The sequence below is a fragment of the Zalophus californianus genome, chromosome 15, assembly GCF_009762305.2.
Source record: "Zalophus californianus isolate mZalCal1 chromosome 15, mZalCal1.pri.v2, whole genome shotgun sequence".
NCBI lineage: Eukaryota > Metazoa > Chordata > Mammalia > Carnivora > Otariidae > Zalophus > Zalophus californianus.
Window position 1 is genome coordinate 48,813,544 of NC_045609.1, and position 72,089 is coordinate 48,885,632.

General features: G+C 39.3%; 1 protein-coding gene and 3 pseudogenes across 1 annotated transcript; 1 reads left to right on the forward strand and 3 right to left on the reverse strand.

Moving 5' to 3' along the window:
- The first annotated feature begins 32,632 nt into the window (after positions 1-32,632).
- On the forward strand, positions 32,633-33,388 carry LOC113923745 (annotated as a pseudogene).
- Positions 33,389-36,760: 3,372 nt separating this feature from the next.
- On the reverse strand, positions 36,761-37,708 carry LOC113923746 (olfactory receptor 6C75-like). Its single transcript, XM_027596823.1, has one exon. It carries the CDS (start codon positions 37,703-37,705, stop codon positions 36,761-36,763), a length of 945 nt encoding a protein of 314 aa, XP_027452624.1. The 5' UTR covers positions 37,706-37,708.
- A 6,361-nt stretch (positions 37,709-44,069) lies between these two features.
- LOC113912216 lies at positions 44,070-45,489 on the reverse strand (annotated as a pseudogene).
- Positions 45,490-51,028: 5,539 nt separating this feature from the next.
- Positions 51,029-51,991, reverse strand: LOC113923823 (annotated as a pseudogene).
- Positions 51,992-72,089: the final 20,098 nt, after the last annotated feature.

Here is a 72,089-nt window from a genome sequence, read left to right on the forward strand (position 1 = left end):
CTTTGACATCATTTTAATTCTTTTCCAGTAAGTGTCAGTCCATCTTTCAAGAAGATTATCAGTGAGGGAAATGAAGCTAAGGAAATAAAACTGTTTTACATCCAGGAACAAAGTGGAGTATAAGCAAATCAATGCCGTGGAAAATTGTAGTCTCAAGTGATGGGCTTATTAGAATGGAGCCGTTTGTAGGAAGTAGGGAAAGAAAGAATAAAGAGTCAGGGTGACAGGCGAGAGGAAGTTTATTTGTTTATTTCTGCTTCCTTGGTGTGTCAACTGGCTCTGAGAGCCATGAGCTGAAGTGGCTTCAGAGTTCGTTAGTGGTAATTGTTGATAGAGCATTATCAGGGAATTCTCCAGGGCTGCATGGGACCCTTGTCATCCCTGAACACCATGAGTAAGGAGCTACCACACAGAAATTCTCTGTGCATTGGGCTTATGATAAGAAGTAACAAATTCATTTCCTAGCCTACCAGTGACTCCGGTGGGGATAAATTAGCTGATAATCAATTCTTCAGGGAGTACTTTTTTTCATTGTTTAGTTCAACTTGAAAATACTTTTCTGTGAAACTTTCATGCTTCTGGGAAATCATAAAATATTGCCATCATTATCTTGCTGATGCTCTAAGTAGCTGATGCAGAAAAATAGTTAGCAGGCATTTCCCCTCCCAAAGCCTCAGTGAGTCTGTCCTTTGAATGCACAATGGGACAAGGCAAGGCAGTTACAATACAAAAGGTATACAAGTAATTTAATAATACAGTGACTGAGTATTGGGCTTTGACTGGGGAAGAAGGAAAGTGAGTCAAGACCAGAAAGTTCAAAAAGGAGAGGTCCAAGATTGGATGTAGGTGATATACAAAAATAAAGAAGTAATTAAATAACTATAGGAACTAGTTTCAGGCACGGGGGGAAAACATGTTCTACCTTGTCTCCATCACTGAAAATGAGTATAAAACAGAATGGATGGGGCAGCCATGAGAGGAGCCTGCACAGTGAATCAAGCAGGATGATTGGAAAGAGACCAGAATTTGAAGTACCACCAAATTAATGGTGAGTTTACCATGTTTTCTATCCTCTGGTTCTCTTGCTTCTTGGTCCAGTCACAAAAGTGAGCAGCAGAGAAGAATAAATAAGGCCCCATGCTTCTGGCCACAGAACCTAAAGGAGGCACTTTGGAGACATGAGATGTAATGGGGAGATTTTGATGAGAGGGAACTGGAGGAAAGAGATCCCATGAATTTGTTCAATAACTCAAAGATGTACTCCCAAACTATACATGACTGGATCTGATCTTAATCAGCACAATCAAGACTGAAAACTGAATTACCGGAAAGATTTCTGGCCCGATGCAGACTACCACTGGGTGGTGCACATGTGGGACAGATCTGAATAGCTTTGCAAAGGTTTTGAAAACTGCACTGACATTGAAACTGCAACCTATAGAAGATGGGATGGAACATATGGCCTGAACCGAATCCAGTCCATTTCTTGCCAGCATTACCTTGATCCCAAAACCAGACAAAGATCCCATCAAAAAGGAGAATTACAGACCAATATCCTTGATGAACATGGATGCAAAAATTCTCACCAAAATACTAGCCAATAGGATCCAACAGTACATTAAAAGGATTATTCACCACGACCAAGTGGGATTTATCCCTGGGCTGCAAGGCTGGTTCAACATCCGCAAATCAATCAACGTGATACAATACATTAACAAAAGAAAGAACAAGAATCATATGATCCTCTCCATAGATGCAGAAAAAGCATTTGACAAAGTACAGCATCCTTTCTTGATCAAAACTCTTCAGAGTATAGGGATAGAGGGTACATACCTCAATATCATAAAAGCCATCTACGAAAAACCTACAGCGAATATCATTCTCAATGGGGAAAAGCTGAGAGCTTTTCCCCTAAGGTCAGGAACGCGGCAGGGATGTCCACTCTCACCACTGCTACTCAACATAGTATTAGAAGTCCTAGCCACAGCAATCAGACAACAAAAAGAAATCAAAGGCATCCAAATCGGCAAAGAGGAAGTCAAACTCTCACTCTTTGCAGATGATATGATACTTTATGTGGAAAAACCAAAAGACTCCACCCCAAAACTGCTAGAACTCATACAGGAATTCAGTAAAGTAGCAGGCTATAAAATCAATGCACAGAAATCAGTGGCATTCCTATACACCAACAACAAGACAGAAGAGAGACAAATCAAGGAGTCGATCCCATTCACAATTGCACCCAAAACCATAAGATACCTAGGAATAAATTTAACCAAAGAGGCAAAGGATCTGTACTCAGAAAACTATAAAATACTCCGGAAAGAAATTGAAGAAGACACAAAGAAATGGAAAAACGTTCCATGCTCATGGATTGGAAGAACCAACATTGTGAAGATGTCAAAGCTACCTAGAGCAATCTACACATTCAATGCAATCCCCATCAAAATACCATCCACTTTTTTCAAAGAAATGGAACAAATAATCCTAAAATTTGTATGGAACCAGAAGAGACCCCGAATAGCCAGAGGAATCTTGAAAAAGAAAAGAAAAGCTGGAGGCATCACAATTCCGGACTTCCAGCTCTATTACAAAGCTGTCATCATCAAGACAGTATGGTACTGGCACAAAAACAGACACATCGATCAGTGGAACAGAATAGAGAGCCCAGAAATGGACCCTCAACTCTATGGTCAACTCATCTTTGACAAAGCAGGAAAGAATGTCCAATGGAAAAAAGACAGTCTCTTCAACAAATGGTGTTGGGAAAATTGGACAGCCACATGCAGAAGAATGAAACTGGACCATTTCCTTACACCACACACAAAAATAGACTCCAAATGGTTGAAAGACCTAAACATGAGACAGGAGTCCATCCAAATCCTAAAGGAGAACACAGGTAGCAACCTCTTCGACCTCAGCCGCAGCAACTTCTTCCTAGAAACATCACCAAAGGCACAGGAAGCCAGGGCAAAAATGAACTATTGGGATTTCATCAAGATAAAAAGCTTTTGCACAGCAAAAGAAACAGTCCACAAAACCAAAAGACAACCGACAGAATGGGAGAAAATATTTGCAAATGACATATCAGATAAAGGACTAGTATCCAAAATCTATAAAGAACTTATCAAACTCAACACCCAAAGAACAAATAATCCAATCAAGAAATGGGCAGAAGACATGAACAGACATTTCTCCAAAGAAGACATCCAAATGGCCAACAGGCACATGAAAAAGTGCTCAACATCGCTCGGCATCAGGGAAATCCAAATCAAAACCTCAATGAGATACCACCTCACACCCGTCAGAATGGCTAAAATTAACAAGTCAGGAAATGACAGATGTTGGCGGGGATGTGGAGAAAGGGGAACCCTCCTACACTGTTGGTGGGAATGCAAGCTGGTGCAACCCCTCTGGAAAACAGTATGGAGGTTCCTCAAACACTTGAAATTAGAGCCACCATTCGATCCAGCAATTGCACTACTGGGTATTTACCCCAAAGATACAAATGTAGGGACCTGAAGGGGTACGTGCACCCCAGTGCTTATAGCAGCAATGTCCACAATAGCCAAACTGTGGAAAGAGCCAAGATGTCCATCGACAGATGAATGGCTAAAGAAGAGGTGGTATATATACACAATGGAATATTATGCAGCCATCAAGAGGAATGAGATCTTGCCATTTGCAATGACGTGGATGGAACTGGAGGGTGTTATGCTGAGTGAAATAAGTCAATCAGAGAAAGACATGTATCCTATGACCTCACTGATGTGAGGAATTCTTAATCTCAGGAACAAACTGAGGGTTGCTGGAGTGGTGGGGGGGTGGGAGGGATGGGGTGGCTGGGTGATAGACATTGGGGAAGATATGTGCTACGGTGAGCGCTGTGAATTGTGCAAGACTGTTGAATCACAGATCTGTACTTCTGAAACAAATAACGCAACATATTTTAAGAAAAAAGAAAAAGAAGAAGATAGCAGGAGAGGAAGAATGAAGGGGAGTAAGTCAGAGGGGGAGACGAACCAGGAGAGATGATGGACTCTGAAAAACAAACTGAGGTTTCTGGAGGGGAGGAGGGTGGGAGGATGGGTTAGCCTGGTGATGGGTATTAAGGAGGGCACATTCTGCATGGAGCACTGGGTGTTATGAACAAACAATGAATCATGGAACACTACACCAAAACAAATTATGTAATATATGGTGATTAACATAACAATAAAAAAATAAAAAAAAAGAATACATCCAAATAAATTCCATGCTCAGACCAAACATAATTAAACTGTTGAAAACTAAAGACAAAAAAAAAAAAATTGAAATCAACCCGAAAAATAAAGGTGTATTACCTGTAGGGGAAAAAAAATTTGAATGGCTGTGGGTTTCTAACCAGAAACTACAGAAGGAAGTTGCATGATAATTTTCAATTGCTGAAAGAAAAGACCTACTGTCAACTTGAAATTCTGTATTTAGCAAAAAGTACCTTTAGGAATGAAGGTAAAGAGGAGGTGTTTTGATATGAAGGAAATCTAAGAGAATTTGTTGCCACCAGATATACTGTAAAGAATTGCTAAATGAAGTTCTTTATTATTGTTGTTCTTATTTTATTTCTTAATTTATTTTTTTAATTAATTTTTATTTTTTATTTTATTGTTTTAGCTAAAGAAAGTATTTAAAGACAAAAGGGAATAATACCAGAAGAAAATGTTACATTGGGGATAACAAGAAAGAGAAATGGTAAATATCTTGGTACATATTCTGCTTTTGAGTTCTTGAAAAATACATTTGACAGTTGAAAAGAAAAATAGTGACATTATCTGCAGAGGTTTTTCAGTGTATCCCAATATAATATATAAGATAATTATAACATAAAAAGGAGGAGGGTGCAAGGATCCATGTGGGTGAAAGATTTCTAAATTCCACTTAAATGGTAAAGTGTTGATTCTATTTAGACTATAGAATGTTAAATATGTAAATTGTAATTTTCCTAGTAACCACCTGAAGCAGTCTATGCCAGTAGATATTACTTTTAAAGACCTGATGAATTAAAATGGAATAATAGCAATATTCTAAGAACTCAAATGAAGGCAGGATTTGGGGATATGAAGGAAGGAAAAACAGAAGAAAAAACACATAAAACGAATTTAAAAAATGGTACACCCAAATCTAAAGATATCAATAATTGCATTAAGTGGAAATGACCTAAATTCACCCAACTAAAAGAGATTGGCATAAGAAATACTGAAAAATTCCCTTTATATGGGGTATCTAAAGTACTCAAACTCTTAGAAATAGAAAGTAGGATGGTGGTTGACAGGGATGGGAGGAGAGGGAAAGGGAGATATTTGATGGATACAGAGTTTGAGTTTTGCAAGGTGAAAAAGCTCAAGAGATCTGTTACACAACAATGTAGATATATTTAATGCTACTGTACTGTACACTGAAAAATTTTATGTTATGTGCTTTTTACAACAATAAAAAGAGAGAGACTGTCAGATTAAAAACATAGAAATGGACAAATGAAACATGACCAAACTAAATGTCGTTTATAAGAAACTAATTTGAGATACAATGATATAGTAGTTACAAGTAAAAGGTTGGAAAATGACATAGCATGGAAATGCTAATCAGAATAATGTTAGAGTAGCTATATTAATATAAGACAAGTACACTTCAGAGCAAAGATAATTATGAAGACTTAAAGAGAAAGATAACATAATGATAAAATTGTCAATTCATGGGAGGAGTTAATTTGGTAGAGGAGTAGGAGGACCCTGAGCTTGTCTTGTCCCTCAAACACAGCTAGATAGTTATCAAATTATTCTGAACACCCAAGAAGTCAATTAGAGGTCTGAGAGAACAAAAACTGGAAGTCTATAAGTAGAAAAGCTACCACCTTTTGGAAGATAGGAGGTGTGGAAGTTCACTTGGGGGAAACATAGTTGTGGACATAGTGGTGGGGAGGGAGCCTACCTACGGAGACTACTACAAAGCATTAGAAATGGTGTACCACACTGTTGGTGGGAATGCAAGCTGGTGCAACCAGTCTGGAAAACAGTATGGAGGTTCCTCAAACAGTTGAAAATAGAGCTACCATACGATCCAGCAATTGCACTACTGGGTATTTACCCCAAAGATGCAAATGTAGGGATCCGAAGGGGTATGTGCACCCCGATGTTTATAGCAGCAATGTCCACAATAGCCAAACTGTGGAAAGAGCCAAAATGTCCATCAACAGATGAATGGATAAAGAAGAGGTGGTATATATACACAATGGAATATTATGCAGCCATCAAAAGGAATGAGATCTTGCCATTTGCAATGATATGGCTGGAACTAGAGGGTGTTATGCTGAGTGAAATAAGTCAATCAGAGAAGGACATGTATCATATGACCTCACTGATATGAGGAATTCTTAATCTCAGGAAACAAACTGAGGGTTGCTGGAGTGGTGGGGGGTGGGAGGGATGGGGTGGCTGGGTGATAGACATTGGGGAGGGTATGTGCTATGGTGAGCACTGTGAATTGTACAAGACTGATGAATCACGGATCTGTACTTATGAAACAAATAATGCAATATATGTTAAGAAAAAAAAGAAGAAGAAGATAGCAGGAGGGGAAGAAGGAAGGGGAGTAAGTCGGAGGGGGAGACAAACCATTAGAGACGATTGACTCTGAAAAACAAGCTGAGGGTTCTAGAGGGGAGGGAGGTGGGGGGATGGGTGAGCCTGGTGATGGGTATTAAAGAGGGCACGTTCTGCATAGAGCACTGGGTGTTATGCACAATGAATCATGGAACACTACATCAAAAACTAATGATGTATGGTGATTAACATAACAATAAAAAATTATTAAAAAAAAGGAAAGTAGGACGTGTGGAGAAGTGAATCCAAGGCAATAAGCGGGAGGATGGACAGCGGGGGAGGGGGCCTCCGTCGGTTGCTTCTGGCAACTGATAGAGCCACAGAGCACAAAATCGGAACTTTTAGAAGTCTGCTCCACTGAGGGAAGGCGCTCCAGTGGCTAAGCAGGGGGTGGTACCCTCATGGGACAGTGTGGTCTCAGGACCCTCGGGGTCACAGAAAGACCGGGGGTGCCTGAGGGTGGCAGAGCTCCCAGGTATCAGAGCAGGGAAGCCGGCTGCAGAGACAGAGCCACGGAGAGGGCTCTCAGCTCGGGGTGACCATAAACTGATCCACGGCACAGTCGGGCCACTGCTCCTCCAGCAGGGACCCAACAAGCGGCAGATCTGGGGAGACTCCCCTTCCTCCCCCGGGAGGAGCGGCGCGGGAGCGCACCGCAAGGATCTGCTGGGTTTGGAGACTCCACACCTAGTCAGGTGCCAGAGACAGAAATGCTTGGTCACAGGCCGGGTGAGAACGGAGTGCAGCCGGAGACTGGGGAGATGGCAGTGATTGACTGCTTTTCTCTGGGGGCTCACTGAGGAGTGGGGCCCCGAGTTCTGGGCTCTGGGGCAGAGATTGGGAGGCCCCCATTTTCACTCTTGTCCTCCAAAGCCTAGTGGAAAGCTTCAGGGAACAAAAGCTCCTGAGAGCAAACCCGAGCACATTACCTAGCCCGGACCAGGCAAGGGCGGGGCAATTCTGCCTCCAGCAAAGACATTTGGGAACCACGGCAACAGGACCCTCCCCCAGAAGATGAGCAAGAACAGCCCGCCAAGACCACGTTTACTGATCAATGAGAACAGCAGAACTCCAGCTCTAGGGGAATACTGCACATAGAATTCTTGGCTTTTTTACCATGATTCTTTAGTCTTTAAAAGTTCATTTTTTTAACATCTTTTTTTCCTAATTTTTCTTTTTCCCTTTTTCAACCAACATCTTATCAATCCCTTTTTTAAAAAAACACTTTTATTTTTCATTTTTAGAGTCAGTCTATCCCTTCATACTAGTTACCCTTATTTTTGGCATATATATAAGTTGTTCTCTCTTTAAAATTTTGAGATATGGAATGAGATCTTGCCATTTGCAACGATGTGATTGGAACTGGAGGGTGTTATGCTGAGTGAAATAAGTCAATCAGAGAAAGACATGTATCATATGACCTCACTGATACGAGGAATTCTTAATCTCAGGAAACAAACTGAGGGTTGCTGGAGTGTTGGGGGTGTGGGAGGGATGGGGTGGCTGGGTGATAGACATTGGGGAGGGTATGTGCTATGGCGAATGCTGTGAATTGTGCAAGACTGTTGAATCACAGATCTGTACCTCTACAACAATGCAATATATATTAAGAAAAAAAGAAGAAGAAGATAGCAGGAGGGGAAGAATGAAGGGGTGGAAATCGGAGGGGGAGACCAACCATGAGAGACGATGGACTCTGAAAAACAAACTGAGGGTTCTAGAGGGGAGGGGGGTGGGAGGATGGGTTAGCCTGTTGATGGGTATTAAAGAGGGCACGTTCTGCGTGGAGCACTGGGTGTTATGCGCAAACAAAGAATCATGGAACACTACATCCAAAACTAATGATGTAATGTATGGTGATTAACGTAACAATAAAAAAATTTTTAAAAAGATTTTGAGATACAGTTTCTTCTAACAGATCAAAATATACCCTAAATCTCTAGTGTATGACTTTGTTCTAGTCTCCAGCCTGATCACATTCTCTCCCTTTTTTTTTAATCCTCTTCTTTCTTATTTCAAACAACTTCTTATCAATTCCCTTTATAAAATCTTTTAGAATTTTCATCTTTACGGTCATATTCCATCCCTTCATCGAATTAACCCTTATTTTTGTACATATATAAGTATTTCTTTAAAATTTTGGGAGGCACTTTCTACTAAGGGACCAAAATACACCCAAAATCTAGTGTATGGCACTGATCTATGCACCAGCCTGATCATATTTGATCATATTCTCGTTTTTTTGTTTTGTTTGGTTTTTGTTTTTATCTTTTCCTTTTTCTTTTTTCCCTTTTTTTCCCCCAGTTTCAGGTGTTTTCTGAATTGTTTAGAGTATATTTGCTGGGGACATTGTTACCCTGTTAGCATTTTGTTCTTTCATTCATCTATTCTCCTCTGGACAAAATGACAAGATGGAAAAAAATCACCTCAACAAAAAGAACAAGAGGCAGTATTGACTGCCAGGGACCTACTCAATATGTACAAGGACGATGTTGGAACTAGAGTTCAGAATGATGATTTTAAAGATACTAGCTGGGCTTGAAAAAAGCATGGAAGTTATTAGAGAAACCTTTCTGGAGAAATAAAAGAAGTAAAATCTAACCAAGTCAAAATCAAAAAGGCTATTAATGAGGTGCAATTAAAAATGGAGGCTCTAACTGCCAGGATAAATGAGGCAGAAGAGAGAATTAGCAATATAGAAGACCAAATGATGGAAAATAAAGAAGCTGAGAAAAAGAGAGATAAATAACTACTGGATCATGAGAGCAGAATCCGAGAGATAAGCAATACCGTAAGACAAAACAACATTAGAATAACTGGGATCCCAGGAGAAGAAGAAAGAGAGGAGCAGAGGTATATTGGAGCAAATTACAGCAGAGAACTTCCCTAATTTGGGGGAGGAAACAGGCATCAAAATCCAGCAGGCACAGAGAACCCGCCTCAAATCAATAAAAATAAGTCAGCACCCTGACATCTAATAGTAAAACTTACGAGTCTCAGAGACAAAGAGAAAATCGTGAAAGCAGCTCGGGAGAAGAGATCGGTAACCTACAATGGTAGAAACATTAGATTGGCAACAGACCTATCCACAGAGACCTGGCAGGCCAGAAAAGACTGGCATGATATCTTCAGAGCACTAAATGAGAAAAATATGCAGGCAAGAATACTATATCCAGTGAGGCTGTCGTTGAAAATAGAAGGAGAGATAAAAACCTTCCAGGACAAACAAAAACTAAAGGAATTTGCAAACATGAAACCAGCCCTCCAAGAAATATTGAAAGGGCTCCTCTAAGCAAAGAGAGAGCCTAAAAGTAACATAGACCAGAAAGGACAACAGACAATATACAGTAACAGTCACCTTACAGGCAATACAATGGCACTAAATTTATATCTTTCAATAGTTACCCTGAATGTAAATGGGCTCAATGCCCCAATCAAAAGACACAGGCTATCAGATTGGATAAAAAAACAAGACCCATCAATATGCTGTCTGCAAGACACTCATTTTAGACCCAAAGACACATCCAGATTGAAAGTGAGGGGATGGAAAACCATTTACCATGCTCATGGACACCAAAAGAAAGCTGGGGTGCCAATCCTTCTATCAGACAAATTAGATTTTAAACCAAAGACTATAATAAGAGATGAAGAAGGACATTATATCCTACTTAAAGGGTCTATCCAACAAAAAGATCTAACAATTGTAAATATCTATGCCCCTAACATGGAAGCAGCCAATTATATAAGCCAGTTAATAAGAAAAGCAAAGAGATACACCAACAACAATACAATAATAGTGGGGGCCTTTAACACCCCCCTGACTGAAATGGACAGATCATCTAAGGAAAAGAACAAGGAAATAAAGACTTAAAATGACACACTGGACCAAATGGAATTCACAGATCTATTCAGAACAGTCCATTAAAGCAACAGATTACACATTCTATTCTAGTGCCCATGGAACACTCTCCAGAATAGATTACATTGTAGGTCACAAATCAGGTCTCAACCAGTACCAAAAGATTGGGATCATTCCCTGCATATTTTCAGATCACAATGCTTTGAAACTAGAACTCAATCACAAGAGGAAAGTCAGAAAGAACTCAAATACATGGAGGCTAAAGACCATCCTACTAAAGAATGAATGGGTCAACCAGGAAATTAAAGAAGAATTTAAAAAATTGATGGAAACCAATGAAAATGAAAACACAGCTGTTCAAAATCTTTGGGATGAAGCAAAGGCGGTCCTAGGAGGAAAGTACATAGCAATACAAGCCTTTCTCAAGAAACAAGAAAGGTCTCAAATACACAACCTAACCCTACACCTAAAGGAGCTGGAGAAAGAACAGCAAATAAAGCCTAAACCCAGCAGGAGAAGAGAAATAATAAAGATCAGAGCAGAAATCAGTGAAATAGAAACCAAAAGAATAGTAGAACAGATCAACAAAACAAGGAGCTGGTTCTTTGGAAAGAATTAACAAGATTGATAAACCCCTGGCCAGACTGATCAAAAAGAAAAGAGAAAAGACCCAAATCAACAAAATCATGAATGAAATAGGAGAGATCACAACGAACACCAAAGAAATACAAACAATTATAAGAACATATTATGAGCAACTATATGCCAGTGAATTAGATAACCTGGAAGAAATGGACGCATTCCTAGAGTTGTATCAACTACCAAAACTGAACCAGGAAGAAGTAGAAAACCTGAACAGACCTATAACCACTAAGGAAATTGAAGCAGTCATCAAAAATCTCCCAACAAACAAAAGCCCAGGGCCAGATGGCTTCCCAGGGAAATTCTACCAAACATTTCAAGAAGAATTAATACCTATTCTCCTGAAACTGTTCCAAAAAATAGAAATGGAAGGAAAACTTCCAAACTCATTTTATGAGGCCACCATTACCTTAATCCCCAAACCAGACAAAGACCCCATCAAAAAGGAGAATTACAGACCAATATCCTTGATGAACATGGATGCAAAAATTCTCACCAAAACACTAGCTAGTAGGATCCAACAGTACATTAAAAAGATTATTCACCACGACCGAGTGGGATTTATCCCTGGGCTGCAAGGTTGGTTCAACATCCGTAAATCAATGTCATACAATACATTAATCAAAGAAAGAACAAGAACCAGGGGCGCCTGGGTGGCTTCGTTGGTTAAGCGACTGCCTTCAGCTCAGGCCATGAACCTGGAGTTCCGGGATCGAGTCCCACATCGGGCTCCCTGCTTGGCAGGGAGTCTGCTTCTCCCTCTGACCCTCTTTCCTCTCGTGCTCTCTATCTCTCATTCTCTCTCTCTCAAATAAATAAATAAAATCTTAAAAAAAAGAAAGAACAAGAACCATATGATCCTCTCAATAGATGCAGAAAAAGCATTTGACAAAGTATAGCATCCTTTCTTGATCAAAACTCTTCAGAGTATAGGCATGGAGGGTACACACCTCAATATCATAAAAGCCATCTATGAAAAACTCATAGCAAATATCATTCTCAATGGGGAAAAACTGAGAGCTTTCCACCTAAGGTCAGGAACACAGCAGGGATGTCCACTATCACCACTGCTATTCAACACAGTAATAGAAGTCTTAGCCACAACAATCAGAAAACAAAAGGAAATAAAAGACATCCAAATCGGCAAAGAAGAAGTGAAACTCTCACTCTTTGCAGATGATATGATACTTTATGTGGAAAACCCAAAAGACTCCACCCCAAAACTGCTAGAACTCATACAGGAATTCAGTAAAGTGGCAGGATATACAATCAATGCACAGAAATCAGTGCCATTCCTATACACCAACAACAAGACAGAAGAAAGAGAAATTAAAGAGTCGATCCCATTTACAATTGCACCCCAAACCATAAGATACCTAGGAATAAATCTAACCAAAGAGGCAAAGAATCTGTACTTAGAAAACTATAAAATACTCATAAATAAAATTGAGAAAGATACAAAGAAATGGGAAAACGTTCCATGCTCACGGATTCAAAGAACAAATACTGTGAAGATGTGAATGCTACCTAGAGCAATCTACACATTCAATGCAATCCCCATGAAAATATCATGAACTTTTTTCAAAGAAATGAAACAAATAATCCTAAAATTTGTATGGAACCAGAAAAGACCTAGAATAGTCAGAGGAATGTTGAAAAAGCAAAACAAAGCTGGCAGCATCGCAATTCCAGACTTCAAGCTCTATTACAAAGCTGTCATCATCAAGACAGTATGGCACTGGCACAAAAACAGAGACATAGATCAATGGAATAGAATAGAGAGCCCAGAAATAGACACTCAACTCTATGGTCAACTCATCTTTGACAAAGCAGGAAAGAATGTCCAATGGAAAAAAGTCTCTTCAACAAATGGTGTTGGGAAAATTGGACAGTCATATGCTGAAGAATGAAACTGGACCATTTCCTTACATGACACACAAAAACAGACTCAAAATGGTTGAAAGACCTCAGTGTGAGACAGCAGTCCATCAACATCCTAAGGAGAACACAGGCAGCAACCTCTTCGACCTCAGCCGCAGCAAATTCTTCCTAGAAACTTCGCCAAAGGCAAGGGAAGAAAAGGCAAAAATGAACTATTGGGACTTCATCAAGATAAAAACCTTTTGGGGGCGCCTGGGTGGCTCAGTCGTTAAGCGTCTACCTTCGGCTCAGGTCATGATCCCAGGGTCCTGGGATCGAGCCCCGCATCAGGCACCCTGCTCGGCGGGAGGCCTGCTTCTCCCTCTCCCACTCCCCCTGCTTGTGTTCCCTCTCTTGCTGTCTCTTTCTGTCAGATAAATAAATAAAATCTTTAAAAAAAAAGATAAAAACCTTTTGCACAGCCAAAGAAACAGTCAACAAAACCAAAAGACAACCAACAGAATGAAAGATATTTGCAAATGACATATCAGATAAAGGGCTAATATCCAAAATCTATAAAGAACATATCAAACTCAACACCCAAAGAACAAATGATCCAATCAAGAAATGGGCAGAAGACATGAACAGACATTTTTTCAAAGAGGACATCCAAATGGCCAACAGACACATGAAAAAGTGCTCAGCATCCGGAAATCCAAATCAAAACCTCAATGAGATACCACCTCGTACCCGTCAGAATGGCTAAAATTAACAAGTCAGGAAACGACAGATGTTGGCGGGGATGCGGAGAAAGGGGAACCCTCCTACACTGTTGGTGGGAATGCAAGCTGGTGCAACCACTCTGGAAAACAGTATGGAGGTTCCTCAAACAGTTGAAATTAGAGCTACCATACGATCCAGCAATTGCACTACTGGGTATTTACCCCAAAGATGCAAATGTAGGGATCCGAAGGGGTACTTGCACCCCGATGTTTATAGCAGCAATGTGCACAATAGCCAAACTATGGAAAGGGCCAAGATGTCCATTGACAGATGAATGGAGAAAGAAGAGGTGCTATATATATACAATGGAATATTATGCAGCCATCAAAAAGAATGAAATCGTGCCATTTGCAATGACATGGATGGAACTGGAGGGTATTATGCTGAGTGAAATAAGTCAATCAGAGAATGACATGTATCATATGACCTCACTGATATGAGGAATTCTTAATCTCAGGAAACAAATGGAGGGTTGTTGGAGTGGTGGGGGTTGGGAGGGATGGGGTGACTGAGTGATAGACATTTGGGAGGGTATGTGCTATTGTGAGCGCTGTGACGTGTGCAAGACTGTTGTATCACAGATCTGTACCTATGAAGGAAATAATACACCAAATGTTAAAAAGAAGAAGAAAGAAAGAAGGAAGAAGAAGAAGAAGAAGAAGGAGAAAGAAGAGAAGGAGAAGGAGAAGGAGAAGAAGGAGAAGGAGAAGGAGAAGGAGAAAGGAGAGAAGGAGAGAAGGAGAGAAGGAGAGAAGGAGAGAAGGAGAGAAGGAGAGAAGGAGAGAAGGAGAAGGAGAAGGAGAAGGAGAGGAAGAAGAAGAAAGCAGGAGGGGAAGAATGAAGGGGAGTAAGTCAGACGGGGAGACGAACCATGAGAGACGATGGACTCTGAAAAACAAACTGAGGTTTCTAGAGGGGAGAGGGGTGGGGGGATGGGTTAGCCTGGTGATGGGTATTAAAGAGGGCACGTTCTGCATGGAGCACTGGGTGTTATGCATGAACAATGAATCATGGAACACTACATCAAAAACTAATGATGTAATGTATGGTGATTAACATAACAATAAAAAATTAAAAAAAAAACTGAGGGTTCTAGAGGGGAGGTGGGTGGGAGGATGGGTTAGCCTCGTGATGGGTATTAAAGAGGGCACGTTCTGCATGGAGCTCTGGGTGTTATATGCAAACAATGAATCATGGAACACTACATCAGAAACTAATGATCTAATGTATGGGGATTAACATAACAAAAAAAATAGAAATGGAAGGAAAACTTCCAAACTCATTCTAAGAAGCCAGGATTACTTTGATTCTAAAACCGGACAAAGACCTCAGTAAAAAGGAGAATTAAAGACCAAAATCCCTGGTGAATATGGATACCAAAATTCTCAATGCAATACTCGCAAATTCAACTGTACAGTACATTAAAAGAATTATTTACCAAGATCAAGTGGGATTTATTCCTGGGCTGCAGGGATGGTTGAATATTCCCAAATCAATCAATGTGATACACCATATTAATAAAAGAAAGGATAAGAACCAAATGTCCCTGTCAATAGATGCAGAAAAAGCATTTGAGAAAATATAACATTATCTCCTGATAAAAACCCTCAACAAAGTAGGGATAAATGGAACATAACTCAACATCATAAAGGCCATATACAAAGACGCACAGCCAATATCATCCTCAATGGTGAAAAATAGAGCCTTTTCCCTACATTCGGATGTAAGAAAAGGATGTTGACTCTCACCCTTAGTATTTAACATAGTCTTAGACTATGAGTCTTAGACTATGAGTCATAGTCTTAGGCTTTTTAACATAGTCTTAGGTCAGGTATCAGACAAGGAAAAGGAATAAAATGCTTCCAAACTGGCTAGGTAGAAGTCAAACTTCTACTATTTGCAGTGGTTGATACTCTACATAGAAAATCTGAAGACTCCACCAAAACCTTGCTAGAACTTATATATGAATTCAGCACAGGATATAAAAATCAATGTGCAGAAATCTGTTGTAGTTTTATGCACCAATAATGGAGCAGCAGAAAAAGAAATCAAGGAATCAGTCCCTTTGCAATTGCACCAAAACCAATAAGATACCTAGGAATAAATCTAAATAAAGAAGAAAAGATCTATACTCTAAAAACTATAAAACACGTATGAAAAAAACTGAAGAGGACACAAAGAAATGGAAAAGCACTCCATGCTTATGGAATGGAAGAATAAACATTGTCAAAATGTCTATATTACCCAAAGCAATCTACACATGAAATGCAATCCCAGGGCACCTGGGTTGCTCAGTCGTTGGGCTCTGCCTTTGGCTCGGTTCATGATCTCAGGGTGTTCTCAGAGCTGCATCAGGCTCCCTGCTCAGTGGAAGCCTGCTTCTCCCTCTCTCACTCCCCCTGCTTGTGTTCCCTCTCTTGCTGTCTCTCTCTCTCTGTCAAATAAATAAATAAATAAATAAATAAATAAATAAATAAATAAATAAATAAATAAAATCTTTTTAAAAAAATGCAATCCCTATCAAAATACCACCAGCATTTTGCAAAGAGCTAGAACAATCAATCCTAAAAGTTGTGTGGAACCACAGAAGACCCCAAATAGCCAAAGAAATTCTGAAAAGAAAAACAACTGGAGGCATCATGATTCCAGATTTCAACTATATTACACGCCTGTAGTCATCAAGACAGTATGTTACTGGCACAAAAACAGACATACAGATCAATGGAACAAAATAGAGAACCCAGAAATGGATCCACAACTACATGGTCAACTAATCTTTGACAAAGCAAGAAAGAATATCCAATGGGCAAAAGACAGTCTTTTCAACAAATGGTGTTTGAAAACCAGGCTACAACTGCAGAAGAATGAACCTGAACCACTTTCTTACACCATACACAAAAATAAATTCAATATGGATGAAAGACCTTAATGTGAGACAGGAAGCCATCAAAATCCCAAAGGAGAATACAGGCAGAAACCTCTTTGACCTCAGCTGTAGCAACGTCTTGCTAGACATGTCACCACAGGCAAGGGGAACAAAAGTAAAAATGAACTATTGGGAGTTCATCAAGCTAAAAGGCTTCTACACAGCAAAGGAAACAATCAACAAAACTAAAGGGCAGTCTACAGAATGGGAGAAGATACTTGAAAACAACATATCTGATAAAGGGTTAGTATCCAAAATGTACAAAGAACTTATCAAACTCAACACCCAAAAAACAAATAACCCAGTTAAGAAATGGGCAGAAGCCATGAATAGACACTTTTCAAAAAAGACATCCAGATGGCTAACAGACACATGAAAAGACGCTCAACATCAGTCATCATCAGAGAAATACAAATCAAAATCACAACGAGATTGCATCTCACACCTATCAGGATGGCTAAAATTAACAACACAAGAAACAACAGATGTAGGAGAGGATGCAGAGATAAGGGAACCCTCTTGCAGTGTTGGTGGGAATGCAAACTGGTGCAGCCACTCTGGAGGACAGTACGGAGGTTCCTCAAAAAGTTAAAAATAGAAATACCCTATGACCCAGCAATTGTTCTACTGGATATTTACGCAAAAGATACAAAAACATAGATGGGATATATGCACCCTGATGTTTATAGCTGCTTTATCAACAATAGCCAAACTGTGGAGAGAGCCCAAATGTCCATCAACTGATGAATGGATAAAGAAGAAGTGGTATATGTATGCAATAGAATATTAATCAGCCATCAAAAAGAATGAAATCTTGCCATTTGCAACAACATGAATGGAGCTAGAGTGTATTATGCTAATTGAAATAAGTCAGTCAGAGAAAGACAAATATCATATGATCTCACTCATATATGGAATTTAAGAAAGAAAACAGATGAACATATGGGAAGGGAGAAAAGAAAAACAGGACAGAGGAGAAAAAAGCCATAAGAGACTCTTAATGATAGACAACAAACGGAGGGTTGATGGAGGGAGGTGGGTGGGAAATGGGCTAAATGGGTGATTGGTATTAAGGAGGGCACTTGTTGTGATGAGCACTGGGTGTTTTATGTAAGTGATGACTCATTGAATTCTACTCCAGAAACCAATATTGCACTGTATGTTAACTACCTAAAATTTAAATAATAAATTAAAAAAAAACAAAAGGTGTAACAAACGATGTTACATGACAATAAAAGCATCCATCTAACAATAGAATGGAACCCTTGTAAATATTCATGGACTCAACATAAGAGCACCTTATTATATAAATCAAATATTAACAGATGCAAAAGGAGAAACATTAATACAATAATAGTAGAGGACTTTAACAGTCCAGTTACCATCAGTGGATAGATCATCCAGACAAACAATTAATAAGGAAATATTTTCCTTGAACAACACATTAGACTAGATGGATTTAATAGATATATACAAAATATTCTATCACAAATCTGTGAAATACACATTTTTCTCAATTGCACATGGAACATTCTCCAATATAAATCACGTTAGGTCACACACAAAAATTGTCAATTCACTAAGAAGGTGCAAAATTCCTAAATATATGTGTACCTAACAAAAGAGCTTCAAAATACTTGGAACAAAAACAAGGAGGATTGAGGAGAAGTAAATAAATCCACAAATATAATTGAAGACTTTAAAACCTCTATCAGTAATGGATTCAATTGGGGAGAAGAAAATCAGTATGTGGAAGAACTGAACACCACTCTTAACTAAATAGATATAATTGACACAGAATGCTTTACTGAACAATAACAGAATCTACATTATTTTCAAGTGGACATGAGCATTCATCAATAAAGGCTTTTTCATGCATCATAACATAATTTTTAAATTTATAATAATTTAAATTGTGCAAATTATATATATTCTCTGACCATATTTGTGTTAAACTAAAAATTAATAACAAAAGATAACCAGAAAATTTTCAGGTACTTAGAAATTAAATAATACATTTCAAAAAATTTCTTGGCCAAAAAGAAATTAGTTATTTATTCCAATCTGTTATTTATTTATTACCAATAGGATGTATGAAGGAAAATATTTTCATATTTTGAACTGAATGAAAAATGAACATAACATCAAAATCTGTGGGATGGAGCTAAAGTGGTGTTTCCAGGGAAATTTATAGTGTTACATGATAAGTAAGTTGCAAGTCTTGCCCATACTCAGTGGAAGGATATTACACAAGAGTGTGAAAACCAGGAGGTGGGGATAATTGGAGGCCACCTGAGAGTTTATACACCACCTTTGTAAGATTTCCATTGGAACAGAGTTGGAAAGTTAGTCCAAAGTAAATCTGTCCTTAGAGAAGGAGAATGGATTTTATTAGTCCTTTGCTCACAAAGTGTTTAGAGAAAAAGTGACTAATCTCTCCTTTCCCTTCCCGTCTCCATCTGAACACAGTCCCTTCATGAAGCCTGTGTTACTGGTGGAGTTTGTAGTCTCCTTAAATACTCATGTGCTTGAATACTCATGTGTTAACTATACTTTAGTATATTTAATGGGTATTTTCTTTTTATAAAGGTCAGATCATATGGATTACATTAATTTTAAAGATATTTATTTATTTATTTGAGAGAGCGAGTGGGAGCATGAGATGGGGGAGGGTCACAGGGAGAAGCAGACTCCCCACTGAGCAGGGAGTCCAATTGCAGGCTTGATCCTGGTACTCTGGGATCATGACCTGAGCCAAAGGCAAATGCTTTAACCGGCTGAGCCACCCAGGCACCCATATTGATTACATTAATTTTAAACTTGCTTTATTCTCTTAAACTTTTTATTTAACTTTTCATTTGAAATAACTTGACTTACCAAAAAAAGTTGCAAACTGAACCCAAGGAATTCTCATATACCTTTTATACAGCGTCCTAAAATATTAACATATAACTAGAGAGTAATGATCAAAACCAGGAAATTAACATTTTATTTGCAGATCTTATTCATATTTTGTCAGACATCCTACTAAATGCCCTTCTACTGCTCCAAGATCCAATCTAGAGCATGTGTTGCATCTGTGTATAGTTTCTTGCTTCCTAGACCTTCTCTGATCTGGGATAATTTCTTCCATATTTCATTGATTTTCATGACTTTGATACTCTTGAAGAGTGCTATTTATTCTATACAATGATGTTCAATGTGCATTTGTCTGATTAAAGTTAGTTTGTGCATTTTTGTCAAAAATAGTATAAAAATGACATTGTGCCTTTCTCAGGCATATAATGTCACCATATCTTATTACTGGTGATGTTACTTTACTGTTAGTTATAGGTAATCACTTAGTTAAAGTGTTGTCTGTTTAAAATTAGTAAAGTTACTAATTAGTGTCTTATTGGAAGATGCTTTGAGACTATGTAAATATTCCATCCTTGTATTCTTGCCCACTCATTTAGTATCCAGTAGTGATTCTTGCCTGAAACAATTATTACTGTGGTATTTTTCAAATGGTGATGTTCTATTTCCATCATTCCATCTACACTTATTAGAATTCTACTGTAAGGAAGTGGTTTTCCTTCTCCCACTATCTGTTTTTTAATTCAATTCTTTACCCATATCAGCATGGATGGACTCATGGATATTTGTTTTATTTAAGGTCTATATCTATTAGTACCACTGTTCCTTGTGTTGCTCAAACTGTTCCATATATGGCCACTGGAAGCCCCTTCAAGTTAGCTCCTGTGCCTTTCGACCTGTCTCCGTTATTCTGGGGGCACCTCCTAACATCACACAGGAGCTCCAAGCTCATCTTGATCTTTCCTGTAGCAACATTGTAAATGTTTTTACATTTACATTTTCCAAAGAGCTCTGGTTCCTTTTACTGGATTGACTTGGGCCATTTCAGCCCAATCACAATTGATGTATGTCCCCATTGGTCATCTGAAGCTTTCAGTTCTTTAATAGAGCTTCTTACCAGTGATTGAGTTGCATTTATTTTGTTTTCCTAGGACTGGTGGTGTGTAAGTCCTCATGCACTCCCACATGCTTTATTGGATTACTTAGTTTTTGAAAATTATAAATAGGAATTTGTGATAGAAACTCTCCTCCTGGGAAAAGTACTACCTTTCTATACTGACATTTCCTTTCACTGTTATTAACCAAGTTCTGATGTTATCTCTCCTTTTCCTTGACTATTTTGTTTGACCCTAGCTTGAATGTTAAAAGGGAAGCTTTTTTTGAGCCTTCAGTGATGGGGATTTTCTTACTCTCACCATTCAGCTGGCTTTGGGGAAGATGCTGTTAGGCCAGTTTTTGCTTTTGTTTACTGCTGGAACAATAAACCCTTCCTCTAAAAAACACTCAGGGGGAAGGTTCTGTCTTATCTGTTTAGAAGCACTTTAACATAAGAGGTCTTTATTCTTAGTTTTCTTACACAAGAGCTAATGATTTTTAGGCTATTAACTGTGTAGTTTTGAAATCAAAAGCCTGACACACCATTTCATAAGGACCCCTGGATGTTGGCTATGGAAACATGTTCTTTTTCTGTGTCACAAGGAGTCTCTCTGTGCCCACATCAAACGTTCAAGCAGAACTCATATGTATTCTCACTATAATCATAATTCTTGTGCTTAAATTCTAAAATAGCACAATTTCACTATGTGTAATTTAGAACTGCAAAGACCATTATGGGGAACTTTTCAAATGGCAAAGACAAAAGCATTTTAGAGTAGCTTCTGGAAAGAAGGAAACATACCAATATTCAGAAGGCAGTTTTTTAGATTGGTATGCTGGGGGCTCAAAACAGAATTTTTATTCCATTACAGGCTTCCTCAAAAATTCTCTGGGAAAAGCTAAAGTTAAGAACACACTTCATTCGTATCATCATACACTGGTCCTCACTGTGGTTTATGTTCTATCAGCTGTGATTTCACAACTTAGACTACTTTCCTCAAGGTCTTACCTAGAAGACCACTGATTTAATAGGTCATTCCTCAGTTCAGATTGCCAGAAGGTATATCAGTGGAAGATGAATATAAGAGTCATATTAGAGCCATAATTAAAGACTTCCAAAACCACAGAAAAACCAAAGCATTGCTATGGGATTTTGAATTGTATTAGTCATTTACTGGCCAGGGATTTTAGATCTAGACCACTTAATCTTACTCAGATAAAGACAAAATGTATTGAAAACTAGCATGTGGGAGAGTTAAAATGGTTTTAAAAATTCACAGAAAACACCTAACAAGGCCTTGACACAGTAAGAAAGGAAGAGTAGGTCATTTTTGAACAGCTACAGTTATAAAAAACAAAAAAGACAACTCTAGAGAAGATTCTAGAATTCTGTTTCAAGAAACTTTTAAACAATATTCTGGGTGGACTCCATGCTAACGTGGAAGGATCCCTGTCCTCTCTTTGTATAAATGGTCTAAAACCTGAAATAGGGAACTTGGTCAGAAAATTGTATGAGAAATTGTAGATCTGGGGAACCTCCAATATATGGCTGAACATTTTCAGATGGGCTTAGAAAAACCGATAAGCTTAGGGTCAACAACAAACTTATGCCATTGAGGTAAAACAAAACATCCCTGAAAAAGAAATTGAATTGAAAGGCCTTCTACCATCTAAGAATTATAGAACTATTAATGAGGACATGTGCAGCTATATAAGCAAAAAGGTAGTGGGAAAATTCAGTGTCCTATTTTACCTATCTATGTATCTAAGTATCTAGCTATGTGCTTTCAGTGGCTGCCCAAAGGGTTCCACATCTTGAAATGTCTGTAGTCTTTGGTTCTTCATCAATGACACAGTGTTTTTGTTTTTTTTTTTAAGTTTTTATTTAAATTCTAGTTAGTTAACATACAGTGTAATATTAGTTTCAGGTGTGCAATTTAGTGATTTGACATTAAATAGAACACGCAGTGCTCATCAAAATTGCATTCCTTAATCCCCATCATCTATTTAACCCATTCCCCCCACCCACCTCCTCCTTGGTAACCATAAGTTTGCTCTCTAGTTAAGAGAATGTTCTCTCTCTCTCCCTCTCTCTTTCTGTACCTGAAGCTTTTTATTTTGATGTAGTCCCAATAGTTTATTTTTCCTTTTGTTTCACTTCCCTCAGGAGACATACCTAATAAGGAGTTGCTCTGGCCGATGTCAAAGAGGTTATGGTCTGTGTTCTCCTCTAGGATTTTTATGGTTTCATATCTCACATGTAGGTCTTTCATCCATTTTGGATTTATTTTTGTGTATGGTGTAAGAACATGGTCTAGTTTCATTCTTCTGCAAGTTGCGGCCCAGTTTTTCCAATACCATTTGTTGAAGAGACTGTCTTTTTCCCATTGAATATTCCTTCCTGCTTTGTCCAAGATAAGTTGACATGTAGTTGTAGACTAATCAACTGTGTGTCCATTGATCTATGTGTCTATTTTTGTGCCATCACCATACTGTTTTGATCACTATAGCTTTTTAATATAACTTGAAGTCTGGAATTATGATACCTCCAGCTTTGCTTTTCTTTTTCAAGGTTGCTTTGGCTATTTGGGAGCTTTTGTGGTTCCATACAAATTTTAGGATTGTTTGATTTAGCTCTGTGAAAAATACTGTTGGCATTTTGATAGGGACTGCATTAAATGTGTAGATTGCTTTGGGTAAGCTTCTGCACAGTGAAGGAAACAGTCAACAAACTAAAAGGCAGCCTATGGAATAGGAGAAGATATTTGCAGGTGCCAGGGTGGCTCAGTTGGTTAAGCAGCTGCCTTCAGTTCAGGTCATGATTCTGGAGTCCCAGGATCAAGTCCTGCATCAGGCTTCCTGCTCAGCAGGGAGTCGGCTCTCCCTCTGACCCTCCCCCTCTCAAGCTCTCTCTCTCTCTCATTCTCTCTCTCTCAAATAAATAAATAAATAAATATCTTTAAAAAAAAGGAGAAGATAATTTGCAAATGACATATCTGATAAAGTTAATATATAAAATTTATAAAGAACTTATAAAACTCAACATCCAGAAAATGAATAGCCCAATTAAAAAATGTGCAGAAGATGTGATAAACCATTTTTTTCAGAGATTACATACAGTTGGCCAACAGACACATGAAAAGATACTCAATATCATTCATCACTACGGAAGTACAAATCAAAACTACAATGAGATACCACCTCACACCTCTCAGAATGGCTAACAACAACAGTGCAAGAAACATCAGTTGTTGGTGAAGATGTGGGGAAAGGGGAACCTTCTTACACTGTTGGTGGGAATGTAAACTGCTTAAACCACTCTGGGAAACAGTATGGAGGTTCCTCAAAAAGTTAGAAATAGAAGTACGTTATCATCAAGCAATTGCACTACTAAGTATTTACCTAAAGGATAAAAAATACTAATTTGAAGAGATACATGCCCCCCAATATGTATAGCAGCATTATCTACAATAGTCAAATTATAGTAAGAGCCCAAATATCTGTTGATTGCTGAATGGATAAAGAGGATGTGGCATATATATATATATACATACAATGGAATATTACTCACCCATCAAAAAGAATGAAATCTTGCCATTTGAAAGATGTGGATGGAGCTAAGGGTGTTATGCTAAGTGAAATGTCAGTCAGAGAAAGACAAATACCATGTGATTCCACTTATGTGGAATTTAAGAAACAAAATGGAGCATAGGGGGAATAAAGAGAGAGGAAAACCAAGAAATAGACTTAACTCTAGAGAACAAACTGATGGTTACCAGAGGGGAGGTGGGTGGAGGGATGGGTGAAATAAGGGGTAGGGATTAAGGAGTGCAGTTGTCACGCTGAGCTCTGGGTGTTGTATGTAAGTGTTGAATCACTAAATTGTACACCTGAAACTAATATTACACTGTATATTAACTAACTGAAATTTAAATAAAAACTTAAAGAAAGTGGAAAAATTGGGCAGAGAAACTGAATAGACATCTTTCTAAAGAAGACATACAAATGGCCAACAAGGACATGAAAAGATGCTCACCATCACTAAGGGAAATGCAGACATCACTAGGGGAAAAATACAAGTAAAACCACAATGAGATATCACTTCACACTTCTTTGGATGGCTACTACCAAAAAACCCCACAAAGGGTAAGAAGTGTTAGGAAGGATGTGGAGAAAAAAGGAATGCTTTACACTATTAATTAAAATGTAAATTGGTGCAGCCATTCTGGTAAACAATATAGTGTTTCCTTATACAGTTCAAAATAGAATTACCATTTGATCCAGCAATCCCACCTCTGGGTATATATCCAAAGGAATTGAAATATGGATCTCAAAGAGATATCTGTACTCCCACGTTCACTGCAGCAGTTTTCACAGTCGCTACGATGTGGAAGTAACCTAAAAGTTCATATAAAGAAGAATGGATAAATAAAATGTGGCAGGGGTGCCTGGGTGGCTCAGTTGTTAAGCGTCTGCCTTCAGCTCAGGTCATGATCCCAGGGTCCTGGGATTGAGCCCCGCATCGGGCTCCCTGCTCCACAGGAAGCCTGCTTCTCCCTCTGCCTGCCACTCCCCTTGCTTGTGTTTCCTCTCTCACTGTGTCTCTCTCTGTCAAATAAATAAATAAAATCTTTAAAAATAAATTTAAAAAATAAAATGTGGCATACATATATTATGGAGTATCATTCAGCCTTTATAAAGAAGATCCTGCCACTTGCAACAACATGGATATACGTGAACACTATTCTAAGTAAAATAGGCCTGAAATGGAAAGACAAACACTGCATAACCTCACTTATGTGTGGAATCTAAACAAATACATGGAAGCAGAGTGTAGAATGGTAGTTGTCAGGGGCTGGGGGGGGGCGAATTAGAGAGATATTAATCAAGTTCCAGTGACACATAATAAATAAGTTCTGGAGTTCTGAATAACATAGGGCCTATGATTATTAATAGTTTATTGCCTACTTAAAATTTCGCTAATAGGTAATATCTTAAATTAAGTGCTTTTGTCTACCATGTAATGATAAAAAAAAATCAACAAAAGTGGCTAGGAAGAAATTTTTGGAGGTGATAGATAGGTATGGTATTGGTAGTGATGATGATTTCAAGGGTGTATACATATCTCTGAACACATCAGTTTCTATACATTAAGTATCTACAGCTTTTTGTATGTCCATCATTAATCAACTAAGTGGTTTAATTTTTATGATTGGATGTATCTTCAACACAGAATTTGTTCAGGGATTTGTCTCAATAAAACATTTTATAGGACCACAATCTAGTGCATTAATCTCCACATTAGGGTTTGTCCTTCACTGGGTATGATCTATGGCTGGTAATGACCATCCTGGATTTATAGACTAAGTATTAGATTTCTGGTATTCATTTTTGTGTTTGTCAAACTCACTCTTCAATCATAGTCTATCTCAAAGTAATATAAAGTGCATTTATCTAGTTTAAGTATAATAAATTATTATCAAATTCTGACTAAAACCTTGGGGAGGCTCACATTCTTTTCAGTACTTTGACCACAATTCTTTGATTTATTCTCTACATTCCTGAACTTCGACCACTTCACAACACTCTTCCATAATTCAACTCTCGGGGTGGACAATTATTTCCATGTTCATGCAGCATCTCGTTGCTATGACTATGAGTATTTTCAAGTGGATCCTAGAGATTATCTGGCTCAGTCTCCATATTTTATGGAGGTGACTTAGGTGTTTTTGGAAGTTGACCAGTTAGTTGAAGGCAGCACCAGACTTGTCCAGTGCAAATGATTCAAAGTCTACTTGGTCCATTTGCATTCCTTTCACACCGCCACCTCCATAAACCATCATTCTCTTTCTTCCAATTCCTGTAACACTGTCTATACATACTTTCCTACTCTGATCTTGGCTTTTCCAAGCTTTTTTTTATTTTATTATATTAATCACCATACATTACATCATTAGGTTTTGATGTAGTGTTCCATGATTCATTGTTTGTGTATTACACCCAGTGCTCCACTCAGTACGTGTCCTCTTTAATACCCATCACCAGGCTAACCCATCCCCCACCCCCTCCTCTCTAGAACCCTCAGTTTGTTTCTCAGATTTCATAGTCTCTCATGGTTTGTCTCCCCCTCTGATTCCCGCCCCCCTTCATTTTTCCCTTCCTGCTATCTTCTTTTTTTTTTTTAATATGTAATGAATTATTTTTTCAGAGGTACAGGTCTGTGATTCAACAGTCTTACACAATTCACAGCACTCACCATAGCACATACCCTCCCCAGTGTCCATCAACCAGCCACCCCATCCCTCCCACCCCCCACCACTCCAGCCACCCTCAGTTTCTTTCCTGAGATTAAGAATTCCTCATATCAGTGAGATCATATGATACACGTCTTTCTCTGATTGACTTATTTCCCTCGCATAATACCCTCCAGTTCCATCCACGTCGTTGCAAATGGCAAGATTTCATTCCTTTTGATGGCTGCCTAATATCCCATTGTATATATAGATATACCACATCTTCTTTATCCATTCATCTGTCGATAGACATCTTGACTCTTTCCATTGTTTGGCTACTGTGGACATTGCTGCTATAAACATTGGGGTGCATGTACCCTTCAGATCCCTACATTTGTATCTTTGGGGTAAATACCCCGTAGTGCACTATGCTGGATCGTATGGTAGCTCTATTTTCAACTTTTTGAGGAACCTCCATACTGTTTTCCAGAGTGGCTGCACCAGCTTGCATTCCCACCAACAGTGTAGGAGGGTTCCCCTTTCTCCGCATCCCCACCAACACCTGTAGTTTCCTGACTTGTTAATTTTAGCCATTCTGACTGGAGTGAGGTGGTATCTCATTCAGATTTCTTTTTTTTTTGCTATACATTTCTTTTTTTATTATTATTATTATGTTAAGTTAATCACCATACATTGCATCATTAGTTTTTGATGTAGTGTTCCATGATTCATTGTTTGTGTATAACACCCAGTGCTCCATGCCGAATGTGCCTCTTCCTTAATACCCATTCCCAGGATAACCCACCCCCCCACCCCCCTCCCCTCTAGAACCCTCAGTTTGTTTTTCACTCCATAGTCACTCATGGTTCGTCTCCCCCTCCAATTTCCCCCCCTTCATTCTTCCCCTCCTGCTATCTTTTTTTTTTTTTTTTTAAGATATAATGGCGGGGATGCGGAGAAAGGGGAACCCTCCTACACTGTTGGTGGGAATGCAAGCTGGTGCAGCCACTCTGGAACACAGTATGGAGGTTCCTCAAAAAGTTGAAAATAGAGCTACCATATGATCCAGCAATTGCACTACTGGGTTTTTACACCAAAGAAACAAATGTAGGGATTCGAAGGGGTATGTGCACCCCGATGTTTATAGCAGCAATGTCCACAATAGCCAAAGTGTGGAAAGAGCCAAGATGTCCATTGACGGATGAATGGATAAAGAAGATGTGGTATATATATGCAATGGAATATTATGCAGCCATCAAAAGGAATGAGATCTTGCCATTTGCAACAATGTGGTTGGAACTGGAGGGTATTATGCTGAGCGAAATAAGTCAATCAGAGAAGAAGTATCATATGATCTCACTGATATGAGGAATTCTTAATCTCAGGAAACAAACTGAGTGTTGCTGGAGTGGTGGGGGGTGGGAGGGATGGGGTGGCTAGGTGAAGACATTGGGGAGGGTATGTACTATAGTGAGCGCTGTGAATTATTACGTTTTGTTTTGGATTTCCCTGATGCTGAGCGATGTTGAGCACTTTTTCATGTGTCTGTTGGCCATTTGGAGGTCCTCTTTAGAAAATGTATGTTCGTGTCTTCTGCCCATTTCTTGATTGGATCATTTGTTCTTTAGGTGCTTTGTTTAAGAAGTTCTTCATAGATTTTGGATACTAGCCCTTTATCTGATATGTCATTTGCAAGCATTTTCTCCCATTCTGTCAGTTGTCTTTTGGTTTTGTGGACTGTTTCTTTTGCTGTGCAAAAGCTTTTTATCTTGATGAAATCCCAATAGTTCATTTTTGCTCTTGCTTCCCTTGCCTTTGGCGATGTTTCTAGGAAGAAGTTGCTGAGGCTGAGGTTGAAGAGGTTGCTGCCTGTGTTCTCCTTTAGGATGTTGATGGACTGCTGTCTCACACTGAGGTCTTTCAACCATTTTGAGTCTGTTTTTGTGTGTGGTGTAAGGAAATGGTCCAGTTTCCTTTTTCTGCATGTGGCTGTCCAATTTTCCCAACACCATTTGTTGAAGAGACTGTCTTTTTTCCATTGGACATTCTTTCCTGCTTTGTCAAAGATGAGTTGACCATAGAGTTGAGGGTCCATTTCTGGGCTCTCTATTCTGTTCCATTGATCTATGTGTCTGTTTTTGTGCCAGTACCATACTGTCTTGATGATGACAGCTTTGTAATAGAGCTGGAAGTCCAGAATTGTGATGCCACCAGCTTTGCTTTTCTTTATCAACATTCCTCTGGCTATTCGGGGTCTCTTCTGGTTCCATACAAATTTTAGGATTATTTGTTCCATTTTTTTGAAAAAGCTCATGGTATTTTGATGGGGATTGCATTGAATGTGTATATTGCTCTAGGTAGCTTTGACATCTTCACAATATTTGTTCTTCCTGTCCGTGAGCATGGAACATTTTTCCATTTCTTTGTGTCTTCCTCAGTTTCTTTCATGAGTATTTTATAGTTTTCTGAGTACAGATCCTTTGCCTCTTTGGTTAAGTTTATTCCTAAGTATCTTATGGTTTTGGGTGCAATTGTAAATGGGATCGACTCCTTAATTATACTTTCTTCTGTCTTGTTGTTGGTGTATAGGAATGCCACGATTTCTGTGCATTGATTGTATATCCTGCCATTTTACTGAATTCCTGTATAAGTTCTAACCGTTTTGGGGTGGAGTCTTTTGGGTTTTCCACATAAAGTATATCAGCTGCAGAGAGTGGAGTTTGACTTCTTTGCTGATTCGGATGCCTTTTATTTCTTTTAGTTGTCTGATTGCTGTGGCTAGGACTTCTAGTACTATGTTGAAAAGTAGTGGTGATAATGGACATCCCTGCTGTGTTCCTGACCTTAGGGGGAAAGCTCTCAGTTTTTCCCCATTGAGAATGATATTCGCTGTAGGTTTTTCATAGATGGCTTTTATGATATTGAGGTATGTACCCTCTATCCCTATACTCTGAAGAGTTTTGATCAAGAAAGGATGCTGTACTTTGTCAAATGCTTTTTCTGCATCTTATTGAGAGGATCATATGGTTCTTGTTCTTTCTTTGATTAATATAATGTATCACATTGATTGATTTGTGGATGCTAAACCAACCTTGCAGGCTAGGGATAAATCCCACTTGGTCCAGGTGAATAATCCTTTTAATGTACTGTTGGATCCTACTGGCTAGTATTTTGGTGAGAATTTTTGTATCCATATTCATCAGAGATATTGGTCTGTAATTCTCCTTTTTGATGGGGTCTTTGTCTGGTTTTGGGATCAAGGTAATGGTGGCCTCATAAAATGAGTTTGGAAGTTTTCCTTCCATTTCTATATTTTGGAATAGTTTCAGGAGAATAGGTATTAATTCTTCCCTGGGAAGCCATCTGGCCCTGGGCTTTTGTTTCTTGGGAGATTTTTGATGACTGCTTCAATTTTCTTAGTGGTTATAGGTCTGTTCAGGTTTTCTATTTCTTCCTGGTCAGTTTTGGTAGTTGATACATCTCTAGGAAGGCATCCATTTCTTCCAGATTATCTAATTTCCTGGCATACAGTTGCTCATAATATGTTCTTATAATTGTATTTCTTTGGTGTTGGTTGTGATCTCTCCTCTTTCATTCATGATTTTGTTGATTTGGGTCATTTCTCTTTTGTTTTCGATAAGTCTGGCCAGGGGTTTATCAATCTTATTAATCTTTCAAAGAACCAGCTCCTAGTTTCGTTGATCTGTTCTACTGTTCTTTTTGTTTCTATTTCATTGATTTCTGCTCTGATCTTTATTATTTCTCTTCTCGTGCTGGGTTTAGGTTTTATTTGCTGTTCTTTCTCCAGCTCTTTTAGGTGTAGGGTTAGGTTGTGTATTTGAGACCTTTCTTGTTTCTTGAGAAAGGCTTGTATTTTTACCTCTTAGGACTGCCTTTGCTGCATCACAAAGATTTTGAACAGTTGTGTTTTCATTTTCATTGGTTTCCATGAATTTTTTTAAATTCTTTTTTAATTTCCTGGTTGACCCATTCATTCTTTAGTAGGATGCTCTTTAGCCTCCATGTCTTTGAGTTCTTTCCGACATTCCTCTTGTGATTGAGTTCTAGTTTCAAAGCATTATGATCTGAAAATATGCAGGGAGTGATCCCAATCATTTGGTACCAGTTGAGACCTGATTTGTGACCTAGGATGTGATCTATTCTGGACAATGTTCCATGGGCACTAGAAAAGAATGTGTATTCTGTTGCTTTGCGATGGAATGTTCTGAATAGATCTGTGAAGTCCATTTGGTCAAGTGTGTCATTTAAAATCTTTATTTCTTTGTTGATCTTTTGCTTAGATGATCTGTCCATTTCAGTGAGGGGGGTGTTAAAGTCCCCCACTATTATTGTATTTTTTTTGGTGTATTTCTTTGCTTTTGTTATTAACTGGCTTATATAATTGGCTGCTCCCATGTTAGGGGCATAGATATTTACAATTGTTAGATCTTCTTGTTGGAGAGACCCTTTAAGTAGGATATAGTGTCCTTCCTCATCTCTTATTATAGTCTTTGTTTTAAAATCTAATTTGTCTAATAGAAGGATTGCCACCCCAGCTTTCTTTTGGTGTCCATGAGCATGGTAAATTGTTTTCCACCCCCTCACTTTCAATCTGGATGTGTCTTTGGGTCTAAAATGAGTGTCTTGCCGACAGCATATCAATGGGTCTTTTTTTTTTTTTATCCAATCTGATAGCCTGTGTCTTTTGATTGGGGCATTGAGCCCATTTACATTCAGGGTAACTATTGAAAGATATGAATTTAGTGCCATTGTATTGCCTGTAAGGTGACTGTTACTGTATATTGTCTGTGTTCCTTTCTGGTCTATGTTACTTTTAGGCTCTCTTTGCTTAGAGGAGCCCTTTCAATATTTCTTGGAGGGCTGGTTTCATGTTTGCCAATTCCTTTAGTTTTTGTTTGTCCTGGAAGCTTTTTATCTCTCCTCCTATTTTCAATGACAGCCTAGCTGGATATAATATTTTTGGCTGTCATATTTTTCTCATTTAGTGCTCTGAAGATATCATGCCAGTCCTTTCTGTCCTGCCAGGTCACTGTGGATAGGTCTGTTGTCAATCTAAAGTTTCTACCATTGTAGGTTACAGATATCTTGTCTGAGCTGCTCTCAGGATTTTCTCTTTGTCTCTGAGATTTCTAAGTTTTACAATTAGATGTTGGGGTGTTGACCTATTTTTATTGATTTTGAGGGGAGTTCTCTCTGCCTCCTGGATTTTGATGCCTGTTTCCTTCCCCAAATTAGGGAAAGTCTCTGCTGTAATTTGCTCCAATATACCTTCTGCCCCTCTCTCTCTTTCTTCTTCTTCTGGGATCCCAATTATTCTAATGTTATTTTGTCTTATGGTATTGCTTATCTCTCGAATTCTGCCCTCGTGATCCATTAGTTGTTTATCTCTCTTTTTCTCAGCTTCTTTATTTTCCATCATTTTGTCTTCCATATCACTAATTCTCTCTTCTGCCTCATTTATCCTAGCAGTTAGAGCCTCCATTTTTTATTGCACCTCATTAATAGCCTTTTTGATTTCGAGTTGGTTAGATTTTAGTTCTTTTATTTCTCCAGAAAGGGTTTCTCTAATATCTTCCATGCTTTTTTCAAGCCCATTTAGTATCTTTAAAATCATCATTCTTGGCCCTTTTGCCGCATCGCAGGTGCCTGCGCCCCCTGCTTCTCCTCGCCTCTCCTCTCCCAGCTGAAGCCCGGGGGACCAGAGCGAGATGCGGGGACCATGTTCTGATGCAAGCTGATGGCCCTTGACTACCACTACCTGCCTGGCTTCAACTGCAAAGATGAAACAGAATTTAAAAAACTTCATTGTTTGGCTTGAGGACCAGAAAGTCAGACAGTACAAGATTGAAGACAGAGGTTAATTTAAGAAACATCCACAGCAGTGACTGGCCCAAGTTCTTTGAAGAGATATTTTTTTTCTTCACAGTATCTCAAAGATGTTAACTGTCCTTTCAAGATTCAAGATCAACAAGAAGCAATTGCCTGGCTTCTTGGTTTAGCTGTTAGACTTGAATATGGAGATAACGCTGAAAAATACAAGGACTTGGTACCCGATAGTACAAAAAATGCTGACAATGCAGCTAAAAATGCAGAGCCATTGATCAACTTGGATGTAAATAATCCTGATTTTTAGGGTGGTGTAATGGCTTTGGCTAACCTTCTTCAGATTCAGTGTCATGATGATTATCTGATAATGCTTAAGGCAATTCGCATTTTGGTCCAGGAGCCCCTGACCCAGGATGTAGTTGCTAGAGCAAATCAAACGAAAGAGGGCTTGCCTGTTCCTTTAGAAAAACATATTCTTGGTTTTGACACAGGAGATGCAGTTCTTAATGAAGCTGCTCAAATTCTGTGATTGCTGCATACAGAATAGCTCCGAGAACTACAGACAAAAATTAATGAAGCCATAGTAGCTGTGCAGGCGATTATTGTTGATCTAAAGACAGACCACAGACTGGGGAAAGTTGGAAGATGAACATTTTAGGATTTCAGCTTGTCACCTACTTAGTACAATTGGGAACCATGTACACTCTGGCATGTGTTTGGAAGTCAAATGTCACATTTTCAAGGGAAGAATCCTAAAAAATTGACTATGTTCTCGAGATTTACCATCAGTGCTTTTTCTTTAATAAAGTTCAGGATGGTGAAAAAAAAATCGTCATTCTGAACTCTAGTTCCAACATCTTACTAATATCTGTATTGATTAGGTTCCTGGCAGCTGGTACTGCCTCTTGTTCTTTTTTTTTTTTGAGGTGATTTTTTCTGTCTTGTCATTTTGTCCAGAGGAGAATAGATGAATGAGAGAATAAAGTGCTAACAGGGTAACAACGACCCCAGAAAAATATACACTAAACAAATCAGAAGAAACCTAAAACCGGGGGGAAAGAAAGAAAGAAAGAAAAACAAAAAGATAAAAAAAACCCCAAAAACAGAATATGATCAAATATGATCAGGGTGGTGCATAGATCAACGCCACACACTAGATTTTGGGCATATTTTGGTCTGTTAGAAGCAAGTGCTTCCCAAAATTTTAAAGAAAGAAAAACATGTATGTACAAAACAAGGGTAAATATGATGAAGGGATGGAATATGACTGTAAAGATGAAAATTATAGAAGATTTTATAAAAGGAATTGATAAGAAGTTGGTTGAAAAAAGAACGAAGAGGAATTTAAAAAAAGAAAAAGGGAGAGAAAGTGATCAGGCAGGAGACTAGAACAAAGCCATACACTAGAGATTTAGGGTATATTTTGGTTTGTTAGAAGAAACTGTATCCCAAAATTTTAAAGAGAAAACAACTTTATATATACCAAAAATAAGGTTAACTACTATCAAAGGATAGATTATGACTCAAAAATGAAAAATAAAAAAGATTTTTTTAAAAAGGGATTGATAAGATGTTGGTTGAGAAAGGGAAAAAGAAAAATTCAAAAAAAAAGAAAAGAAAAAGAAAATTAAACAAATTAACTTTGAAAGACTAAAGAATCGGGGGGAAAGCCATGAATTCTATGTGCAGTATTCCCCTAGTGCTGGAGTTCTCCCGTTCTCATTGATCGGTAAACTTGGTCTTGGCTGGCTGTTCCTGCTGATCTTCTGGGGGAGGGGCCTGTTGCCATGGTTCCCAAATGTCTTTGCCGGAGGCGGAATTGCCCCGCCCTTGCCAGTCCGGGCTAAGTAATCTGCTTGGGTTTGCTCTCGGGAGCTTTTGTTCCCTGAAGCTTTCCGCTCGGCTTTGGAGGATGAGAATGAAAATGGCGGCCTCCCAATCTCTACCCCAGAGGAGCCGAGAACTTGGGGCCCCGCTCCTCAGTGCACCCCCAGAGAAAAGCAGTCAGTCACTCCCGTCTCCCCGGTCTCTGGCCGCACTCCGTGCTCACCCGGCCTGTGACCGAGTGTTTCTATCTCTGGCACCAGACCCCGTGTGGAGTCTCCAAACCCAGAGGATCCCTGCGGTGCGCTCCCATGCCACTCCTCCTGGGGGAGGAAGGGGAGTCTCCCTGGTTCTGCCGCTTGTGGGGTCCCTGCTGGAGGAGCAGTCACCCGACTGTTTGGCCAATCACAGTTTATGGCAACCCCAAGCTGAGAGCCCGCGCCTCGGCTCCGTCTCTGCAGCCGGTTCCCCCGCTCTGATACCCAGGAGGTCTGCCACACTCAGGCACCCCTGGTCTTTCTGTGACCCCGAGGGTCCTGAGACCACACTGTCCCGTGAGGGTTCCACCCCCCGCTTAGCCACTGGAGAGACGTCCCTCAGCGGAGCCGATTTCTAAAAGTTCCAATTTTGTGCTTCGCGGCTCTATCACTTGCCAGAAGCGGCCGACGGAGGCCCCCTCCCCCGCCGTCTATCCTCCCGAATATTGCCTGGGATTCACTTCTCCGCACATCCTACCTTCCAGAAAGTGGTCGCTTTTCTGTTCAGAGAGTTGCTGCTGTTCTTTTCTTCGATTTCCTGTTGAGTTCGTAGGTGTTCAGAATGGTTTGATCCTTATCCAGCTGCATTCCTGGGACCAGATGAAATTTAGGTCTCCTACTCCTCCGCCATCTTGCTCCGCCCCTTCCAAACTCGTTTTTATACAATGTATGCAGCTAATCATCTGTGATTTTTTTAGGACATGTTTGATATTTCCTCATTGTCTATCAGATGAATTCTGAACTTTGTAATAGGACCATGCAGGCCAAGTAGGATCTATTCATGGTGTACTGTGTGTTTCATAACATATATGTGATTATTATCTAACCTCAGGGTTTGGCTAAAGAGAAACAAAATAAAAAATTGTCTTAATCATTTTAGAAATGTTTCTTTTGAAGAACAAATAGATACATTCTAGCTGTCAAATAGTTGGAAAAAGTACACAAGTTTTAAGGATTGAGATAATGGAAATATTGGTTTTAAAATAGATTATCAATCAGAAGATAACCTTATAGTTGACAACACAATTCAATGAGGAAAAATGTTTAAGTAATTTATTTTCATTAGTAATGTGAAGTAGATAAATAAATGACTTGAATTTTGGAAGAAATTATAGAAGTATGAACAAGAAGTAAGAAGCAATAAGTGCTCCCTTCCACTGATATACACATGTATCTGTGGTAACAGCTTTAGCATAGGAACCAATCATAAATATGCATAATGTGTCTGAGGGGCTGGAGCTAAAATAAATAATTTAGGAAATAGGAGCTGGTCAGCCATGGGATGGTGTGGTCATTCCCTCTCTTTAGAGAATGACCTAAGCCTGAGAACAATTCTGTTTCCCTCCAGCATGGGATTGACACATACATATGTAGCTAAGCTAAGGACCAAGAATAGCACATCTGATGCAAACCATATATAATCTAAGGTGAAGGGTACTATGACCATTATTTCCTTGGGCTAGGCATGGAGGGAATATGGACCGAAACATTGGTAGTATTCCTATAATTTCCTTCATAACCAGAAAGTAATAAACAACCTTCTATTGTTTTAATTATCTAGATGCCTTTTGGTTAGTCATCAGTCCATTGTGCCATGATTATGCCTAGAAAGAAGTGAAATAAAAAGTGTATAAATTAGGAATTTAGGAAATTTCAAGCATATCTTTATATCAGAGGGAAGAAAAAATTCAGTAAAGGATATTGCAATTAATTAATTGTCATCAAATGTGGAATATTTAGGGAGAAGATAGTGTGCACATCAAGGTATAATGTAGCCTTGCAAAAACAGATTTCCATTTTGCTAAGGATGTGCAAGGTCAAGTGAGATCTGCCAGAGACCCTGCACTACAACTCTGTGGACTGCTACATTGGCCAGAATGAAGACAAATGGTTCTCTGAAACCTTCCACTCCAAGGCCATGTGTTTTTTTTTTTTTTTTTTTATCTTGATATTTTCATTCTGTGCATTGTCTCCCTCAGAGCCCGGTGGACCTGCTTGTTCCGCAGAGTGTAGATGACAGGGTTGAGCAGCGGGGTCACCACCGTGTTCACAAGGGCAGCCTCCCTGTTGGAGTCCAGCCTGTTCCTTTGCTTTGGTTTCATGTATATAAACACACAGCTGCCATACATCAGAGAGAGGACTATGAGGTGAGATGAACAGGTGGAGAAAGCTTTCTGTTGCTCCTTGGCTGAAGGGAGTCGCATGATGGTGACTACTATGTTGCTGTAGGCAATGGTGGTTATGACAAGGGATGTCAAAAGGATAACCAAAGCGAGGACAAAAGTCAACATTTCAAAAGACCTGGTGTCAGAACAGGAGAGATGAATCAGGGGGCCGATGTCACAGAAGAAGTGGGGGATGACATGGGGACCACAGAAGGGTAACTGGGAAACCTTTACTACCAGACCAGTGATGAGAGGGAAGGCCAAAGCGAAGCAGGCAGTGACCAAGAGGAAGCAAGTCTTCAGGTTCATGATGGTCGGGTAATGCAGAGGCTTGCAAATGGCCAGATACCGATCCAGAGACATCACTGCTATGAGGAGGAAACCTGCTGCTCCCAGAAATACAAAGACAAAGGCTTGTATGAAACAGGCAGGAAAGGAAATAGTTTGCCTGCCTAAAAGAAAGATGACCAGCAACTTAGGAATAACAGTACTTGTAAAGCAACACTCAAAGAAAGAGAAAATGCTGAGGAAAAAGTACATAGGTGTGTGGAGCCGGGGGTCTGCAGAGGTGATGGTGATTATGACAGCATTGCCTGCAATGGATGCCAGGTACGCCAGCAGGTGCACCAGGAAGAGGACCTTTCCCAGATGCTGGATGGCAGGAAACCCCTCCAAAGTGAATTCGTGGACAGTTGTAACATTCCCCATTTCCATGGACATGTCTTTCCACTGCAGTGTCACTGGGGTACTTAACCTACAATGAAGACATCAGGAAACACAAAGGTTTTAGAGGAGCATGATTAAGTTATTTGACTATCAGAGAAGGTGGAGAGGCAGATAATAAAGTGGTTTACAGTTGGTTCTTGAATCAGAAGGCCCGGAGTTCAATACACAATACTGATTTCTAACTTCTGAGAGATCAGTAATATTTGGCAAGGTAGTTAACTTCTGTGAATTTCACTTTCACCCTCTGTAGAATGAAGATGATAGGATCTACCTGTTCATGTTCTTATGAGACTTAATTAAGATAAATCATGTAACTCACTTGGTATATGATGCCAATGCTTCTTATGTGTTCCTCAAATTCTAAGTGTAATATTATGATCATTAGTATTATGCTTAAATAGAGTTTAAGTATGCAGAGTTATTGACATTTTTTTAGTTATACAACATTTTATTTTTATAACATTAATTTGTAAGTAAACATAACAATAATATTAGTAATATTCCCTTTGACTATCCCTTTTAAAATATGCAACACATTCTATGGTCCATCATCATCTGTTGAGAACTTATGCTTTTTCCATGTTCATCACAGAAATTCAGTATTTCTATTACTTACCATATTAACCACGAGCCCCTTCTTTTAAGAGCAGAAACTAAGGCTTACAGAGTTCTAGAGAGCTTAAGTCACATAGCTGGGACTTTAGCCAGAATGCCCAAATTTGAAGTAACTGCTATGTCCAAATGCAGTGACAAAATATTTTAAAACAGGAACAAATCTATTCTTGATGACCTCTCAACCTTAAGTGAAAGATAAGCTTTATTTATCTTACTTAGTTCTATCCTTAGGTAATATCACTTATGTGTTACAGACCTATGGAATGACATGGGGCTTAGGCTCTACTTTAACACAAGCATTTTATAGAAAAGACTGGAGACCAGAGACATTGGGGGCTGCTCAACAACATGAGGTAAGTTGTAAATCTAGGATTTACCACCCATCGTCCCATGGTTCATGCCCACCTGTGACAGAAGTGGGTGTGATAGTAGTTCATGGGATTAACCCACCTAATGAGGATATGCTGGGCACCTGGCACTCACATACTCACTCTTAGATCAAAGGTCAGTGAACATTCTTCTCTCTTCAGTCCTCTCAGTCAGTAACTTCTCTCAGGATGGTTTTTGGCTCTAGCATCTCAATACTAAGCTAAAGGTCGGCAGTGTGGAATGTGTGATTCTCACTAATGCACCATGGGCCTGGAATTTTGAAGGGCTGCTCATGGAACTGAACTGCTCACCCCTGAGTGGCACAGTCTGAAGGAGCCTCTCCTTCTGTCCCTGTTGACTCCAGTAAGTCCACCAAGTCACCAGGATCCCTGAGGCCAGGCATACATAGAAGAGTCACCATATGGGAGGCAGGGCTTCCTTCCTTTGCAGCTATTGTCTTCAAAGAAATCAAGAACCTGCTCTGGGCTGAGGGGAAAGGAGAGGAGAAGGAAATTCATTTGTCACAGCCTGTTGTCCTGGAGTGGGGTGAATATGCATCCCATACTGCCAGTGTTCTGGCTGATAATGCCCTGTTTCCATAGCAAAACAAGGCTACATGGCACCTCAGACCACTGAAACCCCAGAAAGGAGCAGAGGGACCAAAACAACCACATTTCACTGCCCCAAATACTGAGCTAGTGCTGGAATCCCAGACTACTTAGCATTCTCATGAAAGATCTGGTTCTGCCTTCCCCACTGGTAGAAGCCCACCTAACATGCAATATTGCTGTCAGTTAATGGGAGCAGACAGCTTTTTTATGTTATGTTAATCACCATACATTACATCATTAGTTTTTGATGTAGTGTTCCATGATTCATTATTTGTGCATGACACCCAGTTCTCCATCCGGAATGTGCCCTCCCCAATACCCATCACCAGGCTAACCCATCCTCCCACCCCACCCCAGAACCCTCAGTTTGTTTTTCAGACTCCATCGTCTCTCATGGTTTGTCTCCCCCTCCGATTTCCCCCCCTTCATTCTTCCCCTCCTGCTATCTTCTTTTTTTTTTTTCTTAAAATATATTGCATTATTTGTTTCAGAGGTACAGATCTGTGATTCAACAGTCTTGCGGGAGCAGACAGCTTTTTATGGGTTTAGCCCTGGTTGCTGTGGAGACAAGGATCCTTCTGCTGCAGTTCTCCACGTCATGGGCACACCTGCTCCATTATATGCTCACCTTTCCATGTGGAGAAGCATCCTTGTTTTATTGCATCAACAATGAAGAGATGCTGACATGCAAGTCTGAGGTTCTGTGATATTTTTACCACAAGACTGTTTGATCACCAAGCAGGATTGACCCAACCAGTGAGCAGAGAGTATAGGCCCCCAAACCTTATTAGATGCTGAAGAAACAGAGCAGAAAGTAAAGTCACGGCTGGTGTCTTAGGGGCAGCTAATTGGTTACTGTTGAGAACAAGAATTACTGATGCAACCTTTAAATTTATCTTCCCTTGTGTGTGGTGATGCTGACTCCCAGATGTCCACACTGTTCTCTGCCAAGATTTTTCAAGGAAATTATATGACAATTTCCCAAGGGTTTTTAAAATCCCAAGTTGAATATTGCTACTGATTTTAGGTAAAAGTCCAGACTACAACTTTGTACATGTGATGTATGCACTGAGGCCAGAGCATAGTTGTAAAAGAACAGATTTTATGGTGAGAAACAGCTGGATCACACCCTGGCTTTCAGGAGGCTTTTGGAAAGATACTGCTGAAGTCCACCTTTTTATTCACACATTTGTCATGCTTCCATCAATATTATTCTTTTCATTGCATATTTTCATCTGAAGAATATTTTCATGGTGCTCCCCAATCTTTTTGAAAAACAAACGCACACATTTTTTCCTCTTTAGGGAAGAAGGGGGCATGGCATGGTAGGTGGTTTCTGTAACATCTGCAATCTGTCAGACCCCTCTCAAAAAGTTTCTGGGATGTTTATCCCCAGATCTTTTTAGATGCAGAAGAGGAAGAGATGTGAGCCTGAGGGTGGAGAAGCTGTATCCATAGCAACCACTGTGTTGGAAAGGTGCTTCTCCTGGATATCTCCAGCTAACTTCTGAGAGATCAGGGGCAGGAGTGATCCATTTTTCCATGGCCTCTGGTTTCCCATCCAGAGCCTGATAAGAGGACTAAACTCTTATACTTGCCAGCAATCCTGGGGTATATGGTAGCTGGAAATTTGTTCTGCCTGAATATGCCCTCATCATTATTGATCTTACAAGGTCAAGGCAAATATTATAGAGACTTTCATGAGTATTCATATGGGTCCCACCTTCCCACAAGTATACAAAATCATTTTTACAACATCTGTCCATCTACACACTCTATTCTCAGTTCATGGCAAACTTGGACCTCATTGTTATTTTCTTAGCTGGAAGTACGGGAAAATAAAGAATAATGGGAGAAGAGTTACAGAAGCTAGAGTGATGTGAGACTATACACTTTAATGCTAAGATAAAGGCTCATTTCTATGGGGTTTTAATTTTATTCCGTGCCACCTTCATGGTGCAGAAATACCTCTCAGACCTGAGCGAGTCCCAACACCAACCTGATGGTGGGAATGTGGGAGAAAAGGGTCTGGGTTTGATGGAAAGTTTTACAAAGTGGACACTCAAAGAAATGGGCTGAACTAACTCTATATTGTATCTAGCATAAGGGGTGGTGAACTGATACTAAGAAATGTTTCAAATTGTCCTTGGTCTAGTTTCTCTTTTCTGGTTAGTGCCTTTGTGGCTCTCCAATACACACTATTTCTTTATGTTTTTAAAGGATACCTTGAGATCTCATTTATCAAGAACATTTCGAGCATTCCTTGTGCTTTGAGTGTTAGAGTAAGGAAAGGGATAGTTCTTAAGGTTGTATTTGTAATTATCAAAACATGAAGCAATAAAGCAAATATCAGCCATGGATTCTCTTCAGAATATTATTATGTTAGCCATTCTGGCCCTCAGCCACTCTTGAAAAATAGGCTACACCTATATTCAGGATTTAGATAATAATATTTTGGTTTATAGTGTATCTGGTTAATATGGTCTATTCCTAGGAAGGTTCCAATTTCTAGTATTATATCCCCAAAGAAGAAGGCTAAATTAAGGCCTGAGGAAAGGTAAATCACCTCTTCTATGATATTGTGGGGGGGGGGCTTACGGGATGATAATTTGAGCAGGAAGTGGGCATCAGGATGGAGTGAAGCAGTCATTAGGCCGAACCCCAGGGTGAGGGTGGAGCTGTAGGAACACTAATAATACTCTGAGAGCCACTGTCCCTGATGGAATTTCCATTAAAGTAAGGCAACAATGGCAACAGGGACCCGGAACACATCAATTCTGATCTGGAGGGTTCATTAATATCACACCTATTACCCATCCATCCATATGAGGAAAAGCATAGTAGTGTTAGTAGCTTCCAGTTTGGGTCCAGGAGGAGAAGTGAAGGCATAGGGTAATTTATCTTATCCAGATTTTTTTGTTGCCATTTTTTTTATGTATGGAAAAAAGAAATCTTTTCCTTTTTAATGAACCTCCTACTATATACATAACGATTATGTAAGCTGAATTATGGGGGTGGGATAGAAAGAAGAAGAAACAGCCATCTGTAAGTCTCAGAAGTGAAAGTACTTCGTAAGGTTCTGGATACTCCAGTTTTTTGTTTTTTTGTTTTAAGTTTGTAGTTAAATTCCAGTTAGTTAACATATAGTGTCATATTAGTTCCAGGTGTACAATATAGTGATTAAAGACTTACATACAACCCCCAGAGCTAATCACAACAACTGCACTCCTTAATCCATATCCACTATTTACCCCATAACCCCACCCACCTCTCCTCTGGTAACCATCAGTTTGTTCTCTAGAGTTAAGAATTTGTTTCTTGGTTTGCCTCTCTCTCTCTCTTTTATTCCCCTATGCTCCTTTGAGTGAAATAATATGGTATTTGTCTTTCTCTGGCTGACTTATTTCACTTTGCGTAATATTTTCTAGCTTCATCCATGTTTGTGCAAATGGCAAGATTTCTTTCTTTTTTATGGCTGAGTAGTATTCCATATATATAGATATACACACACACACACACACACACACATAACACTTCTTCTTTATATATTCATTCGAAGATTACACTTGAACTCTTTCCTTAATTTGGATATTGTATATAAAGCTACACGTATCCCTTTGAATTAGTACTTTTGTATTCTTTTGGTAAATACCTATTAGTGCAATTGCTGGATCATAGGGTAGTTCTACTTTTAAAAATTTTGAGGAACCTCCATATTGTTTTCTAGAGCAGCTACACCAGCTTGCATTGCCAGGAACAGTGCAGGAGGGTTCCCCTTTCTCCACATCCTCACCAACATCTGTCACTTCTTATGTTGTTGACTTTAGCCATTCTGACAGGTGTGAGGGGATATGTCATTGTACTTTTTTTTTTAAAGGCTTAAAACATATTTTAATAAGTTGATGCTGTATTACTGCTCCATTTCTCAGAAAAACTCCAAAGATATCAGGGACAAATCAAACATGGTACACCAATAAAAAAAATGCACAGCATAACTACCTACGAGAGGCAAGGCTCAGAGCTACCGTCCGACCTTCAGCACACAGCAACGCTGTTCCCAAGGTTGTACGAGGCCTGTCAAGAAAAGCTGTGAACAGCAACATTATGGACACAAAAGGGCCGTTCCTGGGTTGTCCTAACCCAAGAAAAAATATGGAGACAACTTAACACAAGATTTATTTTTAAAGATACACTGAAATGAAAATCTCTAAGAGAAAATGTCTTCCTTAGGACATGAAGGGGTAATATATGGGATATAACAGAACCGTATGTATGTTTTCTGTGACCTCTGTGGACATTTGCCTGAATTCCCACCCGCGAGTGAATGGAACAATGGGGCTAAGGTCATTGGGGGATGCTTGTTTTTGTGGTGTATGTGGCAGTGTCTCTGAGGTTTGGAGGGTATAATGAGAAACCAAATAGAACAGGATGGACAAAGAATGGAATGATCAAGATTAATGGGGGCTCTAACTGGATCTATTTTGCTATCGTCCCCCCCACCTTGGCCCTCAACAATCACATGAGACTTCAGGAATGCACCATACAAAATCAATTAGTTAAATGATATACCACACAGAACTGATTTGTTAAATATCGCCCCTCCCTTGCCCTCAGCCTCCAGCAAACTCCCTCAGAGTACTACAGGCAAGGAAGACCTAACTATTGGGAGGAATCCCTAACACTTTTCCAGGGCAGAATTCTGGCTAGTCCAAAAAGGGTCCTTCTTTTAAGGGTTTTTGGGAAACTAGACATTGAAGTTTTTATTAGTATTGGCGACGTTTGTTTGGAGCAAATTCAGCTCCAGGAGCTGCACGGTTGAATGCAGGAGGGGTTCCACCAATTGCCCCAATTCCTTCCATTGTAGCAGCTTGGCCAAAGCATTCAGTTGTTGGGGTCAATCCCAAGGTTCCATCTGGCATCATAGTGGCAGGTCCTGGAGGAGCTGGTGCACCTGCTGGCCCTGGAGCAGGGGGCATGGCACCTCTGTTGTTGATGCCCATAGCACCTCCCATAGCCATCTGGCCCATCCGTAACTCCTGTTCTCTCGCATCAGGGAATGTTCCCTTGAATCCTTCCTGCTGTCGCCCCATCATTTCTTCCTGTTGCTGCCACATCTCTTCCTCACAGCGCCTGCGTTCCTCCCCTGCCTGAGCTCCAGTTGCTTTCGTTTTTACACTTCTTGGTTGTGCAGCTCTTCCATCCTCCGAAGTTCTTCTTGACGCCTCATCAAATCCTGTCTCATTAGCATGACCTGGTGCTCATGGCAAGTGGCCCATCTCCATCTCCAGCTTCTCATGAGCTTCCTTGATGTTGCAGTCCACTTGGTCCTGCTGCTGCTTCTCCATCTCAATGAGTGCCTTCCAGTGCATGGCATACTCATACTCAAAGGAGCCAGGCTGTACAAATCTGGGTGGCTGCTCTTGCTCCTTGTGAAATTGCTGGTTCTTTATGACCAGCTTCTCTGAAAGTCCCTCTTCATCATCCAACTGGTCCATGGGCTCCACAGTCACAGGCCGAGGAAATGTGGATAGCAGGAAGGAGCCTTCACTGCACCTGTCCAGAGCTTTCCGAGCAGCTGGCTTCCCTGAGAATTCAACAATGCCTTTTCCTGAGGGCCTTCCTCGATCATCCACGATCACTACAGCAGCCCTTTCCACCTGGCCAAACACCGAAAAGGCTTCCTCCATCAGTTCATTAGAAATATATTGAGGAAGGTTTCAGACTGTAAGGGATGCACTATGGCAGGCAAAGCACACAAGCAGCTGCTTTCCACGGAGGCATGTTGTCCAGGTCTACTTTGGCAATCTCCACTAGGGTTCGTGTTTCCAAGTGGATGAGGCCAAAGCCCTTATCCTTATGAATGAAGACTTCACCTGCCTTCCCATATTTCTCAAATAGTTTCCTCATCTCCTCCTCAGTGATGTCAGGAGGAAGATTGCCCACAAAGAGCCGGCTATGTTGGGTAAAGGTCTTCTCTCCTGGTTTCCTAAAATTCTTCAGGTCAATAGTCAAGACTTCACTTTGGCTGCTGGCTTATTGCCCATTTGCAGGTATCGGTGGCGGTGGTGGCTGCTGCTGTTGCTGCTGGTGGTGCTGCTGGTGGTGATACTGATGATGCTTCCTTGGAGTATGGTTTTGTTTCTCCAAGTTAAAGGTTTTATTGCTCTGCATTTTTGCACCCCTCTACCGACTGTTCTCTCCTCAGAGTAACGGCGATGCTACAAGGCCTCTACCGTCCCGAGTAAAAAAGAGTGTACTTTTTTTTTTTGAATTACAATATTTTGGGGCACCTGGGTGACTCAGTCATTGAGCGTCTGCCTTCGGCTCAGGTCATGATCCCGGGGTCCTGGAATCGAGCCCCAGCCCTGCATCGGGCTCCCTGATCCGCGGGAAGCCTTCTTCTCCCTCTCCCACTCCCCCTGCTTGTGTTCCCTCTCTTGCTGTCTCTCTGTGTCAAATAAATAAATAAAATCTTTAAAAAAATTTTTTTATTATGTCATGTTAATCACCATACATTACATCATTAGTTTTTGATGTAGCGTTCCATGATTCATTGTGGGCGTATAACACCCAGTGCTCCATTCAATATGTGCCCTTTTTAATACCCATCACCAGGCTAGCACATCCCCCCACCCCCCTCCACTCTAGAACCTTCAGTTTGTTTCTCAGAGTCCATAGTCTCACATGGTTCATCTCCCCCTCCAATTTCCACCCCTTCATTTTACCCTTCCTACTATCTTCTTCTTTTTTTTTTTTTTTAACATACAATGTATTATTTGTTTCAGAGGTACAGGTCTGTGATTCAACAGTTTACACAATTCACAGCGCTCACCATAGCACATACCCTCCCCAATGTCTATCAGCGAGCCACCCATCCCTCCCACCCCCCACCACTCCAGCAATCCTCAGTTTGTTTCCTGAGATTAAGAATTTCTCATATCAGTGAGATCATATGATACACGTCTTTCTCTGATTGACTTATTTCGCTCAGCATAATACCCTCCAGTTCCATCCACGTCGTTGCAATGGCAAGATTTCATTCCTTTTGATGGCTGCCTAATATCCCATTGTATATATAGATATACCACATCTTCTTTATCCATTCATCTGTCGATGGACATCTTGGCTCTTTCCATAATTTGGCTATTGTGGACATTGTTGCTATAAACATTGAGGTGCACGTACCCTTCAGACCCTACATTTGTATCTTTGGGGTAAATACCCAGTAGTGAAATTGCCGGGTTGTAAGGTAGCTGTATTTTCAACTTTTTGAGGAACATTCATACTGTGTTCCAGAGTGGCTGCACCAGCTTGCATTCCCACCAACAGTGTAGGAGGGTTCCCCTTTCTCCGCATCCCCACCAACATCTGTCATTTCGTGACTTGTTAATTTTAGCCATTCTGACTGGTGTGAGGTGGTATCTCATTGAGGGTTTGATTTGGATTTCCCTGATGCCGAGTGATGTTGAGCACTTTTCCATGTGTCTGTTGGCCATTTGGATGTCTTCTTTGGAAAAATGTCTGTTCATGTCTTCTGCCTGTTTCTTGATTGGATCATTTGTTCTTTGGGTGTTGAGTTTGATATGTTCTTTATAGATTTTGGATACTAGCCCTTTATCTGATATGTCATTTGCAAATATTTTCTCCCATTCTGTCGGTTGTCTTTTGGTTTTGTGGACTGTTTCTTTTGCTGTGCAAAAGCTTTTTATCTTGATGAAGTCCCAATAGTTCATTTCTGCCTTTTCTTCCCTTGCCTTTGGCGATGTTTCTAGGAAGAAGTTTCTGCAGCTGAGGTCGAAGAGGTTGCTGCCTGTGTTCTCCTTTAGGATGTTGATGGACTGCTGTCTCACACTGAGGTCTTTCAACCATTTTGAGTCTGTTTTTGTGTGTGGTGTAAGGAAATGGTCCAGTTTCATTCTTCTGCATGTGGCTGTCCAATTTTCCCAACACCATTTGTTGAAGAGGCTGTCTTTTTTCCATTGGACATTCTTTCCTGCTTTGTCGAAGATTAGTTGACCATAGAGTTGAGGGTCCATTTCTGGGCTCTCTATTCTGTTCCATTGATCTATGTCTCTGTTTTTGTGCCAGTGCCATAATGTCTTGATGATAACAGCTTTGTAATAGAGCTGGAAGTCCGGAATTGTGTTGTCACCAGCTTTGCTTTGCTTTTTCAACATTCCTCTGGCTATTCGGGGTCTTTTCTGGTTCCATACAAGTTTTAGGATTATTTGTTCCATTTCTTTGAAAAAAGTTGATGGTATTTTGATAAGGATTGCTTTGCATGATCCCAATCTTTTGGTACCAGTTGAGACCTGATTGGTGACCTAGGATATGATCTGTTCTGGAGAATGTTCCATGGTCACTAGAGAATAATGTGTATTCTGTTGCTTTGGGATGGAATGTTCTGAATAGATCTGTGAAGTCCATTTGGTCAAGTGTGTCATTTAAAGTCATTATTTCCTTGTTGGTCTTTGGCTTAGATGATCTGTCCATTTCAGTGAGGGGTTATTAAAGGCCCCTACTATTATTGTATTGTTGCTGATGTGTTTCTTTGCTTTTGTTATTAATTACCTTATATAATTGGCTGCTCCCATGTTAGGGGCATAGATATTTACAATTGTTAGGTCTTCTTGTTGGAGAGACCCTTTAAGTAGGATATAGTGTCCTTCTTCATCTCTTATTACAGTCTTTGTTTTAAAATCTAATTTGTCTGATAGAAGGATTGCCACCCCAGCTTTCTTTTGGTGTCCATGAGCATGGTAAATGGTTTTCCACCCCCTCACTTTCAATCTGGATGTGTCTTTGGGTCTAAAATGAGTGTCTTGCAGACAGCATATTGATGGGTCTTGTTTTTTTTTTTTTTTTTTTTATCCAATCTGATAGCCTGTGTCTTTTGATTGGGGCATTTAGCCCATTTACATTCAGGGTAACTATTGAAAGATATGAATTTAGTGCCATTGTATTGCCTGTAAGGTGACTGTTACTGTATATTGTCTGTGTTCCTTTCTGGTCTATGTTACTTTTAGGTTCTCTCTTTGCTTAGAGGAGCCCTTTCAATATTTCTTATAGGGCTGGTTTCGTGTTTGCAAATTCCTTTAGTTTTTGTTTGTCCTGGAAGGTTTTTATTTCTCCTCCTATTTTCAAAGACAGCCTAGCTGGATATAATATTTTTGGCTGTCATATTTTTCTCATTTAGTGCTCTGAAGATATCATGCCCGTCTTTTCTGGCCTGCTAGGTCTCTGTGGATAGGTCTGTTGCCAATCTAATGTTTCTACCATTGTAGGTTACAGATCTCTTGTCCTGAGCTGCTTTCAGGATTTTCTCTTTGTCTCTGAGACTTTTAAGTTTTATATTAGATGTTGGGGTGTTGGCCTATTTTTATTGAATTTGAGGGGGGTTCTTTGTGCCTCCTGGATTTTGATGCCTGTTTCTTTCCCCAAATTAGGGACGTTCTCTGCTATAAGTTGCTCCAGTATACCTTCTGCCCCCCTCTCTCTCTTTCTTCTTCTGGGATCCCAATTATTCTAATATTGTTTCATCTTATGGTATCACTTATCTCTCAAATTCTGCCCTCGTGATCCAGTAGTTGTTTATCTCTCTTTTTCTCAGCTTCTTTATTTTCCATCATTTGGTCTTCTATATCACTAATTCTCTCTTCTGCCTCATTTATCCTAGCAGTTAGAGCCTCCGTTTTTTATTGCACCTCATCAATAGCCTTTTTGATCTCGACTTGGTTAGATTTTAGTTCTTTTATTTCTCCAGAAAGGGTTTCTCTAATATTCTCCATGCTTTTTTCAAGCCCAACTAGTATCTTTAAAATTGTCATTCTGAACTGTATTTCCGACATCTTACTAATGTCTGTATTGATTAGATCCCTGGCAGTCGGTACTGCCTCTTGTTTTTTTTTGTTTTTTTTTTGAGGTGATTTTTTTTCTGTCTTGTCATTTTGTCCAGAGGACAATAGATGAATGAGAGACAGAAAAATATACGCTAAACAAATCAGAAGAGACTTTCCAGAAAGTGGTTGCTTTTCTGTTCACAGAATTGCTGCTCTTCTTTTCTTCGATCTCCTGTTGAGTTCATAGGTGTTCAGAATGGTTTGATCCCTATCTAGCTGAATTCCTGGGATCAAATAAAATATAGGTCTCCTACTCCTCTGCTATCTTGCTCCTCCCCTCCCTCCCAACTTCCATACACTCTTCAGTAGTTCAACTCCCAGGGTGGAACATTATTTCCATGTTCCTGTAGCATCTTTTTGCTATGTCCCTGAGTATTTTCAAGTGGACCCTAGAGATTATCTAGCTCAATCTTCATGTTTTATGAAGAGAAGACATGTATTTTTGGAAGTTGACCAGTTAGTTGAAGGCAGCACCAGAGTTGTCCAGTGCAAATGATTCAGAGTCTAATCTGGTCCCTTTGCATTCCATCCCTACTGCCACTTCCCTAAGCCTGCACTCTTTTGTTGGAAAAGAGAATGGGTACAGTGTCTGTACACATTTTCCCACTCTGATCTTGTCTTTTCCAAACTCCTGTTTATACAGTGTGTATAGATAATCATCTGTGAATTTTTAGGGCATGTTTGATATTTCTTCATTGTCAATCAGATGAAATTGAAATTTGTAATAGGACCATGGAGGGCAAACAAGATCTAATCATAGTATAGAATCTGTTTCATAAAATGAATTTGATATTTAGCCTCAGGGTTTGGTTTAAAAATAAAATAACAATTGTGTTAATCTTTTAGAGATGTTTCCTCTGAAAAAAAAAATAGACATATCCTAGCTGGAAAATAGATGCAAAAAGTACAAAAGTTTAAAGACTGAGTTCATGGAAATGTTGTTTTTAAAGTAGGTTATCAATCAGAAGATAACATTATAGTTGACAAAACCAGTCAACCAGGAAAAAATGTTTAATTTGTTTATTTTCATTACACTATAAGGTATATAAGCAAATAACTTAGGCTCCCACAACTTGAATCTTTGGGAGAAATTATAGAAGTATGAAATAAGTGTTCTCTTCCACTGATATACACAAACGATCTGTGGTAACAGCTTTAAGATAGGAACTGATCATATGTATGCATCATGCATCTGAGGGGTTGTAGCTAGAATAAATAATTTAGGAAATAGGAACTGATTAGCCAAGGGATGCTGTGGTCATTCCCTCTCTTTAGAGAATGGTCTAAGCCTTAGAACAATTCTGTTTCTCTCCAGCATGAGATCGATAAATATATAGAGAGCTAAGCTAAGGGCCAAGAACAGCATTTCAGAGCATACTTGATGCAATCCATATATATTCCAAGGTGAAGGGTACTATGACCATTATTTCCTTGGAGGGAATATGGACCCAAGTATTGGTACTATTTCCATCCTTTTCTTCCTAAACACAACATAATATACAACCTTCTATAATATTAATTATCCAAATGCCTTTTGGTAAATCATTATTAGTTTTGTTGTGCTATGTTTATGGCTAGAGAGAAGTGAAATAAAAAGTGTATGAATCTGCAAAATTTTGGAAATTTCAAGCACATGGCTTCTATGAGAGGGAAGAATAAAAATTCAGTAAAGGATTTTTTGAAAACAGATTTCCATTTTTCTAGGGATGTACAGTGTCCAGGTGAGGTAGCCAGAGAAAATGCACTTGACCTCGTATTATTGGCCAGAATGAAGACACTTGGTTCTCAGAAGTCTTCCACTCCAAGGCCATGTGATTTTATTTTTATCTTGACATTTTTGTTCTGCACATTGTCTCCCTCAGAGCCTGGTGGACCTGCTTGTTCCGCAGAGTGTAGATGACAGGGTTGAGCAGCGGGGTCACCACCGTGTTCACAAGGGCAGCCTCCCTGTTGGAGTCCAGCCTGTTTGTTTGCTTTGGTTTCACATATATAAACACACAGCTGCCATACATCAGAGAGAGGACTATGAGGTGAGATGAACAGGTGGAGAAAGCTTTCTGTTTCTCCTTCGCTGATGGGAGTCGTATGATTGTGACTACTATGTTGCTGTAGGCAATGATGGTTATGACAAGGGATGTCAAAAGGATAACCAAAGCAAGAACAAAAGCCAACATTTCAAAAGACCTGGTGTCAGAACAGGAGAGATGAATCAGGGGGCCAATGTCACAGAAGAAGTGGGGAATGACATGGGGACCACAGAAGGATAACTGGGAAATCTTTACTAGTGGACCAGTGATGAGAGGGAAGGCCAAAACGAAGCAGGCAGTGACCAAGAGGAAGCAAGTCTTCAGGTTCATGATGGTCGGGTAATGCAGAGGCTTGCAAATGGCCAGATACCGATCCAGAGACATCACTGCTATGAGGAGGAAACCTGCTGCTCCCAGAAATACAAAGACAAAGGCTTGTATGAAACAGGCAGGAAAGGAAATAGTTTGCCTGCCTAAAAGAAAGATGACCAACAACTTAGGAATAACAGCATTTATGAAACAACACTCCAAGAAGGAGAAAGTGCTGAGGAAAAAGTACATAGGTGTGTGGAGCCGGGAGTCAGCACAGGTGATGGTGATTATGACAGCATTGCCTGCAATGGATGCCAGGTATGCCAGCAGGTGCACCAGGAAGAGGACCTTTCCCAGGTGCTGGATGGCAGGAAATCCCTCCAAGATGAATTCTTGGACAGTTGTTCCATTCCCCATTTCTATGGGCATCTCCTTCTACAGCAGCATGCCTGTTGTCCTTAACCTACAATAAAGACATCAGGGAATACAAAGGTTTTAGAGGAGCATATGATTAAGTTATTTGCCTATCCAAGAAATTGGCTAGGCTGAGAGAAAAATGGTTTAGGCAGTTGGTCTTGAATCAAAAGGACCTGAATTTAATACTTGTTCAATACCGAGTTCTAACACCTGAGAGATGGGTCATCTTTGAAAAGGAAGTTAACCTTTGTGAACTTCACTTTCATCCTCTATAGAATGAAGATGGTAGTATCTACCTGTTCATGTTCTTGTGAGACTTAATTAAGATAAAGCATGTAACTCACTTGGCATATGATGCCAATATATTCTATGAGTTCCTCAAAGTCGAATTGTAATGTAATGCTCATTATTATAATCCTTAAATAGAGCATCAATAGTAAGCAGGGAAATTCATATTTTTCCAATTATACAAAATTGTATTGTTTTTAATATTATCAATTTGTAAGTAAGCATAAGAGTAATGTTAGAAATATCCCCTTTGAATATCCGTTTTATAATTTAGCACGTTCTGTAGTCCAAGTTGTCATCATCATCATGTGTTGAGGACTTATGCTTGGTACTATGCCGGTCACTGATATTCAGTATTTCTATTTTTCTTTGAAAGAACTATGAGCCCCTTCTTCTACATTAGCAGAAACTGAGGCTTAGAGAGTTCCAGAGAGCTTAGGTCATATAGCTGGTTCTTGAGCTAGATCTGCCAGATCATAGAGCCCTTACTGTTTCCAGATACGGTATTAAAATATTTTAAAAGGGAAACAAATGTATTGCTGATGATCTCTAAACCTGAAGTGAAAGATTTGTTTTATTTAATTGTTTCTATCCTTAGTTAGAGTCACTGATGAGTTATTGATCTGTGGAATGACACAGAGCTTAGGGAGGATCTAATTTAAAACAAGCATTTTATAGAACTACAGGAGACCAGAGACATCATGGGCCACTCAACAACATGACATAGAGTAGAAATGCAGGATTTACCACCACCCCCAGCCAGGGTTCATGCTGGGTGGTGATGGAGGTGGGAGTGACAGTTAGTCATAGGATTAACCCACTTAGGTGGATATGCTGGGCACCTGGTTCCATATACTCACTCTTACGTGAAAGCTCAGTGAACACTTCTCTCTTCAGTCCTCTCAATCAGTAACTTCTCTCACGATGGTGTTTGGCTCTAGCATCTCAATACTAGGTTAAAGATCGGCAGTGTGGGATGTGTCACTCTCACTAACCCACCGTGGGCCAGGTCCTCTTCAGGGCTGCTCACGAAACCAAACTGCTCACTCCTGCATGGATAGCTTGAAGGAGAGCCTCCCCTGTTCCTGTTGACCCAATACATCCAGCAAGCCACCAGGTTCCCTGAGGCCAGGCACACAGAGGTCACCTCATGGGAGGCAGGGCTCCCTCCTTACACAGATATTGTCTTCCAACAAATCAAGAGCTTGCTCTGGGCTGAGGGGAAAGGAGAGGAGAAGGAAACTCATTTGTCACAGGCTGTTGTCCCAGAGTCGGGTGAATATGCAGCCCATGCTGCCAGTGCTCTGGCTGAGGAAGCCCTGTTTCCATGGCCCAAATGCTTCATAGCACAGCAAGGCTACAGGGCAGCCTTGACCACTGAAACCCCAGAAAGGAACAGACAGATTAAAACAACCATATTTCACTGCCTCCAATTCTGGGCTAGAGCTGGACTTCCAGACTACTTACAGTTCTGAGAAAGCTCTGGCTCTGCCTCCCCCAGCGGGTAGAAGCCCACCTAACATGCAACATAGCTGTCACCTCCTATACTATTTAACAGGAACAGGCAGCTACTTCTATGTTTAGCCCTGTGTGCTGCTGAGACAAGAGTCCCTGTGCTGCAGCGTTCCACGTCATGGTTTCCCTGCTTGAAGACACCTTTTAGTGCACTGTGCTCCTCGATCCCATCCTCAAATTTCCATGTGGAGAAGCACCCTTTTTTTACTGCATCAACAATGAGGAGCTGCTGACATGCAAGTTTGAGGCTCTGTGATATTTTTCCCTCCAGACTGCAGAGTCAACAAGCAGAATGGATGCAGCCAGTGAACAGAGAGCAGGCCTCCAAACCCTATGAGATGCTGAAAAGACAGGTGCAGAAAGTAAAGGCATGACTAGTGTCCTGTGAGCAGCTAATTGGTCACTGATGAGGATAGGAGTTGCTGGTGCAAGCCTTATATTTATCTTTCTGTTGTCTGTGGTGATGCTGACTCCCAGAAGTCTGCATTGTTTTCTGCCAAGATTTTTCAAGGAAATTGTATGACAATTTCCCAAGGGTTTCTAAAATCCCAAGTTGAATATTGCTACAGATTTGAAGAAAAAGTTCAGACTACAGTTTTCTACATGTGATGTATGCACTGAGGCCAGAGCATAGTTGTTAACAGAATAGATTTTATGGTGAAAAAGAGCTGGCTTACACCCAGGCTTTCATCAGGCTTTTGGGAAGATACTGGGGAAGTCCTTCTGGGTGTTTGGATCCTCTTTCCACTGCTCTCCCATTGACCCTTAAGCCACATTCTTCATGTCTGCAACTTTATGGCCTTCTACTAAATGGTTTTCTCTATACTCTTTTTTTTTTTTTTTGAACTGAAGGATCACCGTCTGATTTTTTTTTTTTTTGGTTTTCTCTATACTCTTAATTTCTGTCCCTCTATTTCTCAGTGACACAGGATCCATAGTGGCTGTGACACTTTCTTGTGGTACATCTCAGTGATTTGTTTAAGGGAGCAACAATACAATTCTTATGCACTCTTTCAAAAGGTGTGGAAAGAGTTAATATAATTTCCAAAAAAACATTATAAGGAAAATATTCTCTTTTCCCCAACCTTTTATTTTTGCAGTATAATTGGCATATAACATTGTGTAAGTTTAAGGTGTACAAAGTGATGATTTGATACACCCATATATTATGAAATGTTTACCACAGTAAGGTTAACTAACACCTTCACTTCACATAGTTACCATTTGGTTGTTGTTATGGTAAGAATATTAAAGTTCTACTCTCATAGCAATTTTCATGTGTGCAATACAGTATTTTTAACTATAGGTACCATACTGTACTTTAGATCCTCAGAACTTACTCATTTCATAATTGAAAGTTTTACCCTTTGACCAACATCTCCCCATTTCCCTCTCTGCTCAGCCCCTGACAACCACCATTTCACTGTTTCTATGAGTTAGATGTTTTTAGATTTCACATACAAATGAGATCATACAGTATTTGTATTTCTCTGTCTGATTATTTGACTTAGCAATAAAATATACATCAGATTTATGACAAAGACGACAGTCTAATGCAGGAGGGAAGTGATAGTCCTTCAATAAATGCAGATGGTACTGCATCAAGTGGGTATTCAAATGGAGAAAATACAACCTGACCCTTACTCTTTATCATATAAAAAAAAAGTTAAAAGAGGAGAAAAAAAAGAAAAGAAATGCAAAAGATGAACTATAAATCTAAATGTAAATGGTATAACAATCATCTAGAAGAAAACATGGCAGAATATCTTAATTTCTTTGGGGGGAGGCAAAAAATGTCTTCACCAAGACAAAAGAATTTACCATAAAAAACAATGATGTTAAATGCCTCTATTTATTGCAAGACAGCATCAAGGAAATGAAAGGGGAAGCCACAGTCTGGGGGAAGCTATTTTTAATCTGACAAATCTACAAATCAGTAAGGAAAAGACAATGGAACAAAAGAAAACTGGGCAAAATATTTGCAGAGTGCTTTCACAAAAAGAGACCAAATGGCTGATATAAAATATTCAGGTTATTTAATGATAAGGGAAATATAAATTAAAACTACAATACAACAGTATTTCACACAAGCCAGAAAGGCTAAATGCAGAATTCAGACAGTGCCAAGTGTCAATGAGATTACTGGAACTCCTATTCACTCTTCACTGGAAGTGTAAAATTTTGAAATCTACTGAAGTTGAGCATATTTTACATATTTGCTGCATGCTCCAGCAATTCCATATTTATGTGTGTGGATATATATATATGTATACACACACACACACACACACACACAGATGTATATATAAAACACAATTAAAATTTTTTAATGATTTATTTATTTTAGATTAAGAATTGAGTTGGGGGAGGGGCAGAGGGAGAGAATCTCCAGGCAGACTCCCTGATGAGCACAGAGCCTGACACAGAGCTTGATCCCACAACTCTGATATCAAGACCTGAGCTGAAACCAAGAGCTCCCTATGCTCAAATGACTCAGCCACCCAGGCACCCCAATACACAACAGATTTTAAATAAAAATGTTATATATATACATACATATGCACATATGTATATATATTCTGAGATATACAATCTCAGAAATTCATATATATATCTATTAAAATGTTTGTAGCACTAATTGTAAAAGCCCCAAACTCATAAAAATGTAAACATCCTTCAAGAAGAGGATGAATAAAGAAATGGTAGTATATTCAAACAGAAATACTGAACAAAACACATGTTCGGGAAACAACATTGATAAACACACAAACATAATGTTGAATGAAAGAAGCCAGATACAAAAGATCCATAATGTTTGCTTCTACTGATCAAAAATATTGAAAACACTGCAAAATTAATCTGCGATTTTCAAAATCAGTATAGTGTTTACCTAATGGTTACCTGGTTTCTTGAATGTGTTTAATTGAAAAAATATAGTTATGTTTTGGAACTTTAAAAATATGTACATTATGATTTAATAAAAATTCTATTTGAAAGTGCACAAATACTTTTAAAAAGGAGAATAAAGGAGAAAAATAGTAGGAAACAAATAGTAAAATGGTCGGGATTAACCCAAATTTATAGTAATAAATTAATGAAAATAGGCTAAATATCCAATTTAAAAGCAGATTGCCAGATTAAATAAAAATAAATAAATAGACTGAGCTATATGCAGAGACACAGTTGTTGTATAAGAACGTAGAGAGGTTGTAAAGTAAAAGGATAGACAAATAAGAACTAAATACATGCCATACAGACTCAAAGGACGGTGAGGTAGCTGTGTGAGTATTTGACAAAGCAGATATTAAGACAAAAACTATCATAAGAGGTAAAGAAGTAAACATTTGTATACATACAAACATGTATAAAATATATTATACTAATAAAGGTATTAATTTTTTTTAAAGATTTTGTTTATTTGACAGAGAGAGACACAGTGAGAGAGGGAACACAAGCAGGGGGAATGGGAGAGGGAGAAACAGGCTTCCTGCAGAGTAGGGAGCCCAATACAGGGCTTGATCCCAGGACTCTGGGATCATGACCTGAGCCGAAGGCAGATGCTTAATGACTGAACCACCCAGGCGCCCCTAAAGGTATTAATTTAACAGGAAGACATAACAGTCTAAATTTGCCTTAAAATATATGACTCAACAGTTAACAAACCTAAAATTAAATCCAAAATCATGAATGGAGACTTTTAAAACATCTCTCTCAGTAACTGATAGAAGAAACAGACAAAAAATCAGTAATGATATAGATTTAAACCAAATGTTTAAACATTTAAACACAGAACACTATATCCAACAACCATAAAGTGATATTATTTTCCAGTTCACATGGAACATTAATCAAAATTCATCATATATGGGGCACCTGGGTGGCTCCCCAGGTGGCTCCCCAGAATATCTCAACATAGTTTTAATGATAGACTTGACAAGGACATTACAGAAGAAGGACAATTTCGGACTAATCTGTCCAATAAATATAGACGGAATTGTAATAAAAATCACAGCAGGTATTTTTTGTGGAAATTAATAAGCTGATTCTAAAATTTTTCTAGAAATTAGAAGCACCAAAAACTGCCAAGACAATCCTGATGAATTAGAATAAAGTTGGAGAATATGTAAGATTTAAGACTTCTAAAGCTATGGTGAGAAACATTGTGCAAGGAAAGATAAATAGAAGAATATAGCATCTGTGGTGTGATTGAGCTTCTGAAAGCCAAATTTCATTTGCAGTAGAAAAGTAATTCTGGGAAGAATTCAATGAATAAATAAATTTTCTTCAATTTATAATTTTTCTTCAGCCATCTGGGGTAAAATGGTAAGAAGTGTTGCTTGCTGGTCTTCTGCAAGTTCATGACCTGGATATGGAAGCATGATGTTCCCTTCCTCCTGAAATCTCTTTTATACCCAAATTGTGACCAATTTCAGATTTGCCATTTTACACTTAAGATTACATTTATCTGGCACCTGGATAGCCTGGATCACATTTGGTAAAACAATGGATGGATATAAATACATGTGCCATATTTTTCTTTTTATTTTGAAAAAACTGAAACCTTTCAGAAGAGTTGCAAGCATAATACAAAGAACGCCTATATACAGTTCATCCAGATTCCCCAATTGTTCACATTTTATTAATATGTTTATTAATAAAACATATTTATCTTAATATTCTCCGCAGTATTTTTCTAGCCTGTATAGCTGACATGATGTCCCATTACTAATAAATACTTCAGTATATATTTCCTAAAACCAAGAAAGGAAAGTGTTATGGATTGAATTGTGTTTCCCCAAAGTTCATATGTTGAATCCCTAACCCTCAATATTACTGTAGTTAGTAGCAGAGCCTTATAGGAGGTGACTAAAGTTAAATGAGGTCATAATGGTGGGACCTTAATTCAATAAGATTGGACCCCTATAAGAAGAATGGATACCAGGAATGTGCTTGCAGAAGAAAGTTGTTTGAGGACACAGGAAGGAGGAGGAAATCTACAAGCCAGGAAAAATCTCATCAGAAACCAACCCTGCAGGCACCTTAATCTTGGACTTCTGGCCTTCAGAACTTGAGAAAATAAATTTCTGTTTTTCAAACCACTCAGTTGGTAGTATTTTGTAATGGCAGCCCTAATGGATGAATACACTTCCCTACCATAAAACAGCCATTAAAATCAAGACATTAATATTCATACAATACCACCATCTAATATAGACCCCATTCAAATTTTCCAGTTGTCCCAACAATGTTCTTTATGGCAAAAATAAAACCAACAAAAAACAAAGAAAAACAAACTTCCCTTTTCTCTTTTTCATTTCTAGTCCAGGATCCAATCCAGGATCACATGTTGATTTAATTGTTATGCATCTTTAGTTCCCTTTGATCTGAATAATTCCTCAATCTTTCCTTATCTTTCATGACCTTAGCATTTTTAGAGTACTGGTCAGTTATCTCATAGAATTTCCCTCAGTTTTGTTTTGTTGGATATTTCCTTCTAATTTCATTAAGGCATGTGCACTTTTGGCCAGAATACTAGAAAAGTGAATCTGTGTTCTTTTCAGTGTAACATGCCAAAGACCTATGATATTCATTTGTCCCACTAATAGCAAGGTCAACTTTTATCACATGGCTCAGATGGTGTGAACCAAGTTTTTCCACTTTAAAGTTAACAAGTATTTTTTTAATTGATTGATATGTATAACTACTTTATTTACTAATTAATAAGTGTTAATAAGTATTCATGTTACTTATAATTTAGTGAGTAATCATTAAGTGTTTTGTGGGACAGGACTTTGAGACTATGTACAAACCTCTGTCTCCTCAAACATATATCCATTAATTTTAGGATCTCTAGATGATCTTGCCTGAATCACTTACTACAAATAGTGATTTTCTAATTCATCATAGAAAATATCAGCAAAGAAATGGAAGATATAAAAAAATCAAATGGATACTATAGAACTGAAAAAAAAAAAACAATAACCAATATAAAAAACTTACTATAGAGGCCAAAGAAAAGAATTAATATTACTGGGGAAAGAACAAATGAACTCAAAGATAGAATGATAGAAATAACTCAATATGACCAATAGACTGCAAAGAAATGAACAGAATCAAAGGGACCTGTAGGGAAAAAGAAAACATCTAACATTGGTATCAGTAGAGTAGAAGAGAAGGATTTGTGGCTAAAAACAGTTTTTAAAGAAATAATGACTAAAAAATCCCCAATTGGCAAAAGATATACATTTACACATTCAAGAAGCTGAGTGAACCCCAAACAAAAATCCATATCAAGACACATCAGAAATAAACTTCAAAAAACTGAAGACAAAGGAATATTCTTAAAAACCATCAGAGAGTATGATGCAGTATGTGCAAGGAAAAACAACAGATCTCTCAACTGAAAACACAGAACCCAGAAAGAAATGGTGCAATATTTTTAAAGTGCTGAAAGGAAAGAATAATTTTTGTAGAACTCTTTGCCCAGTAAAAATATCCTTCAGGAATAAAGGTAAAATAAAGACATTCTCAGATGAAGGAAAATGAAAAGATTTTGTTGCCAGTAAAGCTACTCTCAAATCTGTCATCTATCTATCTATCTACCTATCTATCTATCTATCTATCATCTATCTATCATCATCTATCTATTTATCTATCTAGCTAGCTATCATCTATCTATCATCTATTTTTGTGTTTGTGTGTGAAAAAAAGTTCTTCAAGCTGAAGGGAAATGATACCAAAGAAAACCTGGAATACTTGGAATATCAGGAATAAAGAAAGAACAACAGAAAGAGTAAAAACATGGAATGCAGCACAAGTGATGTTATAGTTCTTTGGATCCTAGGACTGAAGAGGCATCACAGCCCCTGCTTTCACTCTCTTGGGATCTTGAGGTCTCCATGTTGTGGAGAAGTCCAGTCCAGCTGACTAGAAGATGAGAGAATCCTCCTCAAGGAAGAGGCAGACACAATAACCTGCACCAGCTTCTAGGCGTGTAAGTAAGGTCATTTCGGTTGTTCTACATCCAGTTAAGCCACAAGATATCTTAGCTATCTGAGTGGTTCCAGACAAGATCAGCAGGAAAACCAGCAAGACTGCCAAGCCAAAGAACTGAAAAAAAAGAAAAATCTTTGTTGTTGTAAGCCTGTTTAAAAAAGTGCTTAAGAAAATAAACACGAGCCACAGACTTTGAGAAAACCTACCCCAAAACACATATCTGATAAAGGACTTGGATCGAAAATATATAAAGAACATAATTTAATAATAACAAGTCATCACGGAAATGGATTACTACTTAGCAATAAAATGAAACTAACTATTGATACATACAACATGGAGGAATCTCAAAAACACTCAGAATGAAAGAAGCTAGACATAGAGGGCATATGGTATGATTCCACTTATATGAAGTTCAAAACCAGGTAAAACTATTATGTGATAATGAAAATCAGCACAGTGGATTTTCACTCAGGGTGGAAGGCAGTAACTGGAAAAAGAGAAGGGAACTTTCTGGGGTCATAGAAATGCTGTGTATCTTAAGTAAGATGGTGGGTACATAGGTGTACACATTTGTCAAACTAATCAACTTTAACTTATGAACTTTGCTTTTATTTAAATGTAAATCATGCCCTGTAAAATGAGAAGTAGAAAAAATAAATGCTAAATATAAACAAATTTTAACACGCATTATGAACAGATACACATTTTTTCTCAAAAAACTCCCTACTTGCAATGGTTCCCAAAATTTGGCATGCATCAGTGTCACCTAAGAGTTTGTAAAAACACAGATTACTAAGCCCGATCCCAAGAGTTTCTGACAGTGTAGGTAGTACCCACAAATTTGCATTCATATTATCGGTGAAGGAAATGAAGCTGAGGAAATAATAAGCAGTTTTACATCCAGGAACAAAGTGGAGTAAAGCAAATCAATGCCGTGGGAAATAGTAGTCTCAAGTGGTGGGCTTATTAGAATGGAGCCATTTGTAGGAAGTAGGGAAAGAAAGAATAAAGAGTCAGGGTGACGGGCAAGAGGAAGTTTTTTTGTTTTTTTTTTTTACAATCTAAAAAAACATTTTTTTATTTTTTTATTCTTTTTTTAAAATTTTTTATTGTTATGTTAATCACCATACATTACATCATTAGTTTTTGATGTAGTGTTCCATGATTCATTGTTTGTGCATAACACCCAGTGCTCCACGCAGAATGTGCTCCCTTTAATACCCATCACCGGGCTAACCCATCCCCCCACCCCCCTCCCCTCTAGAACCCTCAGTTTGTTTTTCAGAGTCCATCATCTCTCATGGTTTGTCTCCCCCTCTGACTTACTCCCCTTCATTTTCCCCTCCTGCTATCTTCTTCTTTTTCTTTTTTAACATCTGTTGCATTATTTGTTTCAGAAGTACAGATCTGTGATTCAACAGTCTTGCACAATTCACAGCACTCACCATAGCACATACCCTCCCCAATGCCTATCACCCAGCCACCCCATGCCTCCCACCCCCCACCACTCCAGCAACACTCAGTTTGTTTTCTGAGATTAAGAATTTCTCATATCAGTGAGGTCATATGATACACGTCTTTCTCTGATTGACTTATTTCACTCAGCATAACACCCTCCAGTTCTATCCACATCATTGCAAAAGGCAAGATCTCATTCCTTTTGATGGCTGCATAATATCCCATTGTGTATATATACCACATCTTCTTTATCCATTCATCTGTCAGTGGACATCTTGGCTCCTTCCACAGTTTGGCTGTTGTGGACATTGCTGCTATAAATATTGGGGTGCATGTACCCCTTCGAATCCCTACATTTGTATCTTTGGGGTAAATACCCAGTAGTGCAATTGCTGGATCGTATGGTGCTCTATTTTCAACTGTTTGAGGAACCTCCATACTATTTCCCAGAGTGGTTGCACCAGCTTGCATTCCCACCAACAGTGTGCGAGGGTTCCCCTTTCTCCGCACCCCCGCCAACATCTGTCGTTTCCTGAGTTGTTAATTTTAGCCATTCTGACTGGTGTGAGGTGCTATCTCATTGAGGTTTTGATTTGGATTTCCCTGATGCCGAGCAATGTTGAGCACTTTTTCATGTGTCTGTTGGCCATTTGGATGTCTTCTTTGGAAAAATGTCTGTTCATATCTTCTGCCCATTTCTTGATTGGATTATTTGTTCTTTGGGTGTTGAGTTTGATAAGTTCTTTATAGATTTTGGATACTAGCCCTTTATCTGATATGTCATTTGCAAGCATTTTCACCCATTCTGTCGGTTGTCTTTTGGTTTTGTGGACTGTTTCTTTTGCTGTGCAAAAGCTTTTTAACTGGATGAAATCCCAATAGTTCATTTTTGCCCTTGCTTCCCTTGCCTTTGGTGATGTTTCTAGGAAGAAGTTGCTGCGGCTGAGGTCGAAGAGGTTGCTGCCTGTGTTCTCCTTTAGGATTTTGATGGACTCCTGTCTCATGTTTAGGTCTTTCAACCATTTGGAGTCTATTTTTGTGTGTGGTGTAAGGAAATGGTCCAGTTTCATTCTTCTGCATGTGGCTGTCCAATTTTCCCAACACCATTTGTTGAAGAGACTGTCTTTTTTCCACTGGACATTCTTTCCTGCTTTGTCAAAGATGAGTTGACCATAGAGTTGAGGGTCCATTTTTGGGCTCTCGATTCTGTTCCACTGATCTATGTGTCTGTTTTGGTGCCAGTACCATACTGTCTTGATGATGACAGCTTTGTAATAGAGCTGGAAGTCCAGAATTGTGATGCCGCCAGCTTTTCTTTTCTTTATCAATATTCCTCTGGCTATTCGGGGGTCTCTTCTGGTTCCATACAAATTTTAGGATTATTTGTTCCATTTCTTTGAAAAAAGTGGATGGTATTTTGATGGGGACTGCATTGAATGTGTAGATTACTCTAGGTAGCATTGACATGTTCACAATGTTGGTTCTTCCAATCCATGAGCATGGAACGTTTTTCCATTTCTTTGTGTCTTCTTCAATTTCTTTCATGAGTATTTTATACTTTTTGAGTACAGATCCTTTTCCTCTTTGGTTAAATTTATTCCTAGGTATCTTATGGTTTTGGGTGCAATTGTACATGGGATCGACTCCTTGATTTGTCTCTCTTCTGTCTTGTTGTTGGTGTATAGGAATGCCACTGATTTCTGTGCATTGCTTTTATATCCTGCTACTTTACGGAATTCCTGTTGAGTTCTAGCCATTTTGGGGTGGAGTCTTTTGGGTTTTCCACATAAAGTATCATATCACCTGCAAAGAGTGAGAGTTTGACTTCCTCTTTGCCGATTTGGATGCCATTGATTTCTTTTTGTTGTCTGATTACTGTGGCTGGGACTTCTAATACTCTGTTGAATAGCAGTGGTGAGAGTGGACATCCCTGCCGCGTTCCTGACCTTAGAGGAAAAGCTCTCAGCTTTTCCCCATTGAGAATGATATTCGCTGTAGGTTTTTCATAGATGGCTTTTATGATATTGAGGTATGTACCCTCTATCCCTATAGTCTGAAGAGTTTTGATCAAGAAAGGATGCTGTACTTTGTCAAAAGCTTTTTCTGCATCTATTGAGGGGCTCATATGATTCTTGTTCTTTCTTTTGTTAATGTATTGCATCACGTTGATTGATTTGCGGATGTTGAACCAGCCTTGCAGCCCAGGGATAAATCCCACTTGGTCATGGTGAATAATCCTTTTAATGTACTATTGGATCCTAATGGCTAGTATTTTGGTGAGAATTTTTGCATCCATATTCATCAAGGATATTGGTCTGTAATTCTCCTTTTTGATGGGGTCTTTGTCTGGTTTTGGGATCAAGGTAATGGTGGCCTCATAAAATGAGTTTGGAAGTTTTCCTTCCATTTCTATTTTTTGGATCAGTTTCAGGAGAATAGGTATTAATTCTTCTTGAAATGTCTGATAGAATTCCCCTGGGAAGCCATCTGGCCCTGGGCTTTTGTTTGTTGGGAGATTTTTGATGACTACTTCAATTTCCTTAGTGGTTATAGGTCTGTTCAGGTTTTCTATTTCTTCCTGGCTCAATTTTGGTAGTTGATACATCTCTAGGAATGCACCCATTTCTTCCAGGTTATCTAATTTGCTGGCATAGAGTTGCTCATAATATGTTCTTATAATTGTTTGTATTTCTTTGGTGTTGGTGGTGATCTCTCCTCTTTCATTCATGATTTTGTTGATTTGGGTCATTGCTCTTTTCTTTTTGATCAGTCTGGCCAGGGGTTTATCAATCTTGTTAATTCTTTCAAAGAACCAGCTCCTAGTTTCGTTGATCTGTTCTACTGTTCTTTTAGTTTCTATTTCATTGATTTCTGCTCTGATCTTTATTATTTCTCTTCTCGTGCTGGGTGTAGGCTTTATTTGCTGTTCTTTCTCCAGCTCCTTTAGGTGTAGGGTTAGATTGTGTATTTGAGATCTTTCTTGTTTCTTGAGAAAGGCTTGTATTGCTATATACTTTCCTCTCAGGACTGCCTTCTGTATCTCAAAGATTTTGAACAGTTGTGTTTTCATTTTCATTGGTTTACATGAATTTTTTAAATTCTTCTTTAATTTCCTGGTTGACCCATTCATTCTTTAGTAGGATGCTCTTTAGCCTCCATGTATTTGAGTTCTTTCCGAATTTCCTCTTGTGATTGAGTTCTAGTTTCAAAGCATTGTGTTCTGAAAATATGCAGGGAATAATCCCAATCTTTTGGTACCGGTTGAGACCTGATTTGTGACCTAGGATGTGATCTCTTCTGGAGAATGTACCATGGGCACTAGAGAAGAATGTGTACTCCTTTGCTTTGGGATGGAATGTTCTGAATATGTCTGTGAAGTCCATTTGGTCCAGTGTGTCATTTAAAGTCTTTATTTCCTTGTTGATCTTTTGCTTAAATGATCTGTCCATTTCAGTGAGGGGGATGTTAAAGGCCCCCACTATTATTGTATTGTTGTTGATGTGTTTCTTTGCTTTTGTTATTAATTGCCTTATATAATTGGCTGCTCCCATGTTAGGGGCATAGATATTTACAATTGTTAGATCTTCTTGTTGGAGAGACCCTTTAAGTAGGGTATAGTGTCCTTCCTCATCTCTTATTACAGTCTTTGTTTTAAAATCTAGTTTGTCTGATAGAAGGATTGCCACCCCAGCTTTCTTTTGGTGTCCATGAGCATGGTAAATGGTTTTCCACCCCCTCACTTTCAATGTGGGGGTGTCTTTGGTTCTAAAATGAGTCTCTTGCAGACAGCATATTGATGGGTCTTATTTTTTAATCCAATCTGATAGCCTGTGTCTTTTGCTTGGGGCATTTAGCCCATGTACATTCAGGGTAACTATTGAACGGTATGAATTTAGTGCCATTGTATTGCCTGTAAGGTGACTGTTACTGTATATCGTCTGCCTTTCTGATCTTTGCTGCTTTTAGGCTCTCTCTTTGCTTAGAGGATCCCTTTCAATATTTCTTGGAGGGCTGGTTTTGTGTTTGCAAATTCCTTTAGTTTTTGTTTGTCTTGGAAGCTTTTTATCTCTCCTTAAATTTTCAATGACAGCCTAGCTGGATATAGTATTCTTGGCTGCATATTTTTCTCGTTTAGTGCTCTGAAGATATCATGCCAGTCCTTTCTGGCCTGCCAGGTCTCTGTGGATAGGTCTGTTGCCAGTCTAATGTTTCTACCATTGTAGGTTACATATCTCTTCTCCCGAGCTGCTTTCAGGGTATTCTCTTTGTCTCTGAGACTCGTAAGTTTTACTATTAGATGTTGGGGTGTTGACCTATTTTTTTTTATTTTGAGAGGGGTTCTCTGTGCCTCCTGGATTTTGATGCCTGTTTCCTTCCCCACATTAGGGAAGTTCTCTGCTATTATTTGCCTCAATATACCTTCTGCCCCTCTCTCTCTTTCTTCTTCTTCTGGGATCCCAATCATTCTAATGTTGTTTCGTCTTATCGTATCACTTATCTCTCGAATTCTGCCCTCGTGATCCTGTAGTTGTTTCTCTCTCTTTTTCTCAGCTTCTTTATTTTCCATCATTTGATCTTCTATATTGCTGATTCTGTCTTCTGCCTCATTTATCCTAGCAGTTAGTGCCCCCATTTTTGATTGCACCTCATTAATAGCCTTTTTGATTTCGACTTGGTTAGATTTTAGTTCTTTTCTTTCTCCAGAAAGGGTTTCTCTAATAACTTCCACACTTTTTTCAAGCCCAGCTGGTATCTTTAAAGTCATGATTCTGAACTCTAGGTCCGACATCGTACTAATGTCCGTATTGAGTAGGTCCCTGGCTGACGGTACTACCTCATGTTCTTTTTGCTGAGGTGAATTTTTTCGTCTTGTCATTTTGTCCAGAGGGGAATAGATGAATGAGAGAACAAAATGCTAACAGGTTAACAACGTCCCCAGCAAATATACTGTATACAAATCAGAAAAGACCTGAAACCAGGGGAAAAGAAAGGGAAAGAAAGAAAAAAGAGAGAGAAAAGAAAGAAAAAAAGAGAAAAAGGTAAAAACAAAAACAGAACAATACAAGAAAAACCAGAATATGATCAAATATGATCAGGCTAGTGCATACATCAGTGCCACACACTAGATTTTGGGTGTATTTTCGTCTGTTAGATAAAAGTGCCTCCTAAAATTTTAAAGGAAGAAAGACTTATATATGTACAAAATAATGGTTGATACAATGAAGAATGGAAGATGACTGTAAAGATGTAAATTATAAAAGATTTTATAAAAGGAATTGATAAGATAAGAGGTTGTTTGAAAAAAGAAGATTTAAAGAAAAAGGGAGAAAATGTGATCAGGTAGGAGACTAGAACAAAGCCATACACTAGTGATTTAGGGTATATTTTGATCTGTTAGAAGAAACTGTAGCTCAAAATTTTAAAGAGACAACAACTTATATATATATGCCAAAAAGAAGGGTAACTACTATGAAAGGATAAAATATGACTCTAAAAATGAAAAATAAAAAATTTTTTTTTACAAAAGGGATTGATAAGATGTTGGTTGAAAAAGGGAAAAAGAAAAATTAAAAAAAAAACAGTTAAAAAATTAACTTTGAAAAACTAATGAATCATGGTAAAAAAAGCCATGAATTCTATGTGCAGTATTCCCCTAGTGCTGGAGTTCTCCCGTTCTCCTTGATCGGTAAACTTGGTCTTGGCTGGCTGTTCAGCTGATCTTCTGGGGGAGGGGCCTGTTGCCGTGGTTCTCAACTGTCTTTGCCGAAGGCGGAATTGCCCCGCCCTTGTCGGTCAGGGCTAAACAATCTACTCGGGTTTGCTCTCAGGAGCTTTTGTTCCCTGCAAGCTCTCGGTACAGCTTTGGAGGACCAGGGTGAAAATGGTGGCCTCCCAATCTCCGCCCGGAGGAACCGAGAACTTGGGGCCCCGCTCCTCAGTGCGCCCCCAGAAAAAAGCAGTCACTCCCGTGTCCCCGGTCTCTGGTCGCACTCCGTGCTCACCTGGCCTGTGACCGAGCGTTTCTATCTCTGGCACCCGACCCCGTGTGGAGTCTCCAAACCCAGCAGGTCCCTGCGGTGCGCTCCTGCACCGCTCCTCCCGGGGGAGGAAGGGGGGTCTCCCCGGATCTGCCGTTTGCTGGGTCCCTGTTGGAGGAGCAGTGGCCCGACTGGGCCGCGGATCACAGTTTATGGCAACCCCGTGCTGAGAGCCCTTGCCTTGGCTCTGTCTCTGCAGCTGGCTTCCCCACTCCAATACCTGGGAGCTCTGCCGCACTCAGGCACCCCCGGTCTTTCTGTGACCCCAAGGGTCCTGAGTCCACACTGTCCTGCGAGGGTTCCACCCCCCGCTTAGCCACTGGAGCGACGTCCCTCAGCGGAGCCAACTTCTAAAAGTTCCAAATTTTTGCTCTGCAGCTCTATCACTTGCCAGAAGCAGCCGACGGAGGCCCCTCCCCCGCCGTCTCTCCCCCTGAATATCACCTCAGATTCACTTCTCCGCATGTCCTACCTTCCAGTAAGTGGTCGCTTCTCTGTTCAGAGAGTTGTTGCTACTCTCTTCTTTGGTCTCCTGTTGAGTTCGTAGGTGTTCAGAATGGTTTGATCCCTATTCAGCTGAATTCCTGAGACCAGATGAAATCCAGGTCTCCTACTCCTCCGCCATCTTGCTCCACCCCCAAGAAGAATTTTATTTATTTATTTGTGCTTCGTTGGTGTGTCAACTGGCTCTGAGAGCCATGAGCTGAAGTGGCTTCAGAGTTCGTTAGTGGTAATTGTTGATAGAGCATTATCAGGGAATTCTCCAGGGCTGCATGGGACCCTTGTCATCCCTGAACACCATGAGTAAGGAGCTACCACACAGAAATTCTCTGTGCATTGGGCTTATAATTAGAAGTAACAAATTCATTTCCTAGCCTACCAGTGACTCCGGTGGGGATAAATTAGCTGATAATCAATTCTTCAAGGAGTACTTTTTTCATTGTTTAGTTCAACTTGAAAATATTCTTCTGTGAAACTTACATGCCTGTGGGAAATCATAAAATATTGCTTTCCTCGTCTTGCTGATGCTCTAAGTAATTAGTACAGGATAATAGTTATCAGGCATTTCCCCCTCCCCAAACCTCAGTGATTCTGTCCTTTGAACTCAGAATGGGGCTAGGCAAGGCAGTTACAACACAAAAGGTATGCAAATAATTTAATAATACAGTGACTGAGTATTGGGCTTTGGTTGCTGAAGAAGGAAAATGAGTCAAGACCAGAAGGTGTTCAAACACTGGAGGTCAGAGATGGATGTGGGTAATATGCAGAAATAAAGAAGTAAATAAATAACTATAGGAACCAGTTCCAAGTAAGTTGAGAAAATATGTTCTACCTTGTCTCCCTCACTGAAAATGGATGGGGCAGCCATGAGAGGATTCTGCACTGTGGATCACAGCAGGACGACTGGAAAGAAGACCAGAATTTGAAGTACCACCAAATCAGTGGTGTGTTTACCATGTTTTCTATCCTCTGGTTCTCTTGCTTCTTGGTCCAGTGACAAAAGTGAGCAGCAGAGAAGAGTAACTAAGGCCCCATGCTTCTGGCCACAGAACCTAAAAGAGGCACTTTGGAGACATGAGATGTATCAGGGAGATTATGATGAGAGGGAACCAGAGGAAAGAAATCCCATTAACTTGTACAATAATTCAAAGATGTAGTCCCATACTATGCATGACTGGATCTGATCTTAATCAGCACAATCAAGACTTTGAAAACTGAATTACCAGAAAGATTTCTGGCCAGAACCCAGACTACCACTGGGTGGTGCACATGTGGGACAGATCTGAATAGCTTTGCAAAGGTTTTGAAAACTGCACCAACCTTGAAACTGCAGCCTATCGAAGATGGGAGGGAATATATGGCCTGAACCGAATCAGGTCCATTTCTTGCCAAAATAAAGAAATCAACATTTTCAAAAGGATTTTTAAAAAGACTCAGAGTCTGAAAACATGATATCCCAGTTCAAAATTACTCAGTATATGAAGAACCAGGAAAATCTTGATTCTCTTGGGAAAAGATAGTGAAGACACAGCAACTTCACATGACAAAGATGTTGAAATTATCTGACAAAGACTTTAAATAAATTATTTAAAAATATTCCAACAAGAAATTACAAGCACTTGTAAAATTAGTAGAGTAATAGGACTCAGCAGTGATGTTTAAAGAAGCCAGTGGAAATATTAGAGCTGAAAAATACAGTGACTAAAATGTAACACTCACTGAACTCAAAAGCATAAGTGGAGATGACATAAAATTGTGGGTGAAATTGAAAACAGATCTGTAGAAATTATCCCACCTCGAAAAGAAAGAGGAAAAAACAAAACAAAACAAAACCAACGAATAGAGCCCCAGGGAGCTGTGGAAGAAGGACAAGCACAAAGAGTTCAGTGTTGAAAAATGTATTTCAAGAGTTAATGGCCAAAAACTTCCTAAATTTGGCAAACCACATAAATCTACAGATTCAAAAAGCTGAACAAACCCTAAACAGGATAGACCCAAAGAAATTTTATGCTCAGACCAAACATAAACTGTTGAAAACTAAAGACAAAAGAACATATTGAAACCAACTGGAAAAATAAAGGTGTATTACCCGTAGGGGAAGAACAATTTGAATGACTATGGATTTCTAATCGGAAATTACACAAGGAAGTGGTGTGATAGTTTTCAGTTGCTGAAAGGAAAGGCCTACTGTCAACTTGAAAGTTCATATTTAGCAAAAAACACCCTTAGGAAATAAGGTAAAGCAAAAGTATTCTGAGACAAGGGAAAGCTAAGAGAAATTTGTTGCCACAGATTTGCTGCAAAAGAATTGCTAAAGGAAGTTCTTTTCATTTTTTAAAATTTTATATATTTATTTCATCATTTATTTTATTTATTTCAATTTTAATTTTATTTTATTTTGTTGTTTTAGCTAAAGGAAGTACTTAATGATAGAAGGGAAATGATACCAGGAGAAAATGGTACATTGGGGATAATAAGCAAGAGAAATGGTAAATATCTTGGTACATATTCTGTTTTTGAGTTCTTGAAAAATATATTTGATGGTTGAAAGGAAAAATAATAACATTACCTGCAAGAGTTTTTCAATGTATACAGATATATAAGATAATTGTAACAGGGGTGCCAGGGTGGCTCAGTCATTAAGCATCTGCCTTTGGCTCAGGTCATGATCCCAGGGGCCTGGGATCAAGCCCCACACTGGGCTACCTGCTCAGCCGGAAGCCTGCTTCTCCCTTTGCTGTTCCCTCAGCTTGTGCTCTCTCTCTCTGTCAAATAAATAAATAAAATCTTTAAAAAAAGACAATTATAACAAACAAGAGGAGGAGAAAGGGATGCATGCGGTTGAAAGATTTCTAAATTCCACTTAAGTGTTGAGTCTCATTAGACAATGGAAAGTTAAATATGTAAATTGTAATTTTCCTAGTAACCACTAAGGCAATCTATACAAATAGATATTGTATTTAAAACCTGATGAATTAAAGTTGAATAATAGCAATATTCAAAGAATTCAAACGAAGACAGGATTTGGAGACATGAAGGAAGGAAAAACAGAGGAAAAAAAACACATGAAACAAAGAACAAAACTGTACACCTAAATCCAAACATAACAATAATTTCATTAAGTGGAAATGACCTAAACTCACCCTAAAAAGACAGAGATTGGCCTAACAAACACTGCAAGATTCCATTAATATGGGGTGTCTAAACTAGTCATACTCTTAGAAATAGAAAGTAGGATGGTGGTTGACAAGGATGGGAGGAGGGGGAAAGCGGAGTTGTTTGATAGTTTGAGTTTTACAAGGTGAGAAAGCTCGAGAGATCTGTTACAC

Bases quoted from the DNA above. Each gene is read 5' to 3' on its own strand.
- LOC113923746 (XM_027596823.1), bottom strand. From the start codon at position 37,705: ATGTCCATGGAAATGGGGAATGTTACAACTGTCCACGAATTCACTTTG.